General features: G+C 38.1%; 3 protein-coding genes and 1 pseudogene across 3 annotated transcripts; all 4 read left to right on the top strand.

Moving 5' to 3' along the window:
* The first annotated feature begins 16,236 nt into the window (after positions 1–16,236).
* LOC140523333 (olfactory receptor 5B2-like) lies at positions 16,237–17,166 on the top strand. The gene has a single exon (XM_072638256.1). It carries the CDS (start codon positions 16,237–16,239, stop codon positions 17,164–17,166), a length of 930 nt encoding a protein of 309 aa, XP_072494357.1.
* Positions 17,167–31,286: 14,120 nt separating this feature from the next.
* Positions 31,287–32,225, top strand: LOC140523332 (olfactory receptor 5B12-like; annotated as a pseudogene).
* Positions 32,226–53,952: 21,727 nt separating this feature from the next.
* On the top strand, positions 53,953–54,915 carry LOC140522054 (olfactory receptor 10Q1-like). The gene has a single exon (XM_072637100.1). It carries the CDS (start codon positions 53,953–53,955, stop codon positions 54,913–54,915), a length of 963 nt encoding a protein of 320 aa, XP_072493201.1.
* An 11,382-nt stretch (positions 54,916–66,297) lies between these two features.
* Positions 66,298–67,260, top strand: LOC140523331 (olfactory receptor 10Q1-like). The gene has a single exon (XM_072638255.1). The coding sequence runs from the start codon at positions 66,298–66,300 to the stop codon at positions 67,258–67,260; it is 963 nt and encodes a 320-aa protein (XP_072494356.1).
* The last annotated feature ends 4,829 nt before the right edge of the window (positions 67,261–72,089 follow it).

Below are 72,089 nucleotides of genomic sequence, written 5' to 3'. Positions count from 1 at the left end.
TATGTCTTGACTAAGTGGATAACTAATTAATACAGTGTCTACTCAGTGGGCATAATAGGAACAACAAGCTGCTGTATTAGAATGGGTTATGGGGCCATCAAACAAATGCGTCCTATTTAAGGGAGATTTCTTAATAGCTCCCAACAGACAGTGGACAATCCCACTGAAGCAATTTCTATCCTGAAACAGAAGGCAGGCCCACAGTGACTTTATGATAAGTTAAATGGCTTTGAATACCCTGATGATGGTAGCATAACCTTGAATACAGTTTAATGTATGAAAAGTTGTGTGGCACCTGATACGAATGACCTCACATGTACATATCCATTTCACTGGTCATGTTATAGTAGTGGAAGATGAAGCAAAAGTGTCCACTCTTCTGACGCCCCCAAGTACTCAATTAGATAGAACAAGATAGTTGAGCAATTAACCAGCATATGATAAAATAAATACTCTAACAGATCAGCGTCCTGGGGGTGCAAGGCTCAAGAGTTCAGAAGGACATCCCTTAGAAGGGTCAAAATAAACTGGTACAACAACCAATAAAGTGTCTCAGATCTTGATTGGGCTGTTTGACTAGTAGTGAATGTCTTACATTTAGGAATTATGAAGACTCCGTTCCATATGGCTCAACATGCTGCATAGAGTGTGTGAAAACCACAACAAGTTGCACTGGAAGGTACCCAGTAGATTGTCTGACAGTTTCTTCAATTTACACCCCTGTTTCCAGCAACACTCTAAAACTTGACTGAAGAAATTTTCCAACACACCTTTTACTCTAATGATAAAGATGCAAAAATTTTAAATTAAATTTTAGCAAAAAGAATACAGCAACTTATCAAGAGACTAATACATTGTGATCAGGTAGGATTTATACCAACAATGCAGGACTGGTTCAATATTAGGAAAAATATTAGCATTATGGATCATATCAACAACAAAACTAACATAAATGACACGATCATCTCAATAGATGCAGAAAAAGCTTTTGACAAAATACAAGACCCATTCCTATTGAAAACACTGGAAAGCACAGGAATAAATGGAACTTTCTATAAAACAACAAGTAGTATCTACCTGAAACCATCAGCAAGTATTATATGCAATGGGGACAAACTAGATGCATTGCCAATAAGATCGGGGATGAAATAAGAATGTCCATTATCACCACTATTATTCAATATGGTACTAGAAATGTTAGCTCTAGTAATAAGAGAAGAAATTGAAGGAATTAGAATAGGCAAAGAAGAAATTAAACTGTAGCTCTTTGCAGATGATATAATGATATACTTAGAGAATCTCAGAGTTTCAAGTAAAGAAGTATTTGAAATAAACAACTTTGGCAAAGTTGCATGTTACAAAATAAACTCACACAAATCACCTGCATTCCTATATATTGCTAACAAAGCACCACAGCAAGAGATAGAGAAATCCCATTTAAAGGTAGACACTACAAAATATTTTTATATTTTATATACATATATAAATCCAGGGAAATTACAAAACACTTTTCATACAAATAAATGCAGATCTAAGTAAGTGGAAAAACATCAGTTGCTCATGGATAGGCTGAGCTAATATAATAAAAATGACAACTCTACCTAAATTTATTTACTCAATCAATGTCATACCAATCAAATTATCAGATAATTATTTTCTAGAGCTAGAAAAAATAATATTAAAATTCATCTGGAAGAACACAAGGTCCAGAATATCAAGGGAACTAATGAAAAGAAATGCTAGGGTAGGTGGCCTAGCTCTATTTGATCTCAAATTGTATCATAAAGCAGCAATTATCAAAATCACTTGGTACTGACTAAGAAACAGAAGGGTAGACCAGTGGAATATGTTAGGTACCCAAGACACAGTAATCAATGAATATAGCAATGCACGATTTGATAAACCCAAGATCCCCAACTTCTGGCATAAGAACTCACTGACAAAAATTGCTGCGCAAACTGGATAACACTGTGGCAAAAACTAGGCATAGGCCAGTGCCTGACACCATACACAAGAATAAAGTCCAAATGGGTACATGATCTAGGTATAAAGATTGCTACTATAAACAAATTAGTGGAGCAAGGAATGGTGTATTTATGAGATTTACGGAAAAGGGAAGAATTTTTGACTAAACAAGAGATAGAAAGCTTGAAAAAGTGCAAGATGAATAATTTAGACTACATTAAATTGGAAAGTTTTTGCATAACCAAACCCAGTGCAACCAAGATTAGGAGGGAGGCAGAAAATTGGAAAAGAATTTTTGCAACTAGCGTCTGTGATAAAGGCGTCATTTGTAAAACATATAGACCACTGAGTCAAATGTACAAGAATACAAGTCATTCCCCAAGTGAAAAATGGTCAAAGGATATGAACAGGCAGTTTACAGAGGAAGAAATTAAAGCTATCTGTAGTCATATGAAAAATACTCTAAATCTCTATTGATTAGAGAGATGCAAATCAGAAGAACTCTAAGATACCACATCACACCTATCAGATAGGCTAACATGACAAAACAGGAAGGTGATAAATGTTAAAGAAGATGTGGGAGAGTTGGAACACTAATTCATTGTTGTTGGAGCTGTGAGCTGTTCCAACCATTCTGGAGAGCAATCTGGAACCATGCTCAAAGGGCTACAAAAATATGCATACTTTTGACCCAGCAATACTGCTTCTAGGACTATATCCCCAAGAAATCATAAAGATTGGAAAGGGTCCCACATGTACAAAAATATTTACAGCAGCTCTCTTTGTGATAGCCAAAAGCTGGAAAGCAAGGGGATGCTCATCAATTGAGGAATGGCTGGATAAATTGTGGTGCATGAATGCAATGGAATACTATTGTGCTATGTGAAATGAGTAACAGGAAGACTTCAGTGAGGCCTATAAAGGTAAATATGAACTGATGCTGAGTGAAAGGAGCAGAACCAGAAGAACTTTGTACACAGTGTGTGAGGAATTTTTCTGGTAGACCTAGTATCGCATTTCAATGCAAGGACTTAAATAATTTCCAATGTTCTCTTAAGGTGTGTTATTCCCTCCTTAATCCAAATGTGATGAGAGTAAGCTTCACTTTCTCCCTCTCACCTCCCTCCTTTTCCCATCCATTGAAAAATCTTTTTCTTGACACGTCCTTCAACTTCAGAGACCTACTCTCTCTATTTTGAGCATTTAATTCTTAGCATCATTGATCCTACCTCGGCAACAAGGTTTATTTGGCATATAACTCCAAGAAATGTATATGCCATATAATAAAAAGAGGCATTTAAGTTTGAGTTGAATAGCCCTTACCTAAGGCTAACAATTGCTGACATTTCTTTAGTGTTTAAAGGTTTGGAAAGCACTTACAAATATTATCTTAATTTATTCCCATAACAACTTTGGAAGTTAGGTGGTCTTATTGCTCCGATTTTACAGTTGAAGAAACTGAGGCAAAGGAAGGTTCTATAACTTGTCAGAGGTCATTACAGCTCGTGGACATCTGAGGCTGCATTTGAGCTCGGGTTTTTCTGATTCCAGGTCTGGCACAGAGCCAGCTAAGGCTTATTATGGAATATTTCAGGGGGAGGATATCTGAGAATAAATTCCTCCTCTGACCTTACCTTATTTCTGATGGATGCCTCACATTTGACAACTTGATTTCTAGAAACTGATTTTTGTTTTATCCTGTGCTCCACATAGGAAAGTCACTGGAGGAGTTCACTTAGAGCTCTGTGATGAGCTGTGTAACAGGAAATGGAAGCCTAGATCCACTCTGGGAAGAATCTAGGTACTAGATGAAGTTAGAGGAATATCACATTAATTACAAAACATATCATTTTAGTGCAAAAGTGATGATGATGATGATGATGATGATGATGATGATGATGATGATGATGATGATGATGATAGCTGCACTTTTATGTTTGGTGCCCACTGACTGAATTTATGATAACTTTTCCACTGACCACATTAGTTTGGCCACAAAGTCCCATAATGAATACTTCATTCATTTACTCATTCATTTAACTGCCTAAATCATGGAAGAAGACAAGCCAGCATGACTGAAGTATCAGAGCATTCTGAGAGATAGGAGACAGGATATTCCAAGAAGTACAAACCACCATCACTACACCTTAGACTCTGATGAAGACGGCCTAGATCAAAAGAAAAAGAAGAAAAGCAAAGAAACTTGGGGGTTCCATTAGCTTCCAAACCACCTGTCCTGCTTCCAGTTCTCCCACCCTACCCCAAAACCATTACTAAAGGGAACTACTCATGAAGAAGAGCGTGGCATCCTCACCAACCACCCAAAATCAACTGCCACCCACTAAGCATTGGTGGTCTCCATCTCCATCTCCTCAGCTGACACAGTTACTTAATATATGGAGGGGCAGGGCAGGGTGAGAGTGAGTTCTCTCCTCCTGGTCCTTAATATTGTGAAATGGCTCCACATCAGAAACTGATATGGTGTTATAAATAGAAATGACATTGAAGAAAATATGTTACTATCTGCTTGACTGCTGCACTTTTGGCAAATGTTCAGCTGACTTGAAACTGAAACCTTTTGTATACGTTGTCTACCCAACTGGAAAGTGAGTTCCTTGATATCAGGGATTTCCATTTGTACCTCCAGCACTTAGACCAGTGTTTTGCACAGAGTAAATATTTTAATAAATGTTTTTCATTAAAAAAAGAAAAAAATTTTTCTTTCCTCTTTTATGAGAGATAATTTGTCTCATTCCATTTCTCCTTTTCTCCTCTCAATATATTCCTCTCTCACTCCTTAATTTTATTTGTTTAGATATCATCTCTGTGTCCTCTGTCTATATGTATATAATCCATCCAACTACCAAAATACTGAGAAAAGTCTCAAGAGTTACAAGTATTCTTTCCATATAGGAATGTAAACAGTGCAACTTTAGTAAGTCCTTTATGATTTCTCTTTCCTGTTTACCTTTTCATGCTTTTCTTGATTCTTGTGTTTGAAAGTCAGATTTTCTATTCAGCTCTGATCTTTTCAGCAAGAATAATTGAAAGTCCTCTATTTCATTGAATGACCATATTTTTGACTGTAGTATTATACTCAGTTTTTCTTGGTAGGTAATTCTTTGTTCCCTTGATTTCTGGAATATCATATTCCAAGTCCTTCAATACCTTAACGTAGAAGCTGCTAGATCTTCTGTTATCCTGATTGTATTTCCACAATACTCAAACTGTTTCTTTCTGGCTGCTTGAAATATTTTCTCCTTGACCTAGGAACTCTGGTATCTGGCTATAATATTCCTAGGAGTCTCTCTTTTCGAATCTCTCTCAGTAGGTGATCTATAGATTCCTTCAATATTTCTTATGGTCTCTGCTTCTAGAATATCAGGGCAGTTTTCCTTGACAATTCCATGAAAGATGATATCTAAGCTCTTTTTTTCATAACTTTCAGGTCGTCCCATGATTTTTCAGTTGTCTTTCCTGAGTCTATTTTCCAGGTCAGTTGTTATTCCAATGAGATATTTCACATTGTCTTGAATGTTTTCATTCTTTTGGCTTTGTTTTGTAATTTTTTGGTTTCTCATAAAGTCATTAGCTTCCATCTGCTCCATTCTAATTTTTAAAGAACTATTTTCTTCAGTGAGCTTTTGAACCTCCTTTTCCATTTGACTAATTCTGCTTGCTAAAGCACTTTTCTCCTCATTGGCTTTTTGGACCTCTTTTGCCACTTGGGTTAGTCTATGTCTAAAGGTGTTATTTTCTTCAGCTCTTTTTGGGTCTCCTTTAACAAGCTGTTGACTCACATGATTTTCTCATATTGTTTTCATTTCTCTTCTCAATTTTTCCTCCACATCTCTTACTTTATTTTCAAAATTTATTTTGAGCTCTTCCATGGTCTGAGACCACTGCAAAATTATTTTGTAGGTTTTGGATGAAGAGGCCTTGACTTTGATGTCTTCTTCTAATGGTATGCTTTGGTCTTCCTCATCTGAAAGGATGGAGGAAAATACCTGTTCACCAAGAACGTAGCCTTCTATAGTCTCATTTTTCCCCTTTTTGAGGCATTTTCTCAGCCAGTTTCTTGACTTTTGATAGTTGTGTCAAGTGGAGCATATACTCTAGGGACCTATAAGTTCTCAGTTCCTCCAAGGTGCCACAATCAAAGGAAAGGAGTTTACTTCTCTCCTGGCCTGAGCTCTTATCTGGGAGCAACCACAAGCACTCTTCTGCCCAGGATCTACCAGTATGGTACTCTCTCCACTTCCACCTCCAGTTCCACCATGCCAGTGCTCCTCTTTACCCCAGGGCTACCACTCAGGGTCAAGATTCAGATCCGCTCTTTGATTCCCCCAGGGTCTTTAGGCTGAGGGATCCAAAACTGGATGCTGCAGCCACCTGGGGTCGGAGCTAGGGTAGGACCCTGTCCCTTTCTCACCTAGGTGAAAGAGTTTTCTCATTGATCTTTGAAGCTGTCTACGGCATTTGTGGATTGAGGAATCTGGGAACCACAGCTGCCACTGGGATTCCCCAGCCCTGATGCCTGCTGCATATGTATGTTTAGTAATGATATTTCTTCTTGGTCTATGGTGTCTTTTAGCAGGATATAGTTTCCTTCCTTATCTCTTTTGATTAGATCTATTTCTGCTTTTTCTTTGTCTGAGATTAGGATTGCTATCCCTGCTTATTTTCATCAGTTAAAGTATAATATATTCTATTCCAACATTTTTCCTTTACCTTATGTGTATCCCCTTGTTTCATATGTGTTTCTTGTAAACAGTATATTGTAGGACTGTGGTTTTTAATCTATTCTGCTATCTGTCTCCGTTGTATGGGAGAGTTCATCGCATTCACATTCACAGTTATGATTACAATCTGTGTTTCCCCTCCTTCCTCTTTCCCCATATTTATGCTTTTAGTTCTCCTTTCTTCCTTCCTCTCCACAATAGTTTTAATTTTTAACCTCCACCTCCCTCAGTCTTCCTTCCCTTCTTTTAGCTTCCCTCTCTTTTATTTCCTTTCTTCCTTAGTACTTCTTCCCTCCCTTTTAGCCTCCCCTCCCTTTTATTTCCTCTTTCTGCTCTCACTTCCTAAAGAGTTAGTTGTATTTTTATACCTAACTGAGTTTGTTATTCCCTCCTTGAGCCCAATCAGATGAGAGTAAATCTCAAACAATGCTCATCTCCCTCCCTTCTTTCCCTCTACTTTGATTTTTGTGCTTCTTCCTGTAATGTTATTTACCTTTTCTGCATTCTCCTTTTAACATCTCCCATTACAATCCCTTCTTACTCATAAATCACATATTTATCATCACATCATTTAATTTATACCACTCTCTCTATGTATATTTCTTTTAAATATCATATTAAATATACAATTCTCAAGATTAACAAATATCATCTTCCCTTATAGGGATGTAATCAGGTTGCCAATATTGAGTAACAAGGTTTTTTTCCCCTATCATTTTTTTATGCTTCCCTTGAGACTTGTGCTTGAAGATCAGATTTTCTATTGAGCTCTGGAATTTTCATCAGGAAGTTTTGAAAATCTCTTAATTTATTGAATGTTCATCTCCTTGCCTGAAATATTATGCCCAATTTTTCTAAGTAAGAGATCCTTGGTTGTAGTCCCAGCTCCTTTGCCTTATGGAGCATCATATTCCAATCTCTCCAATCTTCTAATGCAGAAGCTGAAAGGTCATATGTGATCTGAACTGTAGCTCCTTGACATTTGAATTGTTTCTTTCTGACTGCCTGCAGTATTTTCTCCTCCACTAGATAGTTCTGGAATTTGACAATAGTATTCCTTCGTGTTTTCAGTTTAGTATCCCTTTCGGGAAGTGAATGGTGGATTCTTTAGATGACTATCTTGCCTTCTGGATCTAGGACCTCTAGGCAATTTTCTTTGATGATTTCTTGGAAGATATTGTCCAGGTCATTTTTTTCATCATGGCTTTCTGGTAGCCCAATAATTCTTAAATTTTTTCTCCTGGATCTATTGTCCAAGTCACTTGCTTTTCCAACGAGATATTTTACATTTTCTTCCATCTTTTCATTCTTTTGATTCTATTTGACTGATTCTTGATGTCTCACAGACTCATTAGCTTCTGCTTGCCCAATTCTAATATTTAATTCATTGTTTTCTTCAGTTAACTTTTGCATCATCTTTTCCATTTGTCTAATTGTTATTTTTAAGGAGTTACTTTCTCCAGTTAGTTTTTGTACTTCCTTTTCCATTTCTCCAATTTTTCTTTTAAATTCTTCTGTGATTTCTTTTGTCATATTTTTAACATCATTGGACAGTTTTCCTTCTACTTCTCTAATTTGGCTTTTAAAATTCTTCTTGAGCTCTTCCAAGAATGTTCTTTGTGTTAGAGAACAGTTCATATTCCCTTCTAAAGCTTCAGATGGGAATGCATTCTCAATGCTGACCTGTTCTGTATTTGTGATTTGGTCCTCATCCCCAAAGAAAGATTCTGTGGTCTTTTCCTTTCTGGTTTGCTTCTTGCTCATGGTGACTACCCTTTTCCTGGCCTTTGAAGTGAACCTCTGCTTCTGGGGCACAGGGGCCTCTGTCCCATTGTTCTTGTGCTTAGAACTTGAGGCCTTGTTTATTGTAGCCTTTGGTTCTTTCAAGCTAGAACCTAAAATGCTGCATCTTACCTGTTACTGAGCTGGATGGTGTGCCAAAACATAGCCCAGGTGAAGTATTTCTTGGGTTTCCCTAGAGTTACCCTGGAACTAGCTGCATTAAGTGTGGGGGAGGGGCGTTCTGGATGCAGGAGGTCTGATCTCCTGAACTAGAGCATAGGTAAACTCAGAGCTTGGTGAATCCCGTCTGTGCTAGTGTCTTCCACATTCCCCCTGGCAGTATGGAGGCATGCCTGAGGTCCTGGTATTGGTGATTAAGGGTTCCATGCCCCTGGGCATCAGTATCTCCTCTAGGTTTGCTGAAGTGGGGTCTCGTTCAGATAGAGCAAGAAGGATTTTCCTTTGCAATGTTCTTGGCCTCAAGTGCTAAGAAACTGTTTACCCCTTTGGCTGATCCTAGTGTTTCAGGATTTTTACTGGGGAAATATTTTCTGGATTTTTCAAGGTCAACAACAGGAGGGGTATATCATTTACTGATTACTCTGCCATCTTGGCTCCCGGAAGATCAAGTAGGTGACTGAAAGACATTTAATCTGCAGCTGGTAGTCTCAGCAGCGTTTTTTGCTGTTACCTGGGGTTTTATGGTTCTCTCTCTCTCTCTCCCAGTTCCACTGGACTCCTAAATTAGAATGGAGCAGATGGAAGCTAATGACTTTATGAGAAACCAAAAAATTACAAAACAAGACCAAAAGAATGAAAAATAAAAGATATCATGAAATATCTTATTGAAAAAGACAACTAACCTGGAAAATAGATCCAGGAGAGAAAATTTAAAAATTATGGGGCTACCTGAAAGCCATCATGAAAAAAAAGAGCCTAGATATTATCTTTCATTAAATTATCAAGGAAAACTGCCCTCATATTCTAGAACCAGAGGACAAAATATAAATTGACAGAATCCATCAATCGCCTCCTGAAAGAGATCCAAAAAGAGAAAATCCCAGGAATATTGTAGCAAATTCCAGAGTTCCCAGGTCAAGGAGAAAATATTGCAAGCAGCTCAAAAGAAAAATTTGAGTCTTGTGGAAATACAATCAGGATAACATAAGATCTAACAGTTTTTACATTAAGGGATCAAAGGGCATGAAATATGATATTCCAGAAGTCAAAGGAACTAGGATGAAAACCAAGAATTGCCTACCCAGAAAAATTGAGTGTAGTAATTTAGGGGAAAATGGTCATTCAATGAAATAGAGAATTTTCAAATTTTCCTCATGAAAAGACCAGAGTTGAAAAGAAAATTTGACTTTTGAACACGAATCAAGAGAAGTATGAAAAGGTAAACAGGAAAGAGAAATCACAAGGCACTTACGAGTTGAACTGTTTACATTCCTACATGGAAAGACAATATTTGTAACTCTTGAAACTTTTATCAGTATCTGGGTAGTTGGAGGGATTATACACATACACACACACATACATATATGGAGAGAGCGAGAGAGAGAGAGAGAGAGAGAGAGAGAGAGAGAGAGAGAGCATGCACAGGGTAAGTAGAATAGAAAGGGATCATATCTAAAAAAATAAAATTAAGTGGTGAGAGAGGAATATATTGGGAAGAGAAAGGGAGAAATGGAATGGGGCAAATTAGTTCTCATAGAAGAGGCAAAAAAAAAGCTTTTCCAATGGAGGGTGAAAGGGGAGAGGGGAGAGGGAAAAAGTGAAGCTAACTCTCATTACATTGGCTCAAGGAAGGAATAACACGCACACTCAATTTGGTATGAAAATCTATCTTATACTACAGGAAAGTAGGGGAGAAAGGAATAAGCAGAGTGGGGGAGATGATGGAAGGGAGGGCAAATAAGAGGCGGCAGTAATTAGAAGTAAACACTCTTGGTGAGGTACAAGGTCAAAAGAGAGAATAGAAGAAATGGGGGGCAGCATAGGATGGAGGGAAATATAGTTAGTCTTACACAACATGACTATTATGGAAGTCATTTGCAACACTGCACTTCTATAGCCTTTGTTGAATTGTGTGCCTTCTCAGTGGGGATGGGTGGGGAGGGAGGAAGGAAGAGAAGTTGGAACTCAAAGTTTTAGGAACAAATGTTGAGAACTGTTTTTATGTACAACTGGGAAATCAGAAATACAGGTAATGGGGTATAGAAATTTTTCTAGCCCTGCAGGAGAAAAGAGAAGATGGGGATAAGGGAAGAAAGGGGTGTTAGAAGGGAGGGCACATTGGTGGAAGGGGTAATTAGAATGTAAGGCGTTTTGTTGTGGGGAAGAGGAAAGATGGGGAGAAAATTTGAAACTCAAAATTTTGTGGAGATGAATACTAAAACCTTAAAATAAACAAATAAAATAGTAACATTTTGTATTTGTCCTATTAAATTTCATATGATCATATTTAGACTGTCATTGTTCTCTATCAACATCTAATAATATAGTCCTTTAAGTTTGCAAAGCACTTTACAAATATATCCTTTTATCCTTAAACCAGTCTCAGTAGACAGACTATCATTATTCACATTGCAGAGATAAGAAAACTGAGGCACCCAGAGATTGAATAATACCCAGATTCACACTAGTAAGTATTTGAGGTTGGCTTAGAAATCTGAATTTCCTGAATTCAAGTCCAGCGCTCTAAGCAGGGTACCACCTGAATACCTTCCAAATAGGTGGCTCTGACTAACATATTGGTTCATCTGACAACTTTGCCATGTAAGCATACATCCAAGTCATTCACAAAAACTCTCTGGGGCACTCTAGGTTTTATTTTCTAAGTGTCATCTCTCCATCAGTGAATTGCCCTTGAAGTTAGATATTCAACCAGATCTGAATTATTTTTACTATCCTAGCACCCAACCTACATTTACCCCCATCTTTTAGACTTTGGCAAATATTTTGGTAAAAGAAAGATAAATGAAACTTACAAGATTGCCCAGACCTATCAGCATACTGCAGCTCTATTTACATGTGTCCTTCAGAAATAAATTCACTAAGTCAAGGAAAACTACACAAAATGAATACATGGGGCACAGTCTCATTGACTAGACGACATGGTAGACTGAAAGAGTAATAGTAATGAAAACATAACAACTAGTGTATTTATAGCTTTCTAAAGCACTTTTCTCACATTATCCATGGAAATCAGGGAGGGAGAATGGAATGATCATTTTTCAGAGCAGGAAACTGTGATTCAGACAGAAAATGTGACTTCTCTAAGATTGTATCAATTATTAGAGACACCACATCATCTTTTCCACATTTAGTATTACATTTGATTCTAGTTCTTCAAAGTATACAGAGAAGAGATTATTATCTCTACTTTACAGGTAAGTAAAATGAGAAATTTAATCATTGGGAACCAAGAAATTGGGAGAGTTCAGTGACTTGCTAAAATCAGTAGGGGTGTGGTCAAATAAATATTAAACCTGAGTCTTCAGAATCACCATGTCCGAGGTGCTCTCTACTTAACTACACTAATAATGAATTAAAGTAGAAATAGAAAATGAGAAAATTAACTCCCTGAGCACTCAGCTTGTGTCCTCATGGTCAGAGTAAACTTTGAGGACTCATTATATGCATAAGTTGGCTCTGAAGCTGTGCAGTGTCCCCAAGGGAGAATAAATAACAGTCCTTAGGAGACTGGCCTCCAAGGTCTGTATAAAGCCCCAACTAATCACTATCTTCTGCCATTGACAACCAAATGTGACTCTTTTAGGGTCTCCTGGTGTGTAGGCAGAACTCCTCAAAGTCACTAATTCATTGATCTGATATTTGTTATTCAATAGTAATACTCACATGATTGGATTCTTGACTGAATTCTTCTAGAGCATCTTCAGTTTCTTTCTTAATATCAGGTAGGTTCTAAGACATCAAATTCTAGACTCCAGAATACATAGAAGGGAGGGGTATGTGTGATACTGGATTGAGGGATGTACTTACAGACAGAGACACCTGGGTCCAGCTCCTGCCCGTGACACTTAATAGCAATGTGACCATAGGCAAGTACTTAGTAACTTTCTGAGATACAGTGTCATTATTACTAAAATGGAAGCCAATAATGACCATAGTACTTTCACATAAAATAAAGTATGCAAAATTCAGTGTAAACCCTAAAGGTTGTGTAAATTCTCATAATTGTTATCTACAATATTGCAGATTTTCAATCTGAGTTTTCCGTAATGATTCAAGGTCTATTTTAAGGTATCCAAGAATGATTCAGAGCCATTATTTTAATGCAGATGGAACCTTTAAAAGTGAATATTTTTAAAATACATACAGAGCTTCAGGTTAATGTAGGAGAGGAACACTGATGGGAAGGAGAATGATACAAAATTAGATAGGACACGGTTCTTGATCAAAGTGATAAATCACATTTTAAGGAGGTTTTTCATGTATTAACTCAAAAAGAAAACACAACAAATCTTTGAAGTAAATGTCATAATTAGTATTACCACTATTTTGTAAATGAGATGAGTAGGGCTGAAAGTTTAAGTGACTACCCAGGGTCCTACAGCTAATAAATGTCAGAGGTGGGATTCAAAACCAGGTCTTCCTGACTCCAAGTCTAGACCTTTATCCATTAATCCTTACTATCTCAAATACCTTATGGTCTAGGATATTATCTGTCTTTTTCTCTCGGTGACTGTATGATTCTCAGAACCCTTTATATCTGTTATCGTATCTAAGCCCCACAGCCTATAGAGTTAATTGAAACTCTCATGTCTAAGCACTTCAGGGGTGCAAAGTTTTTTCTCATCCAAAAGAAAACAAACAAAAAAATTGTGACAGAGTTCATGCAGGTGTTACTATCTCCATTCCACAAAATGAGATAGAAATCAATAAGATTTACACTCAGTCAACCTGGTATTTATTAAACACCTGCTTGGTGCTACATTGAGTTCTGGGGATACAAGAAGATTTTAATGCTCTATGATGTAAGCACTTCATTGCTCATTAGAGGAGACAACCTGTAAGATTGAAATATTACTGTGTGACCCTGGGCAAGTGACTCAGCCTTTATAGCCTTGTGCTGCTCATCCGTAAAACGAGGGCAAAATAATCATCTCCCTTACAAGGCTGTTGTGAGGATCAAATAAGATGTGCAATTTTGTTGTTCAAACTTTTTTCAGTTGTGTCCGTTCTTAGTGACGTTGTTTGAGGTTTTCTTCTCAAAGATACTAGATTAACTTGCTATTTCTTCTCCGGTTCATTTTACAAATGAGGAAACTGAGGAACACAGGGTTAAATGATTTGCCCAGGGTCCCACAGCTTGTAATTATCTGGAGTCAGATTTTAACTCAGAGAAGTATTCCTGAGTCTAAGACTAGCACTCCATATAAAGGGCTTTGCACATTTTCAGTACTATTAAATGTTAGCTGTTGCAAATATTAAAACTAAGAGTTATAAAGCAACATTCATGAAGTAAAGTTCCAGATGAGTCTCAGAAAGGTATGGCGTAGAATTTCTCTGGTAGACTTAGCCGGTCACAACAATTCAAAGATCTAAAACATTTCCAATGGACTCTAGAGGCAAAATGCCTTCCACATCCAGAGAAAAAACTATGGAGTTGGATCCCAGAAAGAAGCAGAATATTTTCTCTTGTGTTGTTTTGTTTTGTTAGGGTTTTTCTCATGGTTTCTTCCATTCATTTTAATTCTTATATACAACATAACCAATGTGAAAATGTGAGAAAAGAAAGTAAAAAAAAGGAAAGAAAGGCATGGCATAGGCTGGGGATGAGTTAAAGGTAATTAGACTAGCAAAAATATATTTAACAAGAGAGACACAGAGCACTAGTTCCTCTTAATGAAAGATATGTTTATGGCAGAAGGTCATGGCAGAAGCAGTTTTTTAGAGCGCGAGCCTACATATATGATATGGTCTCAGATTCTCATGTTTAAAATATTGACAGTAGTCAATGCAGATGGGCACTTTCCCTTCACCTTGTAGTCTTAAAAAGTTTCCTGTCTTAAAAAGTTGCCTGTGACACTAAGAATTTAAGTAACTTGCTCAGGGTCATTAAACCTGCATGATCAGAGGCAGGACTATATTAGTTAACAGTAATTAATGAATCTGTCAACTATATACTCAAAGAACATTGTCTCATTTGATCGTCACAACAAGCCTGGTAAGTAGTTGCTATTAGTATTTTCATTTTACAGATGAGGAAACTGAGACATTTTCTATAACAAAAGGAAAGACTATGTACCCACCTCTGCAGTTGTCCCATCTCCCATCATTACCAAATGTAGATACTGCCTTGGAGGCCGCAACATCCCCTACCATCCCCTTATCAAGGTTGCAAGTGGTAGAAATTTCATTCATGTAATAAATCACATCATGGCACTCAAAATCTGAACATGGGTCCTTTCCTTTCCCTTGTCAAAATATGGACATATTTCTTGACTTGGCAAGGACTTTATTGATAAATGAAGAAATAGAAGTGCATTGGGCAAGTAGGTTATCTCTCATTTTAAAATTAGGACTCACAGAGGGCCCTTAATTAAATTGCTGTGCAGTGTAGCCCTAATTCAATGACCTCTCTTCTCCCTTCCAATTCTATCTTAAGGAATGTGACCTTGCAATGTAGAAGTTCTAATTTAGGGGCAGCTGGGTGGTGCAGTGAATGGAGAACAGAGTCAGGAACAATCAATTTCTCAGTGTGCCATTCAAAGATGTCCCAAATCTGGCCCCAGTATGGCATTCTTCTCGTATGTCATGTCACTCCCCTTCACATGTTCAACACTATTATCAACATGAGCAGTCCTTTTCTCATACAGGACACTCCACACAAACATGAGCCTTGATATCAAAAATACCCACCCTCTTCACCTTCACCATCATTGTTCAAATTAGACCTCTTGCGTAAGGACTTTCTTGAGGCCAATTCAATAGGTCTGTTGGTTTCTGTGCCTTTGTGTATGCTTACATGTGTTTGTATCTGTGTTAATAGCCAAACCCAATTGATTTGTTTTTGTATATACATGTTTGTGCATATATACATAAAAATATATGTTTGTTTATGTGTGTATTTGTAACCAAAGTCTGTGTATATTATGTGCACATACACAAATACAGATGAACAGATAAGATGTATAGATAAGCATATTATTAAGAATATAGCATATACATATATATGAATATTGAAATACGTATATTTTATATAGAATATACTTAGGTACGTATTTGTATTTTCATACATATGTATGTATGTGTATACATGCATATAGATATATGCACATATATGTGTGAGTGTGTAATATGAAGATTATAAACACTTTGTAAATATCCCACCTTAGCCTCAGGAACAATGTAGAGTAGATGAATTATTATTTCTGTTTCACAGCTAAGAAAATTGATGCAGGGAGAGTTTAAATGACATACCCAAGATCACACAGATACAAGTGTCTAAGGACTTCCTGAGATAAGGCCTACTCCTCTATCCTCTCTGGCACCTAACTGGAACTACTGAAAAATGGTAGGCAAGGGTCCTTTTCCCCAAAGGAAGTTGTGATCATTTCATCTGCTGCTCCAAAATATTCAGCATGGCATCACTGAGATGCCTCCAGAAGCTCTCTATCACAACTCCTGCTACTAGAGAAGTCTTGGACGATGATTAATTTCGGGGAATTAATTCTAATGTTTTTCCTGTTTTATAGGTCAATGACTTAGCTCCTAAATGAATTCTATGGAGAACAGTACCCATGTGAAAGAGTTTATCCTTTTGGGATTAACAGATGCCCCAGAGCATCAGGTGCCCCTGTTCATTCTGTTCACCCTCATCTACCTCATCACTCTGGTGGGGAACCTGGGAATGGTAGCCTTGATCTCCTGGGACTCCCACCTCCACACTCCCATGTACTTTTTCCTCAGCAATCTCTCTCTGGTGGATTTTGCTTACTCCTCAGTTATTACACCCAAAGTCATGGATGGGTTTCTCACAGGGAATAAGGTTATCTCTTACAATGGATGTGCTACACAAATGTTCTTTTTTGTAGCCTTTGCAAACATTGAAAATTATCTCCTGGTTGCTATGGCTTATGATCGCCAGGCAGCTGTGTGTAGGCCCCTCCATTACACCACTACCATGACATCTAATGTGTGTGTTGCTCTGGTCATTGCTTCCTATGTCTGTGGCTTTCTGGATTCTACCATCCACACATATTTCACCTTCAGCCTGTTCTTTTGTGAGTCCAATGTGATCCATGACTTCTTCTGTGATATTCCTGTCCTCCTGGTTCTCTCCTGCTCTGATACCCACACCACTCAATGGGTAGTCTTTTTATTAGGAGGAATCACTGCCTTTTGTTCCATCCTAGTCATACTGATGTCCTACCTGTTCATCTTTACAACCATCCTGAGGATCCACTCTGTCAAGGGTCGGCAGAAAGCCTTCTCGACTTGTGCCTCTCACCTGTCAGTAGTGTGTCTATTGTATGGAACAATCAGCTTCATTTACTTCAAACTCAGCTCCAGTCATTCCATGAACACAGACAAAATTGTGTCAGTGTTCTACACCATGGCCATTCCTATGCTCAACCCTCTGGTGTATAGCTTGAGAAACAAAGATGTTAAGAGTGCTTTCAGGAAAGCTACATGGGCCCAATGAATTTCTTAGATTTGTACTTTTTTAAGGGACAAATCACTATTGGAACCTTTTTTCTTAAAATTCTTGACTTTATTTTCAAATATGTCCTAAAGTCCAGAAGTGCTCTCTCCTATTTTTTCTTTCTTTTTTTAATGAGGCAATTAGGGTAAATGACATGCCCAGAGTCACAACAGCTAGCAAGTGTCCTCTCTGAGATCATATTTGAACTCAGATCCTCCTGACTCCAGAGCCAGTGCTCCATTCACTTTTCCCCAGCTGCTCCTTCTCCTGTTTTTGCCAGGGATAATGTGGTATAGTAAAAAGAACTAGAAATGGAGTCACAAAATATTAGAATTATAGACACTATGGTTTTTGCATAGGCTCATTTTCACAGATCAAAGTCACATAGTTGTTGAAGAAGGAAAATAATCATTTTTCATATTACCTGAGCAATTTCCTGCCTGAGGGTGAAATCAAAGGAGTTTGAAAGAAAGTACATGTTGAATGAGAATAGTTGCTCAGCAGCCCACCTCTCCCCACCCCAAATATGTTTATCTTCTGGAAGAAGACTAGACCACAGATTGGGACTACAAGTCCAGAAGGGATTGCCAATAAATGATATCAGCAAAAGGAATTTATCCAGGACAATCCTAAATTCAATTTCAATATAGGGAAGGTGATGACCTCTTTGAGTCCTTTTGTGGGATCATAGATTCACTTTAAATCTCATTAATTCTAACCACCTCATTTTACAGACCAGGAAATGGAAATTTAAGAAGATTAAGTGACTTGTCCAAGTTCATGAAGCTAATAAGCTGAAGCCACCATCTGGATACAATTCTAAGTCTAACATTCCATCTACTTCATAGTGTTCCCTCTATTTAGGGCCCCTGTGTCCTCTACATGGTTATGTTTTCTTTGGTGTGAAAGAAAAACAAAGGCTATCCTGTGCCCAATATGTATTTAATGATTATATGGGAAAGAAGAGCCCTTTCTGTGAAATCTATATGTGAGACTGAACATAAGAATATTGGATTTCCCCCTTTTTACAAAACCTTCCCTTAATCCTTTCATCTTCTTAACTATTATCCTATGTCTCTCCTGCCTTTTGGAGATAAATGCTTCATAAAGGCTGGCTATGACAGGTATCTCCTCTTTTTCTACTCCCATTCTCTTCTTAGCCCTTTACCGTCTAACCTTAGACCTTATCCTTCCCTAGAAACTTGTCTTCATTTTTCTTGGTACTTTTGTTTGTGTTTTCTTTCACCAAGTGACAAATATGGAAATGTTTTACATGACTAAACATACATAATATTTATCAAATTGTTTGCCTTCTCAATGAGGGGACATGGAGGGAAGAAGAGAGAGGATTTAGAACTCAAAATTTTTAAAATGTTAAAATTGTTTTTACATGTAATTGGGGAAAATTAAATATTAAATAGAAAAAAATTATCTGGGTCTTTTAGAGTTGTACAAGCTGGGTATAAATGAACAGTATGAGATGGTGTATGATCTCTTCCACGATCTAAGACCATTGCATATTTATTTTGGAGGTTTTGGATGCAGAAGCCTTGACTTCTTCTGATGAGAAGCATTGTTGTTCCTTATCCAAAAGGAGGGAAGAAAATACCTGTTCACCAAGAAAGCAATCTTCTATAGTCTTATGTTTTCCCCTTTTGGGGGCATTTTCCCAGCCTTGACTTTTGAGTCCTTTGCCAAGAAGAGGTTATACTCTTGGGACCTGTAAGTTCTCAGTTCCTCCAAGGTGGCACAATCAAGGGAGAGGGGTTTATTCCTCTCCTGGCCTGTGCACTGGTCTGGGAGAAACCAAAAACTTTTCTGCCCAGAATTTGTGAGTAGAATTCCCTCTCCACAACCACCCCCAGCTCCACCACTCCAACACTCCTCCTCACCCCAGGGCTGCCACTCAGGGCTGAGATTTAGATCAGCCACTCAATTCCCCCAGGGTCTTTAGGTGGAGGGCTCCAAAAATGGACGACTATGACTGCAGTGGCTGCTGCCGGTGTTCCAGACCGCATTCCCTTCTCCTGGGTAAAGGAGATTTCTCATTGACCTTTGAAGCTACCTTTGGCATTTGTGGGTTCAGCAGTCTGGGAACTGCTGCTGCCAGTGGCTCCCTGAAGTCTGTTCTGGGTCCTGTCCCTTCTGTGGCCCAACCTGGGCTGCACTCCACACCTGGGGAGATAGACCTTTCCTGTCAGCCTTCCAGGCTGTCTTGGACTGGAAATCTCTTTCACTCTATTGTTTTGTGGCTTCTGTTGCTCTAGAATTTGTTCAGAGTTAATTTTTACAGGTATTTTATGGGCTGTATAGGGGAGCTTCTATAGATCTCCACCATCTTGGTTCTGCCTCATCTTACTTGATTTTCAAAATCCTTCTTGAGCTCTTCCATGGCCTGAGACCAATTCATTTTTTTCGTAGAGGCTTTGTATGCAGGAGCTTTGGTTTGTTGTCTTCTTCTAGCTGTATGTTTTAATCTTCCTCATCATCAATGACATAAGAAAATACCTCTTCATCCAGAGAATAAGAATCTACAGTCTATTTCTTTCCCCCCATTTGTTCATTTTCCCAAACAATTGCTTAACTTTTCAGGTTTGCTAACTGGAGGACTCCAGAAGCAGCATCTGCTTCAGCAGTGGCTGCAGCCTCCCTGTGTTTGGGGCAAGGGTCTAGGTTGGGAGTAGGGCTGGAGCCAGACCAAGTTCCCCTCTCAGTCAGGAAAGTGATGCTTCCCACTGACCTTTGATGTTGTCTTTAGTGTTTGTGGGTCGAGAAGTCTGGAATCTACAGCAACTGCCAGCAATTCATTCCCCTAAAGGGCACTCCAGCTCAGTCTGTACTAGCATGGCCTATGTTGAACTGTCTGCTCCCAGCGTGGTGCAACAGACCCTTCCCTTCAACTTTCCAGATTGTATTGGGTGGAAATTTTCTTCCATCTGTTATTTTACAGCTTCTGCTGCTCTAGAATTTCTTTAGAGTCATTTTTACAGGTTTTTTTAGGGGTTTGGGGGAAAGCTGTAGCAGGTCCCTGCTTCTACTCTATCACCGTGGCTCTGCCTCCATAATTAGGCAGTTTTGAAGGAATTAAATCCAAGATAGCAGTATCCTCAGGAAAAAATGGTCCCAATAATTAAGCAAATGATGTAATGGTGTGAATTTTCACCAACAATTTGACAAAAATACAAATCAAAGCAACATTTAAGTTCCACTTCATACCAATCAGATTGACAAAGAAGATAAAAAGTAAACTAGCCAATGTTGAAGGAGGTGAAAGAAAATAAGGGACAGCCTGTGAAAATCATTTTGACTTCAAACTGTTTTTTCAGCCTCTCCCTGGAATCATACTTTAAGGTTAAATTTCCTACTTCTTTCCTTCTCATTTCTTCTTTTCTGCTTCTCATTCTTCATTTCTCATTAAGCAAATTAGAAAACACTTTTTCTTTACTGATCCTGTAGGTAACAAGACAGTATCCCAATGGTATCATAATGGTTTCTTGTCTGAAACAATATGTATGTTTGAGCCCCTGAAAAGGCTCAGAACTTTCAACTGGAGCATGGTTTGCATCTCTATGTTCCTTCTCTCCAGTGCCACCATGTGATTCCCACTGTTGGAACAGAAGTCCACCCAGAGACTCTCTGCCATCACCTCTCCCACCCTTATGAGTAGGAATAATGCTTTTAAAGGACAACCTGGATGAGGGGTCACTGTATTTGATCTTCCTTCAAAGGCAATCTGGGGGGGGAGGGGTCCAATGTACATTACAGAATGTTATTTTTTTTCCTGGAGAATGAAAGAGGAAGGAGGCAGAAAGGAAGTAACAGCCAATCCGAATCTTCTCCAGTTGCCAGCCTTCTAGGAGACAAGTTTAAAAGGTTTTCAACGGCAAAGAGAGCTTGTTCTTGACCTCCCAAATCCATGGGTCTCAAGTAATGCATGTCTTAGGAATAGGAGATTAATCTCAAGGGACCAAAGGCTTCTACATCCTGGCTGCTGAGCAAATGATAAAACTCTGCCTCAGGAGAGGAAGGTCTTGGAAAGGGAAGACATGCTCCAAAATAGCACAAATGGCCTGACACTGCTCACTAACTGCTAGGAGCTATTTGGAAAATGAATGACTCTCACCAGAAGTCCAGTTGTGTAGGGAAAGTGAACTGCTAGCATTTGAGATAACAGCTAAATCCTTAAAATCTTTAGAAGAAAGAACAGTTTGAGAGCCACACCAGAATTTTTATTATGGAAGATTCTTAGATTGCTTTAGTCTTGACTAAGCGTGTAACTAATTAATGCAGTGGCTACTCAGAGGGCTAAATAGGGACAACAAGCTGCTGTATTAAAATGCATTATGTGGCCACCAAACAAATGTATGCCATGTAAGGTAGATTTCCCAATGGCTCTGAACGGGCAGTGGACAACCCCACAGAAGCAATTTCTATCCTGAAACAAAAGGCAGTCATGTAGTGACTTTATGATAAGCTAAATGGCTATGACTCCCCTGATCATATGAACGTAACCTGGAACATTAAAAGCTGCAGGGTCTCCCATGTGAATGACCTCACATATGCATATTCATTTCACTGCTCTTATTATAGTATTGAAATATAAAGCAAAAGTGTCCACTACTCTAACTTCCCCAAGGACCCAATTAGAACAAGATGGTTGGGTAATTAACCAACATATGATGCAATGAGTGCTCTAACAGATTAAGCTCCTGGGAGTCTGAGGTTCAAGGGCTCAGAGGGACATTCCATAGAAGGTTAGAAATAAGCTCCTGACCCAACAACCAAGAAAGAGGCTCAGGTCTTGATTAGGCTATTTGACTGATGGTGAATATTTCACATTTAGGAATTATGATGAGTCCACTCTATATGGCTCAACATACTCCACCCAGTGTGTGAAAACCACAACAAGCTGCACTACAAGCTACCCATTAGACTGTCCAACACTTTCTTTCATTTAGACCCCTCTTCCAAACAATGCCATAGAACTCCACATAACAGCTTTTCCACTAACCCTAGCCTATGGTAAAAGTATTCCGCTGGGAACTGGAGAATTCTAAGGTTATGGATCCACATGATTACAGAGGCAATCAGCAATTACATTTCTATTGAGGAACATTTTTTAACCTGCTCTGGGTCCTGGTAGAGACAGAAAAATTGACTGGGTACATTCACATCATATTGAGACCTGAGTTCCTGAGTTACTGAGTTACTCCAATAGGTTCTGACCCAAAATAAGTCTTGTAAACGTAGGTGCAGAACTAGAAACATCAATTGTAAAATGGACCCAGATCGATGAGCAAACTTAATAAGTTGGTGACAAAGCTACCCAGAGGATACACCTAAAACTAATCCATTGAATATACCCCTAGTGATTTGGTGCCCTCATGTGTCCAACTTCCCAGAAGATACAGAGCTCTAGTTGATAACTGAAACCTTCACGTTAAAAATGGTTAAGTCCAGTGGAATAGAGCAGTTATCGAGTAACTTGGTGACATTGTGAACATGTCAAACTAAGGTTCACATCACTGATATCAGCACTTGACCCAATGGACAGTTATAATCAATACTCCTCAATCTCAAATTGAGCATTCAAAAGGAGATACATACTTATATTAATGCTTAAGCTTTGGGCATTGGTGTAGCCATCATGTCTTGTCTAAATAACAAAAGTCTAGTTGGGAAAAAAATCTAATTGGAAAATCAATCCCAACTCAATATGCAGTTAGGGAAATATAGAAGAATCCTTCTGGGCCTATAGGCCCAGTATAGGTACCCCTTATAGCAAAAAAAATTGAAAAACTGACAAGGGTATGCTACTAATGTATCTGCCTACTGAAAAGAAACTCTTCCCCAAGAAATCCAAATGGAATGACATGGTTGTTCAAGCCAGTACCTGACAAATTTTCTCAGTAATACAACAGATCCATGCCTAAACTATCCATGAAGATGAATATATTATGCAGGACTGGACCTACCAGAGAAGTTTCCATCTCACATAAGAGAAAGCCAAGAAAGTGAAGGCTAATTACACATCCTGCCAACTTCATCACCATGTACAAAGAAGACCCAAGGGAAGGTCCTCAGTGCATACATCTGGCCAGATACTGATACATTGTAATCTCCTTGAAGGCAGGGACTCTGATTTTCCTTTTTGTGTCCCCAATCTTAGCACAGTGCCTGATGCATAGCAGGAGCTTAATAAATGTTTGCTGAATTGAATTTAGTAAGTAGATCATAGGTGCTCCTCCATAATACTGAGGCCTATGCTCTATTTTGACAGCAGCAAATACTTATACAGGGTACAGGGTGGCCAAACTTCTTGCCCATACTAACGTAAAGGCTACCACATCAGCCCTTGGAAGGGAATTTTAAAAAAAAACACCTTCTTTCATGTTGGCTATATTGACTACATTTTTAACGAGAATGGAATTCTATCTACCTAAGCCTTAACTCAACAACGTACCCCAAATCCAGAGATAAGGTTGTTTTTCCTCACCCTCTTATCACTTACAAGCAGTAGACATTGTGGAGCAATAAAACAAATACTTGAAATAAATACTATACTTCAAAGACTATTCTCAGATCCTTTCCTACTAGACAGTGTCTGGTTTAAGCAGTCTACTCTGAACATCTGGATTCCTTATAAGATGAGCAGCTAGGTAGTACAGTGGATAGAGTCCTGGGCCTTACATCAGAAAAACTCATTTTGCTGCATTCAAATCTGGCTTTAGACACTTATTAGTTGTATGACCCTCGGCAAGTCATTTAACCCTATTTGACTGAGTTTCCTCATGTATAAAATAAGTTAGGGAAGGAAATGACAAATCATTCCAGTTTCTTTTCCAAGAAAACACCCAATGGGGTCACAGAGACTCAGGCACAACTGAAACGACTCAACAACAAAAAAAACATTTTTTTCATTATCTAGTATTATATTGGGTTTATACAACACCCATTAAAGATATATAGAGAAGTGATTATTGTCTATTTTACAAATGAGTAAACTGAGGTTTGGAGAAACTGACTTGCCAAAGTTGAACAGTTAGTAAGTGGTTTCATCTAAACTACAAAGCCAATTCTGATTCCTCTTGCCAAGGCATTCTCCACTCCAATTCACTAAGAGTGAGCTAAGAATTGCAAGGGTGAAAATGGAAAAAAAGAAAATCATCTCCCCAAGCAACCATATTTGGTCCCTATGGTCAAAGCAGTTTAATGACCTGTTATGTTTGGGAGTTTAATGACTGTCATGTTCAGCACTGCCCAATATCTCCAAGGAATATACTGCAAAGTCGATGTAAACCCCTCCCTAATCACTATCTTCAGTCACAAACATCCAAATGTGCTTTTTTTAGAAGTCATTAGGACCCGTCTGTAGGATGGACTCCCCGGAGTCACTCATGTATCTATTTTTCATCTTAAAACTGAGTTGGAGAGAAGGTCAACTCTATTGCCAACCCTACTGAAGCAGTAACTAGGGGTTATCTGTCAGGATATAGGGACCTTTGACCACTTAGTCCCAGGGACTAAAAAACAGTTATTCCAATGGAATATTTGTTACCTGGCATTAAGATTTTGGTCCTGAAACCCACCTTTCACGGTACTTGAACACCTTTTTCTTTTGGAGCATCATCTTTTGGAAACTTTCTCTTGAAATCAGGTAGGTTCTGAGAAATAAAATCCTAGAATCCAGTTTTTATCAGAATGGTGATGGAAAGGAGAGTTTGATCTAATAAGTAATAATAAATAATAATAATAAATAATAAAAGACTTAGAGACATAAAATTGTTGTTGTGGTGGTTGTTGTTCAGTCATTTCAGTCCTATCTGCCTCTCTGTGACTACAATTGGGGTTTTCTTGGCAAAGATCCAGTGCTTTGCCATTTCCTCCACCAGATCATTTTAGAGATGAGAAACTGAGGCAGAGTTAAGTGACTTGCCTAGGGTTACATAGTTATTGTCCAAGGCTAGATTTGAACTCTTCCTGACTCCAGGCCCGGCACTCTCTCCACTGGGTCACCTTGGTGCCCAAGAGACAGGACAACATGGTTTCAAATTTTACCATTGGCACTAACTGTAAACAGGGGCAAATCCCTTATATTCTCAGAGATTCAATTTTCACATTAATAAAATGGAAGTTAATAATGTCTATAGTACCTTCCTCATAGGGGGTGTTATGAAGTTGAAATAAAATATGCAAAGTATTTTGTAAACTTTAAGAGATTCATAAATGCTAATTTTCTACTATGTTTCCATTATAGCCCTGAGAATAGCTCCCAGGGTCACTGTCCTGGATTCCACCTTTTAGGTGCAATCAACCCATGATCTTTGAATTTAGCTATTCAATCAGGGCTGAATTCACCTAACCGGAGTCTCATTTTTTCATGTTTAAGCTTTGAAATGTTTTATTAAAATATAAATGAATGAAATCTATGGCACTAACCAAATTGGCCAGTCAGGCCAATATATTTGTTTATATGACCTTCAAGACAAGATCCAGTCAGTTACTAAGGTAACATGGATGAATGTGGCACTTGCTGGACAGACTTCAGAGTAGACTCAAAGAATAATAGGAGTAATTATTCAAAGTATAACAACTCAAAAAATGATGTCTTGTTATAAGTTACAAAACACTTTTTTTGACTGACTAGCCCAGTGAAATATCACCTGTTTGCCAAGGAAACTGAAATTCAGACAGTAATGTCATTTCTTTTAGGTTATTTAGCTAATTGGAGACACTACACTGTCTTTTACCATCAACATCCAAATATAATCCTCATTGGCTTGTGACATGCCTAGAGGTGAGATAGATCTGAAGGCAAGAACTCTGCCACCCACTTATTCATCTGATTTCTATTATTTATCTATGAGTGGAAGAGGTCACTAACTCTATTGCAATCTCTAATGGATTGACTGATGGATTCATACAGGGAGACCTGGGATCAAATTCTGTCTCTGACATTTATTAGCTGTGTTGATATGGGCAAGTCCCTAACATCATCTGAGTCTCTGTTTCTACCTCAATAAATGAGACTAATAATGTCTATGGAAAGTGCTTTGTAAAATGTTAATAATATAATGCCAATTATTATCTACTCTGCTGTAATTTTTAAAGTTATTGTCATGAAATTAGCTAAAAGAACATTTTAAAAGATAAGAGAATTGGTAAGAATAGTAACCCTTATTCAGATGGAACTTAATAAAAAGGAATTTGTTTAAAAGCCTTGATGAAGGAAAGACTCATGTTAAACTTGGAGGTGGAATTGGGGGTTGGGAGGAAAAATACAAAATTTATATAGGATATGGTTCCTGTCCACAGGAATAAGCCATATTTTCAGGGACCTTTTCATACATTTTCTCTTTTTAGTATCCTAAAAAGCAATTGAAGTGAGTACCATAATGATTATTATGTGTGTTCATCCTTAGTTGCCAAAGAAGACCATGCCATCAGAGAAATGATGACATGACTTGCACTTGACTTTGTTTTGAGTGAGGGAGGACTGTGCAAGTCACCAGCCTCACTTCTCCAGAGTCATCTGAATCCAGTGACCAGATGTTCATCAGGATGACTGGAGATGATCTAGGATGAGGCAAATGGGGTTAAGTGACTTGACCAAGGTCATACAGCTAGTGAGTGTCAAGTGTCTGAGATGAGATTTGAACTCACATCCTCCTGAACCCTGCACTGCTGCTTTATCCACCACCTGTCTGCTCCTAATGATTATTATACCCATTTAATAAATGACAAAACTGAGGCTGCAGGAGTTTAAATAACATATCCAGGGCCATAGAGTTAAGGATCAGAACCAGGTTTGCTTGACTTTCAGCCTAGCCATTTATCCACCACTCCCTCTTCTCTAAAGGACTTTACAACCTAATAATTGTTCTGTCCTCTTATCCCTGTAATCATATGCTCTTTAGAACATTTTTTGATCCATTGTCACATATACAGCCTGTGTAGCTAATTATAGCTCCCATTTCTAAGTATTTTGGAGATTGTGAAGGTATTAAGTGCAGCTAGGTGGTGTAGTGGATACAGCACCAGTGCAGGAATCAGGAGGACCTGAGTTCAAATCACCTCAGACACCTGACACTCACTAGCTATGTGACCTTGGGCAAGTCATTTAATCCCAATTGCCTCATCCTGATGAATATCTGGTCACTGGATTGGATGGCTCTGGAGAAGAAGTGAGGCTGGTGACCTGCACAGTGCTCCTTCACTCAAAACAAAGTCAAGTGTAAGTCATGTCATTATTTCTCTGATGGCATGGTCTTCTTCAACAACAAAGGACGAACACACATACACACACACACACACACACAAATCTATGACTCAGGTCATGTTTGTTACATTTGTTAATATTTCCATCTCATAGATAAAACAGAGACCAAGAAGATTCTATTTAGTCAGTCAGGTGACATATATTAATGTAATTAACATACTATATGTCAAGTACTATGCTAAGTTCTGAAGATACATAACAGTCTGGGCCCTATGGATACTCACAAACTGAGATTGAAAAAATATGCAGAATTTAAATCCCGTGTTAGACACTTACTAGTTGGGTAACCCTGGGAAAGTGACCTAAACTTTTCACAGCTGTTATGGGGATCATATGAGATAACACTGGTAAAATTATTTGCATTCCATAAAGCACCATAAAATGATGGTATTCTTCTTATTATTTTTTTTTCAAAGCAAATTAAATAAGTTCCAAAGAAAGGATCAGAACTCAGGTCTTCGTCAGGTTTCTTTACAATATAGTTGTATCCAACACCCAGTCATTTCTGAAGAGAAGGAAAAGTCTCTTTCATCTATGCTGCAAGGACATGAGACCTTAGTGTCTAACACACAGTCTCTTGTTCAGTCATAGGCCAAATAACAGATTAGTCCAGGCTGAAATCTTTCGGTTGTTACACAGTTAGAGGACACAGAGGTAGATTGTTCATAACAGAGGATAGAATCTTGGACCTGGAGTCAGGGAAACCTAAGTGTGAATCCTTCTTCAGACACGTATTAGTTATGGGGTTATGGACAAGTGACATTTTCTCTCAGCCTCAATTTCTGCTTGTGTTAAATAGCGATACTATTAGCACCTCCCTTCCAGAATTATTATGAGGTCCAAATGAGATACTTTGTGTCAGGAGTGTTGCAAATTTTGAAGATAGTGTGTGTGTGTGTGTGTGTGTGTGTGTGTGTGTGTGTGTGTGTGTGAGAGAGAGAGAGAGAGAGAGAGAGAGAGAGAGAGAGACAGACAGACAGACAAACAGACAGAGAGACAGACAGAGACAGAGACAGAGAGACAGAGACAGAGAGACACAGAGAGAGACAGACAGAGACAGAGAGAAAGACAGAGAGAGAGAGAGAGACAGAGAGATGGAGATGTTATCTGTTAATATTATTATTACTACTAACCAAGAGTTGCGGAGAAATACTCATGATATAAAATTAAAATTACAGGTCACTTTTGTAAAGGTATGACAGAGGTTAAGGATGAGTTAAAAATAAAAGTCTCTGAAATATGTGTACCTAGAAAGAAGAACAATATTGGTACTCCTGAAAAAATGACGGATTGATGGTGTGGAGTCAAAAGTAAGCATTTCTAAGTCTACATAAGTAATACGGTCTCAGATTTATATATTAAAAATCCTGGGAATCATTGATGTAAATAGACACCTTCCCTTGACTTTGTTGTCTTCAGGAGTTTTCTGGACCACAGAGAGCTTAATTGCTAGGAATCATTCAAGCAATATATGTGAGAGGTAGGACTCCATTAATTAATTATAAATGAGTCTGTCTTAACTGTGCCCACAGGGGAATTTTTGATGAAGTTACTATAGGTGCTATAGGTAAATAGAAGTTTAAAATTCTTTAAAATTTATTTCAGTATTCATTAAAGAAAAAGCAGAAAAGTCCTTTTTTTGCAATTAGTTTGACAGAACCTGATGAGGAGGTGATGGTACCTCACAGTATTTCATAAATGTGTTGGGACAAGATATCAGTTCTCCTTAATAAATATGATCAAACCACAAGATCATCCATTCCATACTTTGTCATCGTCAATTGTCCTGACTTTTGTCACTGGGTTTTGATGACTCTGTAAGAGTGAGACTGATGACTTTCTGCAACTCTGTTTCATTTACATTCAGTTGATGCACAAATCAAGACATCATCCTGTGATGTTATTGATCCTTATTTGTCCGCCTGTGTTCACACTATTAGACTGTAAGTTCCTGGAGGACAGGGATTATGTCTTTGTAACCTTAGTCCTTAACACATAGCAAGCATTTAATAAATTCTTGCTTATTGACTGACTTACCAAAGATGTGACATCAGCAACAACTCTAGCAGTATTGGTCTTTCATCTTCACAGAAGCTCTGGGAAGTAAATACCAGAGGTATCCTGATCCTTATTTTACAAGTAAGGAAATTGACACACAGAATGTCGCAGTGATTTGCTTAAGATTACAGAGCTAGTAACTAGCAAAACTGGTATCCAAGTGCTCCCAGGATAAGAAATATTGAAACATTTCAATATTTTATTGCTTCAGTACCTCTGCTACTTCAGGAATGTGGGTGCATTAAAATGAGTCAGTAGATTTATAGTACTGGGACAAAGCACCTTTGCCTCAAGCCCAAGAAACAGACAGCTCAGAGATGGAGAATTCAGGAAGAATGTGTACCCAGGATTCTGTTGCAATTTAATATATTACCACACCAAACATACCATACGTAAAAGTACACATCAAGGAAGAGTTAGCCCAGAGGAGAAGGAAATGGGGTACTAAACAGACAGAATCTGCTCCACATGGCAGCCACTGCTCTTAGGGATTCACCCTATTCATACTGGGTCTAACAAGTTGCTGGTAAGAATTAGACCTACTGCCGCTAAGAACTACTAAACTCAAGGGTTTCCCAAGCCTAAACCTCCCCCAGAAGAAAAAATTCTAGGACTCTCAATTACAGCATTACCCAACAAATACAACTATTAAAAATCTTTCTTAAGATTAAAGGCAGCTAGGTGGTGCAGAGGATAAAGCATTAGTGCAGGAGTCAGGAGGACCTGAGTCCAAATCTCACCTCCAACACTTGACACTCACTGGCGGTGTGACCTTGGGCAAGTCACTTAACCTCAGTTGCCTCATCCTGGGTCATCTTCAGTCATTCTGATGAATATCTGGTCACTGGATTGAGATGGCTCTGGAGGAGAAGTGAGACTGGTGACTTGCACAGCCCTCCCTCACTCAAAACAAAGTCAAGTGAAAGTCCTGTCATTATGTCTCTGATGGCATGGTCTTCTTTGGCAACGAAGGATGAACATACACACACTTAAAATTAAAATTACTTATTATATATATATATATAGATGTGTGTGTGTGTGTATATATTCTGTGTACACTTATCTATGTACGTGTTGATTATTTTATTTTTATTAGGGTCCCCATCGTCTAACATGGTACTTTTCACATCCTAGGCACTTAAAAAAACTTAAGTTTTATTGAATTTGATTCACAGAAAGAGCCACATTATGGCATTGGTTCTGGGAAAATAAGGATACTCACTAGATCTTTTTTCCTTTTGGGGGGGGGGTGGGAGTGGGAAGTGCACAGATAATTGGGGTTAAGTGACACATCCAGGGTCACACAGTTAGTAAATGTCTGAGGCCAGATATGAACTCAGGTCTCCTGACTCTAGGACGATAGTCATCTTTTTTCTCAATTCTATTCATGTGCTTTTCCTCTTGAACCGTGTCTCCTCTTTCTCCCCACTCTCCCTATGCCTCTTCTCTCTTTCCAGTGCAATCCAAAAATTGCTCATCAGACTGAAACATTTCTGAGAAAGGGTTGAGCTCCTTCCCCATAGACATCGCCGTATGCTGACCCTGAAGGAGGGTATCACTTTTGAAACTCTGTAAACTCACTAAGTTTTGAATAGCTTAGTGAAAGATTGAAGAAGACAAGAAATAGAAGTTAAATGACTCTCTCCAATCACTGAATTTTGTACTTCAATGTAGTCCTCAATATTTATACTATTTGCCATAATTTGTTTTGTCATAATTCATAGCAGGTAGTTAATTCTTCTAATGATTTTTCTCTGTTGTAGGTCAATGACATCACTCCCAAATGCCATCTATGGAGAACAGGACGCAGGTGAATGAATTCATCCTTTTGGGGTTAACAGATGACCGAGAACTTCAGAAGCCCCTCTTTTTGCTGTTCACCATCATCTACTTCATCACCATTGTGGAAAACCTGGGCGTGGTAGCCCTGATCTCCTTGGATTCCCATCTCCACACTCCTATGTATTTTTTCCTCGGTAACCTCTATCTAGTGGATTTTGGTTACTCTTCAGCCATTACACCCAAGGTGATAGTTGGGTGTCTCACAGACAATAAGGTCATCTCTTACAATGGATGTGTTGCACAAATGTTCTTCTTCTTGGCTTTTACCTCCACTGAAAATTGTCTCCTAGCAACCATGGCTTATGATCGCCATGCAGCTGTGTGTAGGCCTCTTCACTATACAACAATCATGACAACAAGTGTATGTGCTGGTCTGATCATTGCTTCCTACAGCTGGGGTTTTCTGAATTCTGTCATTCACACAGGAAACACCTTTAGCCTCTCCTTCTGTAATTCTAATGTGATCCATCATTTCTTCTGTGACATTCCCTCACTCTTGGATCTCTCTTGCTCTGATAGCCACACCGTAGAATGGGTACTCTTTATTGTAGGGGGATTCACCGCCTTTTTTGCCATCCTGGTTATCTTGATCTCCTACTCACTTATTTTTGTCACTATCCTGAGAATCCGCTCTTTGTAGGGTCGACAGAAAACCTTCTCCACCTGTGCTTCCCATCTCACAGCTGTGTCCATATTCTATGCGTCAACAATCTTCATGTACTTACAACCCAGCTCTAATCATTCTATGGATTCAGACAAAATGGCATCAGTGTTTTACACCATGGTTATTCCCATGCTAAATCCTCTGATCTACAGCTTGAGGAACAAAGAAGTCAAGAGTGCTTTCAAGAAAGCTACCTGGGGACAAAGACTTTCATAGGTTTATATTTTAGTTGGGGAAAACACTATCTGAATATTCTTTCTTAATGCTTTGTCTCAGCTCCAATTATCTCCTTTTGCCATTAGGATCAGATAGAAACTCACTTGTTTGGCCCGGCATTTAAAGGTCATCACAACCAAGTTCTAGATGAGCTCTGAGAATGTATTTTGCATTGCTACTCTTCCTGCTTCACACTATGGTCTGGGAAACTGGTCTACTTCGTGCTCCCCACACACAACCTTCATTGTGTTCAGACACTCCTCCATTTCAGAACAGGCTGGCCCTGTGCCTGAATATACTCTCTTAACATCCGTCTCTCAGAATTTCTAACTTCTTTCAAACTGTAGATGAAGCATGACCTCCCTCAAAGTGAAGCCTTTCCTAATTCACTCACATGCTAAGACCTCCTTCTATTGAAATCACTTTACATTTTCATTATGTACATTTGGATTCTAATTATATATATGTATATCATTTGCCCCCAACAGAATGTAAACTCCAGGAAGGCAAGAATTGTTTTGTTTTGTTTTAATTTTGTAACCCTAGTGCCCAGCACATAGAAGGGATTTAATTACTTATTGAGTGATTGATTGATGAAATAATTGTTGACTTATGTGGTCATCCATATTTTTTATGAAGTCCTTCAGTGATGGGGGGGAGCTCATTAGCAGTCCCTTCCACCTAGGGAAAGCCCTGATTGTTAAGAAATTGTTCTGCACACTCAGCTTAAATCTCCCTCTCTGGAATATCTCTTCATTAATATTCATTTTGCATCCCAGAACTCAACAGAATCAGTCTAAAATATTTTTGTACATGTGGGATCTTTTCCTGTATGATCTCTTTGGGATACAGCCCTAGAAGCAATTTTGCTGGGTCAAAAGGTATGCCCATTTCTGTAGCTCTTTGAGCGTAGCTCCAAATTACTCTCCAGAATGACTGGATCAGCTCACAGCCCCACTAACAATGAATTAGTGTTCTAACTCTCCTACATCTTTGCCAACATTTATCATCTTCCTGTTTTGTCGTGTTAGCCAATCTGATAGGTGTGATGTGGTATCTCAGAGTTGTTTTGATTTGCATCTCTCTAACCAAGAGTGATTTAGAGCATTTTTTCATAAGACTAAAGATAGTTTTAATTTCTTCTACTGAAAGCTGCCTGTTCATATCCTTTGACCAATTATCAATTGGGGAATGACTTGTATTCTTGTAAATTTGACTCAGTTCTCTATATATTTTAGAAATGAGGCCTTTATCATAGACATTAGTTGCAAAAATTCTTTCCCAGTTTTCTGCTTGCCTCCTAATCTTGGTTGCATTGGGTTTGTTTGTGCTCTTTCTGTGGTGGCCCAAAACTGGAAACAGAGGAAATGCCCATCAACTGGGGAATGGCTGAGCAAGTTGTGGTGTGCGAATGTAATAGAATACTATTCTGCTATGAGAAATAACAGTCAACTTCAGAAAAACCTGGAAAGATGTATATGAATTGATGCAGAGTGAAATGAGCAAAACCAGGAGAACATTATACACAGTAACAGCCACCGTGTGGGAGGACTGTTTCTGATAGACTAAGCCCTTTCCAGCAATACAAGGACTTAAAACATTCCCAAGGGATCCTGGAGGCAAAGTGCCATCCACATTCAGAGAAAAGAACTGTGAAATCAGAATGTAGAATGAAGCATTTTTTTCTTGTATTATGTTTTATTTTGGTTTGATTTTTCCCATGGTTCCTCCCATTCCTTTTAATTGTTCTATGCAGCATGACTAGTGGTAAAATGTGTTCAACAAGAATGTATGAATAGAACCTGTATAAGATTGCGTTCCATTTTGGGGAGGGAGGGGAAATGGAGGGGGAGAAAATTTAAGATTTACAAAAGTGATTATTGAAAAGTGAAGAGGGGAGGAGCCAAGATGGAGGAATAGAAAGATATATATATATGCTAGCTCCTAACCTACAACCCATAAAATACCTGTACAGAAGAACACCCAACAAATTCTGGACCAGCAGAAGCCACAGAAAAATGGAGTGGAGGACATTTCTGTTCCAGAGAGACCTGAAAAACTGACACAAAAGGTCCGTCGTGCACCGGCCCCGAAGCAGAGCAGCACCCAGGGGAGCAGATCTGAGCAAACTTCAGGGACAGAATCTCCAGCAGCCACCCAAGTCCCTGCACCCCCTGGTGGCAAAGGTCAGTGAGAGAGACTTTTTGGCTAGCTGAGAGGGGAGCAGGGTTTCCCCATAACTCAGGCCCACTCGGGAGGCAGCAGCGGAGACGGCAGCAGACAGGGGCTCCCAAAGCAGGCAGGAGCTCGGATCCATTGTTGAAGGTCTCTGCATAAACCCCCTGAGGGAACTGAGCCCCATGAGGCAGCCCTGCCCCCACCTGAGCACCTGAACTTAATCTCACACTGAATAGCAGCCCTGCCCCCGCCTAAACCCCTGAGGTTGGGGAGCAGCATTTGAATCTCAGACCCCAAGCACTAGCTGGGTGTATCTGGAGGCGAGGTGGGTGTGGAGAGGACACGCAGAAGTCAAGTAACTGGCTGGGAAAATGCCCAGAAAAGGGGGGGGGGGGAATAAGACCAGAGAAGGCTACTTTCTTGGTGAATAGATATCTCCTCCCACCCTCTCAGATGAGGAAAAACAATGCTTACCATCAGGGAAAGACATAGAAATTAAGGCTTCTGTATCCCAAACATCCAAAATAAATATTCAATGGGCTCAGGCCATGGAAGATCTCAAAAAGGATTTTGAAAATCAAGTTAGAAAGCTGGAGGAAAAACTGGGAAGAGAAATGAGAGAGCTGCAAGAAAAGCATGAAAAGCAGGTCAACACCTTGCTAAAGGAGACCCAAAAAAATGCTGAAGAAAATAACACCTTGAAAAATAGGCTAACTCAACTGGCAAAAGAGCTTCAAAAAGCCAATGAGGAGAAGAATGCTTTCAAAAGCAGAATTAGCCAAATGGAAAAGGAGATCCAAAAGCTCACTGAAGAAAATAGTTCTTTCAAAATTAGAATGGAACAGATGGAGGCTAATGACTTTATGAGAAACCAAGAAATCGCAAAACAAAACCAAAAGAATGAAAAAAATTGAAGATAATGTGAAATATCTCACTGGAAAAACAACTGACCTGGAAAATACATCCAGGAGAGAAAATTTAAAAATTATGGGCCTACCTGAAAGCCATGATCCAAACAAGAGCCTAGACATCATCTTTCATGAAATTATCAAGGAAAACTGCCCTGAGATTCTAGAACCAGAGGGCAAAATAAGTATTCAAGGAATCCACAGATCACTGCCTGAAAGAGATCCAAAGAAAAACTCCTAGGAACATTGTGGCCAAATTTCAGAGTTCCCAGGTCAAGGAGAAAATATTGCAAGCAGCTAGAAAGAAACAATTCAAGTATTGTGGAAATACAATCAGGATAACACAAGAGCTAGCAGCTTCTACATTAAGGGATCGAAGGGCATGGGATATCATATTCCAGAAGTCAAAGGAACTAGGACTAAAACCAAGAATCACCTACCCAGCAAAACTGACTACAATACTTCAGGGGAAAAAATAGTCTTTCAACAAAATTGAGGATTTTCAAGCATTCTTGATGAAAAGACCAGAGCTGAAAAGAAAATTTGATTTTCAAACACAAGAATGAAGAGAAGCATGAAAAGGTAAACAGAAAAGAGAAGTCATAAGGGACTTACTAAAGTTGAACTGTTTACATTCCTATATGGAAAGACAATATTTTCAACTCTTGAAACTTTCAGGCATCTGCGTAGTTGGTGGGATTACACACACACACACACACACACACACACACACAGCACAGAGTGGATTGAATAGGATGGGATCACATCTTAAAAAAATGAGATTAAGAGGTGAGAGAGAAATATATTGGTAGGAGAAAGGGAGAAATGGAAGGGAGCAAATTATCTCTCTTAAAAGAGGCAAGCAAAAGACTTTTCAGTGGAGGGGAAAAGAGGGGAGGTGAGAGAAAATCATGAAGTTTACTCTCATCACATTTGACTAAAGGAAGGAATAAAATGCGTGTTCATTTTGGTATGAAAACCTATCTTACAATACAGGAAAGTGGGGGAGAAGGGGATAAGCAGGGTGGGGGGGGGATGATGCAAGGGAGGACAATGGGGGGAGGGAGCAATTTGAAGTCAACACTCTTGGGGACGGACAGGATCAAAAGAGAGAATAGAAGCAATGGGGGCCAGGATAGGATGGAGGGAAATATAGTTAGTCTTATACAACACGACTATTAAGTAAGTCATTTCAAAACTACACAGATATGGCCTATATTGAATTGCTTGCCTTCCCAAAGGGAATGGGTGGAGAGGGAGGGATGAAGAGAAGTTGGAAGTAAAAGTTTTAGGAACAACTGTCGAGTACTGTTCTTGCCACTAGGAAATAAGAAATACAGGTAATGGGGTATAGAAAGTTATCTGGCCCTACAGGACAAAAGAGAAGATGGGGACAAGGGAAGGGAGGGATGATAGAAGACAGGACAGATTGGTGATAGGGGCAATCAGAATGCTCGGTGTTTTGTGGTGGGGGAGGGGACAAATGGGGAGAAAATTTGGAACCCAAAGTTTTGTGAAAATTAATGCTAAAAGTTAAATAAATAATTTTTTTTTTAAAAATGATATTAAGGGGTGAGAGAGGAATATATTGGGAGGAGAAAGGGAGAAATGGAAGGGGGCAAATTATCTCTCATAAAAGAGACAAATAAAAGACTTTCAGTGAAGGGAAAAAGGGAGGAGGTGAGAGAAAAACAATGAAGCTTACTCTCATCACATTCGACTAAAGGAAGGAATAAAATGCATGCTCATCTTGGTATGAAAACCTGTCTTACAATACAGGAAAGTGGGGGAGAAGGAGATAAGCAGGGTGGCAAGGGATGATGCAAGGGAGGACAATGGGGGGAGGGAGCAATTTGAAGTCAACACTCTTGGGGAGGGACAGGATCAAGAGACAAAATAGAAGCAATAGGGGGCAGGATAGGATGGAGGGAAATGTAGTTAGTCTTACACAACACGACTATTATGGAAGTCATTTGCAAAACTACACAGATATGGCCTATATTGAATTGCTTGCCTTCCCAAAGGGAATGGGTGGGGAGGGAGGGATGAAGAGAAGTTGGAAGTAAAAGTTTTAGGAACAACTGTCGAGTACTGTTCTTGCCACTAGGAAATAAGAAATACAGGTAATGGGGTATAGAAAGTTATCTGGCCCTACAGAACAAAAGAGAAGATGGGGATAAGGGAAGGGAGGGATGATAGAAGAGAGGGTAGATGGGTGATAGGGGCAATTAGAATGCTTGGTGTTTGGGGACAGGGGAGGGGAAAATGGGGAGAAAAACTGGAACCCAAAATTTTGTGAAAATGAATGTTAAACATTAAATAAATAAATTTAAAAAAAAAGAAAACTGAAAACAAATTAATTAATTAATTTAAAAAAGAATTCAACAAAAATAAAAACAAAATTAGTCTAAGCACTCTTTCATGTGATAGACTTTCAAATACCAGATAACAGCTGTTATTGTCTCACTGAGTTTTCTCTAGGCTATACGTTAACACTTGTAACACTCCTGGCTCTGACTGCATAGAAGGTCAGGCATATCACATTCCAGTCTCTCTCAGGTGTTCTTCAGTACAATTAAGGGGGGTTAGGGGTGTCAAGGCTCTCTGCAAATGGGTATATCCCTCATTGATTGTCTTCCTTCTAGGGTAATCTACAGTTTAATTCCTACACTCTAGTTCTGTTTAGCCACCAACATATTAGCTTTCACAAAAGAATATTTCCTTTAAAATGTGTGGTCACAAAATATAAATGTACTTCTCTAAAACATGGGAAGCACAATTCTCACCCCTTTCACCAACTTGTACTCTAGGGGTGAAGAGGTATTAGGTTCACAGCTTAACTTAGTTTCTATACACTGAGTCCCAAGTTCCAAGTATAAAACCCTGCTTCGGCTCCAGTCCCAGGCACCCTGGTTTCTCTAGGCTTCACTATTGGAATAGCTAGCAGATATGCTATCTCACCTGGAAATTAGACTCCAAGGTCACTATGGTTTGAACTCCCAGGTCAGATGGGGATCCTCCCCCTCCTGTTTCCCTATTGGGTAAGTTAGATTTCTATACAAACCTCAGTGTGTGCATGTGTGTGTGTGTCTGTGTCTGTGTCAGTTTGTGTATGTATATATTTATATATATATATATACATACATATATGTACACACACACACACACACACACACACACACATAGTTCCCTCTGTGAAACAATTTCAGTAAGAATGAGGCACAAGCATTGTCTCCCACTTCCCCCATATTTCCCACTACTGTAAAAGTTCTCCCTTGAATGCCTCTTTTGTGTGACAAAATTTTCCCCACTCTGCCTCTCCTTCTCCTTTCTCTCAATGCATCCTTCTTTCTCAGCTCTTCACTTTTTTTGGAGATCTTGACAATATAATTGACTCACATCTATGCCCTCTGTTTATGCAAACTCCTTTTAACTACTTTAATAATGATAAAGTTCTTAGGAGTTACAAGTAAATGTAAATAGTTTAACTTTAGTGAGTTCTTTATATACTTTTCTTGAGTCTTGTGTTTGATTGTCAAATTTTCAATTCAGCTTTGGTCTTTTTACCAGAAATGCTTGAAAGTCCTCTATTTTATTGAATACCCATTTCTCTCCCCACCTCCCAAAGAATTATACTCCAAAAACTTTATTGGTTGTAATTTCAACTGCTTTGCCTTCCAGAATATCATATTCCAAGACCTCCACTCCTTTAACGTTAAATCTTATGTGATTCTAACTGTGGATCCATGATATTTCAATGGTTTGTTTCTGGTTGTTTGTATTTTTTCTTTGACCTGGAAGCTCTGTAATTTGACTATAATATTCCTGGGAGTTTTCATTTTGGGATCTCTTTCAGAAGGTGATCAGTAAATTCTTTCAAGTTCTATTTTACCCTCTGGATCTAAGGTATTGCAATAGTTTTCCTTGATAACTTCTTGAAATATGATGTCTAACCTCTTTTTTGATCCTAGCTTTCAGATAGTCCAATAATTCTTGAATTATGTCTCCTGGGTCTATTTCCTAGGTCAATTGTTTTTATCTGATGAGATATTTCACATTTCCTTTTATATTTTTTCCTTCTTTTGCCTTTGTTTTGTTGTTTCCTGATGTTTCACTCTTTAACTTTCCAGGAATTCTTGTTGGGTTTAGGTTCAATTAGCATTTTTCTTTGAGACTTTGTTTGTAGCTGTTTTCACAGTGTTATTTTCTTCTGTTTATTTATTGGTTTTCCCTGCCACCACAAAAGCTTTTTATGGTCAAGTTATTCTTTGTTGTTGTTTTCTCATTTTTCTAGCCTATGTATTTCCTTTTAACTTAGTGTTAAAGCTGGGCTCTGCATATCTGGGGATGGGGAGGCACTGTCCTATGTTTCAGGGTTTTATGCTGCTGTTTTCAGAACATATTCTGACAGTCTGCAAGTTTTTTATGCTTCCAATATGGTGTGATTCTGAAAGAGATATGGTCAGTGATCTGGTCTGCACTCTGATCTTTACTCAGGGTATCTTTCATCTGCAAGCACTAGTAGTCTCTTTGCCTTGTAACTGTAACCGGATCCTCTGTTCCCCTATTCTTGTAAGTGCTAATTCTCTTCTTAGTCCTCAAACTGTGTTCAGAACTCCTGCTCCCTTGTGAGCAAACACAAGTACTCCTCTCCACCCTGGAACTGAAACCTAGAACTGCATATGGAGTCATCAGTTAGTGCCAGCTGTACCCAGTGACAGTAAATAGCCCCTTATAATCTCTTTCTGACTACTTGACCAACACCCCTACTGTTTCTAAGCTAATACCTCCAGAAGTTGCTACTGCTAGTATTGCTGTTACTCTCATGGCTACCTCCAAAGTCCACAGTGGTGCTCTTACTATACTCTATGCCACGCAGATGTTACAGGGCTCTTCTATAGATCTTTTAAATTTTCTTAGGCTGGAAAAAAATGTCTCATTTTGACACTTGGTTGACCCTGTTGCTCCAAAATTTGACTCAACGTATTTTTTAAAAGCTGTTTGGAAGGGAATGGTGAGAGAATTTAGCTGGGTTGCTGCCTCTAATTCAACATCTTGGCTTCACCTGTTATTAGTCTCTCTTAATGAAGTCTAACTCAGGAGAACAGTTCATGACTCAAGTTACACTTAAGTCTGTCCTTTACAAACCTAATAGCACCATATTAGCACCAGCTACTAATGTTACTATCGATGAATATATCATAATATAGTAATCATATATTGAACTTGAAGTCCACAAATTCCATATCATTTTTGCAAATTACTTGCTAAATGCCTATTTCTCTATCATGTACTTATTTCTCTTATACTAAAAACAAGGAGATACACTTTTTTATTTCTTGAATATAATTTCATATAATGAGACCTCTGCCAACATTCTAGCCTGTCAAAATCTGTTAAGATCCAATGAGTTTTGTTCCTGTTCAATCATTTCAGTAATATCCAACTCTATGTGATCCAATTTGGGGTTTTCTTGGAAAAGATACTGCAGGAATTTGTTATTTCCTTTTCCAGCCTTTTGTTTGTTTGTTTGTTTGTTTTTACAGATGAACAAACTGAAGCAAACAGTTAAGTTATTTGTCTGGGGTCACACAGCTAACAAGTGTCTGAGGCTGGATATGAACTCAGGTCTTTCTGACTCCAGATTACATTCTCTATTCGTTGCACTACCTAGTTGCCCCAGGTCTAATAATATTTAGTATTTATGAACCACTTCACATTTGACAACTATTTTTCTGATATTATCTCACATCCATCTTATTTGTGTTACTCTCATTTTACAGATGAAAAATTTGATGCAGAAAGAAATGTGGAACTTGATGTGTCCAGAGTCACAAGTTAGTCAAGTCAAGTCGTAGACAGAAAGGTGACATGGTAGATGGAGAACAGAAGTTAAAGTTAGGAAAACTGGGGTTCAAATTCTGTCTCAGACACTTACTAGTTATGTTACCCTAGGCAAGTCACTTTACCTATTTGCTGCAGTTTTCTCAACTAGGGGGTAATAATAACACATACCTCCCATGGCTGCTGTAAATCACTACATAAATGCTATTATTATTATTATTATTATTATTATTATTATTATTATTATTATTATTATTATTTATTAATCCGGAGGCTTTGGAGGTCTTTCTAACTCTAAGACCAGTGCTCTATCCATTGTGCCACATGAATACTATCCAACTTCCTAGCCATGCCTCCTAGATTTGTGTCATCTGAAAATTTGATTTTGTCATTTAGACATATAATTAATTGAGAAAATTCTTATACCGTACAACCTCAAGGAGATCTAACTAGGGCACTCATTTTGATTCTATCACCCAAATATTATCTACTCATCAGTGACAGATCCTATATATGTATATTCAATCAGATCTGAATTACCCCAACTGTGCTGTCATTCATCCTAATTTTTTCCCATCTTTTTTACTCTGGCAAATATTTTGCTAAAAGAAGGTGTGTGTTTGTAATCTATTATATTCCAGAATCTATAACCTAGTAGAGCTCTCTATATAGAGATCATTCAGGAAAATGTCCACTAAAGGGAATATGGTAAAAATGAATGAATAGGATAATTCCACTAAATAGATTTCTGGGTAGACTAAAAGGATAATAAGTTTATTAATCATTAAAAGCACATTATCTCACATATTTATGGATTCATAAAACATTTGGCTCCCAATAACCTCATTAAGTATGTAAGGGATATGTATTAACACCATTATATAGATGAGAAAACTCACTTTCAGACAGGTAATGTCTCTTCTTTCAAGTCACATAGTTAATGAGAGACAACACCCTATGTTTTCCATATTTAGTAACACATTTGATTCTCATATCAACTCATCAACCTATACAGAGACGATATTATTATTTCTATTTGACTGAGAAATATTCTGAGGATTGGAGAAATTGAGTGGCTTGCCCAAGTCAGGAAATTAGGAAATGATTGAATCAAAGTTAGAAATCCTGTATTCTGATTCTTATATCCAAGATATTCTCTACTCCACCTCACTAACAATGAGCTAAAGCATGTTTTCTGATTCCGATGTCCAAAGGTGCTATGTATTCCACTATACTAACAATGAATTAAGGTTGAAATGGAAAATGAAGAAATGGTTCCACTGGGCAATCAGATTTGGTTCCAGAACAATGTTTAATGCCTTATTATGCTAATAAGTTGGCTACGGAGCTGCCATGTATCTTCAAGGAAACACAGTGGCTTTTAGGATACTGTATTCCAAAGTCTGGATTAAGCCCTTGATCCTGAGCTACAAACATCTGAATATTATTCTCTTAGAGCCTACTCACATAGAACCCAAGTGGTTGCAGAAACCCACTTATTCATTCATCTGAATTCTGTCATTCATGGTCCATACTTTTTTGCATCTCAGCTTCAGAGGCTGCATTGAGTGCACAATCATCTGCAAACAAAAAATCATGCGCCAACACTCCCACACCAACAGATGCTCCATCAGCCACCACCATACCATCCACATGTGAAACCACTGGTTACAACAAATGAAGAAGTTTTGAATGCTGTGGATAAGGTCACTTGGTAGTGTACTTTCAAGGGATGTACACATTGGCAATGAGGTTGATGCATGCATTGCCAGAGCTAGCTCAGTGTTGAGAGTCTCCAAAGAAAAGTTGGGGAGAGAAGAAGTATTAGACTGACTACCAAACTGAAGGTCTACAGAGCCTTTGTGCTGACCTCATTGTTATATGCTTGTGAAACATGGATAGTCTTCCATGTCAGGAAACCGAATCTCTTCCATTTGAACTGTCTTAGGAAGATTCTGAAGATCACCTGGCAGGATAAGGTACCAGACACTGAAGTCCTTGCTCGAGCTGAACTGCCAAGTAGTCAAACTATATTTCAGAGAGCACAATTCCGATGTGTTGACCAGGTTGTTCAAATGCAAAATGTATGCTTGATAAGAAGACTATTTTATGGAGAACTTGCACGGAGCAGGCAATCACATGGTGGCCAGAAGAAATGATACAAGGACACTCAAGACGTCTCTCAAGAACTTTGGATTTGATTGCACAACATGGGAGACACTGACTCAGCATGGCATGCCCACATCAGAAAGGGTGCTGTGCTCTTTGAGCAAAGCAGAATTCAGATAGCACAAAGTAAATTCAGGATGCCCAAATTTGGGATATCCACCTGAAATATTCACGTGGACTATCTGTGCCCAAACTGTGGCAGAGCATTCTGAATTCATATTGATCTGATCAGTCACAGTTGGACACACTGAAATTTCACTTTATCATGGTGATGCCATTTTGGTCCTCTTCAAAGACAAAGAACAACAACCAATTATTCATTGTGGAACTGAGTAAGAAGGAAGGTTATTAACTTTACTGTTATGCCTAAAGGAGTAGTGGCCAAGGATGACCATTCAAGATCTATGGACCTTTGATCACTTAATGGGACCAGAAGACAATTCCTCCAATAGGAATATTTTCATTCTAACATTGGGATTTCAATCCCAACAACCACACATCAAAATACTTGACCAACTTTCTCTTTTAGAGTCCCATCATTGTTTTCTAGTTGTCTAGTAAGTTTTAAGGGATCAGATTTTCCCGTACTTATGTGGTCTTGAGAGGTTCAAGGTGGGACATTCAGAAGTGATCACAGTATTGCACTGGCAAAATCTAATGGAACTCTTATCTTATTCCTGGATGATACAGGATCACTCTTAATGCAGCCCAAGATCACAACAGCTTTCTTGATTGCTACGTTATGTGAGTAACACATATTAAGCTTGCAGTTTACTAAAGACCCCAGATGTGTTTCTCAAACAAACTGCTATCTAACTCATTTTTATTTTTTGTTTTGTTTTGGTTTTAGCAATTTATTATTGTAATCAGATTTTAATGCAGAGTTCTGGGTAATGGTGTCCCAAGTCTTGGTTCCCTCTCAGGCATTTCTCACTTCCCTTAAGCCACAGTTAAGGATCACTCAGAAACTCTTTTCAGAAAATGTTTTTGCTCCCTGCAGTACCACATTCCCCAGGTGTGTGCTCAGTCTTCCTAACCCCACAATAGCCGCCTTGGATCACATCTGGTCAGCACTGCTAGAGTTGGCCTCTGGAAGAAGCATAAGGAGATAAGGGGAGGGGCAGTAAGGGGGTGGCAGGGTTCCCTTAATCTTTCCTTGCTCAGCCATCTGATTCCCATAGTGTTCATTGAATGAAAGTTCCTGAGGGGAAATTCTTGATATGAAGGTTATTGAAGCCTAGAATGCCTTCAGACAGAGCTGTCCCTAGGGCCTGCTGTTTTGTTGATTCAGTGCATTTAGCCCAGATGTGTTTAGAGTTCACTCAGGTTAAATTTTCTTTCTTGAGGTCTTCTCAAGTTGTCTGAGGAGGACAGCTGCTTTAGTGCTTTATTTTTGACATTCTACATTGATTTTAGGTGATGTTCTGTCTGTTTGTAGAAGAAATTTGGAGAGTCTGGAATTTTCTGATATACTCTTCCATCTACCCAGAATCCAGAATCATTTATTTGTATTTCAGTGAAAGGAGATGGAAATTTGAATATGAACTTTGACACTTTTCAGATATGTGGTCCTAGACAAGATTCTTCCTATCTCTAGGCCTTGATATCTTTATGTAAAATAAAGATCATGATGCTTTACTGCCCAATTCCCAGGACCATTGTGAAAATCAAAGGAGGCAATATGCATAAATGAATTGCGAACTTCAAAGTGCTAGGTAAATTGGACTTGTTATTAATGTCCTTGGATTTCTCAAACCCATTTGGAATACTATTATAGAAGTATCCAAAACCCATGCAGCTATGATCCTCAAGGAATCTGTTACAAGTGTAGACATAAAAGGGTTATAATCCTCTCCATATCATAGCTGATAAGCCCTACCATTCTGTCTATTGTTATAATCATACACCACACATTTTAAAGTGAGTCATCTGAGAAAATAACATAATAAAAATAACAGAATCTTCCTTTCATATTCTGAAACTCCCTCCCTCACAAATACAAAGATTCCTAGTGAGACAATTGGTTCTGCGGAGCATAACACATATGACTAGAAAGCATTGTGACAGTGGCATAAACTCAGAAACACATATGACCAAGGAAAATTCATTTTCTCATGTCTGAAACCACATAACTATGAATGCCTTCTGTAGATGTCATCCCACTATTCTCTGCTAGACCTTTTCCCCTCTAAGTATTGTATTGCTATTGCTTCTTAGTATCATTGTGAAAATAGCTTTGATGTTACAGACCGCCAGAAAAGATACTGGGGACTATTAAGGGTTCTCAGACAATGCTTCAAGAACCAAATTAGAAGATGGTGCTGGAGCAGAATTTTGAAGGACATGAAAACACAGTCAATAAGTATATGTCAAATATATTGCCTAGGACTCTAGAGACACATAGAAAAATGTCTAAAATGTCATTTCTTTTAACTCAAATGAAATGATGAGGCAGCTAAGTGACTCAGTGGCTAGGATTCTGGACATGGAGTTGCACCCAAGGCCAAATCCATCTTCTGATACTATGTGACACTTGAACTTCCTGTAGCATGCTATTTAACCTCTGTCTGCCTCAGTTTCCTTTCATGTAAAATGGAAGTAATAATGGCACCTACTTTCCAGACTCAGTGTGAGGGTAAAGTGAGGGATTTGTAAGCACTTTGCAAAATTTAGAACACTATAAATACTATTCAGAAGCATTGTATAAAAGCACTACATATAAACTGTTATTATATGAATCACTTTGTAAACCTTAAATTACTCTATAAATAACAGGTATTATTGGTGGTGGTGTTAACAACATTGACATTATTAATGCATTTTGAGATTGTAGTTTGCAATTCACTAAATTCTCAGATTTTTTTAAGACAAAGCTGTGCCTCTTCCATCTTATACATTAAAAGAATGAATATTGTTTCATATTGGTTCAGTTTTAAATTTGTGTCTTATTAGATTTAGCCAGATTTTCTTTCTTACTAGTATTTTTGGGGATTCTGAACATTTTATTTCAGGATCTCAACATTTTAATTCGCCTTTATGGTTTTGTATCATCCAAAAATTTGATAAGCAAATTCAATAAAACCTGCTTTAATTCAAGTCATTATCTATTCATCCAATTAAGTTCAAAAAGAATTTATAAAACAATTACTATAAGACATTAATGAACAGTTTCTGCTTTCAAAGAACTAAAATATATATAAACAAACACAGACCTAAAGACAAGTCACTATCATATTCCACAAAATGAAACTGAGGCATTGTCCAAACCTAAATTCCAGAAATTTAACCATTTCCCAAGAGAGCTAAGCAATCCATTCCATCTCTAAATCTATGAAGTTAGATCATTATGAAATAACTATACCATGATACAAGATGACTTCACATTTCCCATAATGACAAAGACTTATGTCTTCAATTCAAATATTCTACCACTGCTGCCATATCACCACCAAACCCGAAATACTACTTTCTCCAAAGAGCTAAAGATAAACATCTAGCAGAGGCAATGAAACATAAAATCAACAAAGAACTATAAAGAACAAGAGTAAAGGATGCCATTAAAGGGTTGCATGACAGAAAGATAAGATAGTTTCATCATGTGGGAAGACTACTAGATAATAAATGAAGGGCTAGAGTACCACACCAGTATCCTTGAGATGTCAGGAGATATCAAGGAACTCCGCTAAAATATTATCCTCTAGGGTAAAAATTTGGGGGAGCATAAATGAGAGTTGTCCAAAACAAGTAGGCGTCAGTGGGTTGGTATAAGCATTGTTGAATGGAACTCTTGAATCAACAAGATCATAGAGTATTATCTAGGCTCCCCCTCCTCCTCCTCCCTCCCTTCCTTTCTCTCTTTCTCTCTGTCTCTAACAACAAATATTTATTAAGTCCTTGTTTGCTACATGTCAAGCACTGTATGATATGATGCAAAACAAATAGCTCTCAAGGAACTAAAATTTTATTGCTGTAAACAATATGTGCACACTTAGAATCAAAGATTCTAGGTGACTGATCTAAGGTTACACAGCTAGTAAAAGAAACAAAGTTAGGATCTTTGAGTTGCATATACTTTTTCACATCCAAGAGCAGATTTGAACTTCTTCACAGCCTTTCGCGGTATTGCATGTAAGAATCATTCTGTTCATTTTATGAATGAGTAAAAAGAGTAGTTCAGTGATTTGTTCAAGGTCACACCACTGAGAGTCCATAGATCAGAGTTTAATGTCACTTTGTGCACTAATTGTCTGCAGACACACCTAAGTGATTGGGGAAACTGTAATTATTCCTGAATAGGACAAGTCATTTTTTAAAGGCAAAATTACCTAAATTAAGTTAACTATTTAATACCATACCAATTAAATAAACAAAGGATTACATTATGGAATGGGGGTGGGGAATGACAAAAGTCATTTCAAAGAAAAAATTTCAAGAATCTCAAGATAAGTAAGGAAAAGAAATTGTAACTGAAGGTGCTAAGCAGGATCAAATCTAAAACTATAATAAAAAGTAATTATTAAAAATAATTTGGTATTTGTTAAGCAATATAGAGGGCAATTAGGTGGCATAATGGATAGACCGGTTGGTAGTCCTGGAGTCAGGGAGAATTATCTCCTTGAGTTCAATTCTAGCCTCAGACTCTTAGTAATCATGTGACCCTGGGCAAATCATTTAACCTTGTTTGCCTGAGTTTTCTAATCTGTAAAATGAGCTGGAGAAAAAAATAGTACACTGCTCTAGTATCTTTGGCAAGAAGAGTGCAAATGGGGCCAAAAATTGGATGTGAATGAAAAGAGATTGACTTCAATTTGAGGTATACAGTCACTGGTTTCAGCATTGATTTATAATGGTCTATTAAGAACACTACAGAACTATTCAACCCATCTCTCCAAGGTCATGTCCTTATCACTAATCAATGTCGATTCATCAACATTGACTGTATCAGGTACCAACTTCAACCGAATTCCACCAACAGAGTTGAATATCTTGCTCTAGATCCCAGAGTGTATTAATGACAGTGACTAGAACCCAGATCTTCTGACAGATAAGCCAGGTCTCTTCCCATTAAATCACAGGTTTCCTGAGAATATTATATTGGTATAAACATGCATCTTCACCGTTTTCCACTGCTGAGATTTTTTGGAACATAGTATGTGAAAATTCCTGATGGAGGGTTAGAGGGCACGAAAGTATAATTCCAACTGGTCATAAGACACTACCAATGATCACCATGTAGCAAAGCTGAAATCTGACTTCCCATTTCCCTTGTTTTTGTTGTTTTCAAGTCAAATTTTTTACTCTTACAAATCTGTAGTCAACTCAAGCTGGGAGAAGAGAGAACACTGGGAAGACCTCTATAAACAAAAACATATTCCCCTTAGAAAGATCTCAGGAAGTTCAATAACAACCTACCTGAAGCAGATATGACTAGACTGTTAATAGAGACACCGGGGAATAATCTTGGAGGTTTTAATGATGCTTAGGAGACATTGAAACATTGTATCCTGGTTTGGAAAGCTTCTGTGGTACCCTTCACTAAAAAACCTCAACATGTCACCTCTCCAAGGCCCTCACAGAATTTGGGGCACCAAAATCTTTTCAAACTTTCAATTGGAAGAAGTCTAGTCAGAGAGCAGAGAGAGGATTACCTACCAGCCAGGGTGTCTCCTTCTTGGAGACCATAGTGAATTAAAAAGTTTTAAATTCCTATTCCATTTAACTAAAAGAGAAAAGGAAATACAGAATTTGTGACTTTCCAGATGGCCAGTCTTAGGAGGGTGTTGGTGCAAAGGCAATCTGTAAATTCAAGTTTTTTCCCAGATGGCTGATGGAGACTGAGACATTGGAAAGTGGTAAGAGGATTCCATTTCTCCTGTTTCTTTTCATTTATTGGTCTGGCCTGGCATTCTAGAATTTAAACCTAGAATGGATGATAAAGAAAATCTTCAGTCTGCCCTTATTTTACAGAAAGAATAAGCTGAGGCAGGCCAAGGGAGAAATAACTTGCCCAAAGTCCCACAAGATATAGGGCTCTATATAGCTCTAGAAAGGGAAGAGACTAGAGGTCATCTGGACCTCATCCTCCATTTGAAAGATACGGAAACTAGAGCCAGAGATCTGAGTGACTTGTTCAAGGTCATAAGTCAACTGTTGACAGCTCTGAGCCCCAGGGCTCCTGATCTGGTTTTTCTTATAGCCTATGCTCAAGTTATTTTATGTGTGTTAACCTGATCTCCCCATGTGCGCAAGAGTCAAGGATCTTTTAGGTGACTGATACAGAGGAAATATCTCTGAGTCTGGAGTCGGGAGCTGACGGTTCACATCCTGGCTCTGAAAGTAGATTCCCATATGAGACTAGACAAGTAACTTGCACTATCTGGACCTTGCACTTCTCACTTGTAAAAAGAGGGGTAGGATATTCAGTGATTTCTACTGTCCTTAATTCCTCTAAACAGTATAAAGTCTATGTTCTAAGCTCTCTTTCAATTCTTACATTTTATTTTTTAAGATTATTTTCAATTCTGACTGACTCTAACCAATTAAGTTTGTGTGATATTGCGCAAATCAGTTCACTTTTTAGGTGTTGTACCAAACTAGAAAGTGGCCTCTTCCATTCTACTACCTTGTCTTTAGTTATCTTGTGTCCATTTTGGTTGTATTGTGGGAGTCAGGAGACCTGATTTTGAGGTGCTGTGTGAAAAAAATAACTGCATATTCCAAGCAGACAGGCAGTCAACAAGCATTTATTAAGAACATACAATATAGTAAGCACAGTGCTAAGCACTAGGGACAAAAAAAGAAAAAATATTTCTACATTAAAGTTATCCATACTATAAGGAGTGGGAATAAAAGTATTCAGCCTACTTTGAACAACTTTGAACAAACAGAATACATGCCAGATAAACTGAAGATGATGTCAGAGAAGACAGTAATATTAAGCAGGATAGAAAAAAAAGCTACTTGGTGAATATGAAAAAGGTCAGCAGAGACTTGAAGGAAACCAGAAAGGCAGGGATGAGTTCGGAGAAAATTCCAGTTATGGGGACCAGTCAATGAGAATGCATGGAGTCAAGACATGGAGGGTCTTGTGTAAGAAGCAATAAGAAAGTCAGACTCACTACATGAGAGAGTATATGGAAGGTGTGAAAGGGAGTAAGTAGTAAGAATACTGGAGAGGTAGGAAAGGACCAGGTTATAATGGGTTCTAAAAGTCAAACATAGAATTTTATATTTGGTCCAGGATTCAATGGGGAGCACTAGAGTTCATTGAATAGAAAAGTAATATAATCAGACCAGGTCTACAGGAAGAACACTTTTAGAAATAGATGATTGGAAAATGGACTAAAGTGGAATTTGAGGCAGGGAGACAAACCAGGATACTGAAATAAGCCAGGTATGAAGTGATAAAGACCTGCCCCAGGATGGTAGTAGCATCAGACGATAAAAGGGACTGCATAAGAGAGATGTTTCAAAGACAGACTGACAGGAATTGATAAATGTTGGGATATATGGGGGTGAGTGGAAAGTGAGGAGTCATTGAAGACACCTAAATTACAAGCCTCCCAATAACTGGAATGATTCAATTCAATAAGCATTTATTAAGCATTTACTGTGTGCCAGGCATCATACTAAGTACTAAGAGATGCGAAAAGAAGCAGAAGACAGACCCTCTCTGAAGAGAGAAAAAGAGAGACAGAGACACAAAGACAGAGACAGAGATGGACAGAGACAGAGAGACAGAGGCAAACAGTGACAGAGAGAGGGAGAGACAGAGAGACAGAGAGACAGATAGAGACAGAGAGACAGAGAGACAGATAGAGACAGAAAGGGGGGGGGGGAAGAGAACACCTAATATAATCAAATCCCTTCACGTTACTGAAGAGAAAACTCAGTCCCAGGAAACGAGACTAGTGTATTCTTCCTCACAGAGTTGGTAAGTGACATAGAAGATATGAAAATCAAATTTATAAATCTAGCTTTAAGCGCTTTTATCATACTTAAAACACGTCTTAGGGTAAACATGGTAACTATCTTCAAATATTAAAAAAGCTTAACTGTGAAATAGGTATTAGACTTACTTGGCATGGTACCAGACAGAAAAAAATAGGTGGAAATTACTGAAAATCTGATTTCAGGTCTCAAAAAGCAAAACAAAATATCCTCACACTTAGGGATATGCCCAACTTGAATGATATGCCTTGGAAGGTGGTGGTTGTCCATGCCTAGATGTCATTAAGCAAAGACTGAATTACAACTTGTAGAGAATGTAGGAGAGGGGATTCTAGTTCCAATTCGAGTTGGGCTGGTTACCTTCTGAGTACCCTTTAGACAGATTCTGTGACATTTTCAATTTGAGAGTGACCTTCGGTGCTTTGAGACAAAGAATAGAATATGAATCATAGATACATCAGTTCAACAATCAGCAATTGTTGTATACTAACTACTCTCCTTATGCCCCCTCCTTCTCTTTTCTTTCATATTTTCACTCTTCCTCTTCTTCATCTTCTCTGTCCTAATAATCTTCTTTCCCCTATTCTTCTTTCTCACTGCTACCACTATAGGTAAATTTGCACATCAGCTGGAAAAACTACGTGATACAGTCATGTGACCTATTATTGCAATTTTTGTTTATTTTGTTACTGTTCTAGAGAAGAATATTTACCAGATAAGAACTCCCTCTACCCTTCATTATTAGAAAATAGCGTTGTGACATCAAAAAAAATGGGAAAATTTACGGAAATTACCTACTGTGAAATGATCAAAAGCTGGGGAATAGCTACTATTCATCTCATTTTTTCCCAAGTGGATTGTTAGGCTGATCTCTATTAAATGAGTCATATATCTCACTGAGCAGGTCATGTAATCTTGGGGTCATGAGCAAATCTGCATGATATCATCTGCAAGAAGGAAAATCTGGGTGATTTCATTATATTTGTAAAATTTCTATTTGGCTTGGACATATACTATGTACCAAGCACAGCACTAAGCACCTGGGTTCAAAAATTGTCTGTCATTTTTAATAACTGTGTGATCTTGGATAAGCTACTGCTAATGCCTAAGGCAGCTTGCTAGAATTCATCTTCTAGGGTGGAGATTTGAGACAACCTTAATGATTTCCCACAGTAGGAATGACCACAACTAAACAAAGAACAGGTGTTTTGTATATAATATTAGTCATAACAGAAGAAGGCAGAGAAAAAATGAATTGTGTACTTAAGAGGAAAGAACCCAAAGTGTTTTTGGTGGTAAGAGATATCACCTTGATATGTTGGGATGAGAAAGAAATAGAGTGAGAGTAAATCATGAGAGGACTAGAAGGAAGAAATTTAAGCTGTGACTATGATAGCAAAACACTTAGATCCTGGAATGACTACTCATTAATAATTAGAAATGTTGTCAATATGTGCCTTCTTGCCCCTGGTGCAGAATGCAACCATTCTTAATAGATATTGTACAAGAGCTCTTTTACTGAAAAGTCCATCACCATGCAATTTAACTGATAATGAGACTCTCCCCACTCAGATTAGACTGGTACTCAAATAGTATATTGTCTATTATAGGCCTTTGTTCCATGGTATAGCCTGTGAGAAGTCTATGTCAATTTTACACCATGAAGAAGTCTTGAAGGACATTAGTGGAGTCTTATTCTTCAGAATACAGAGGTATTCTGGTTAAAAATTTAGGAAAAAGGTGATAAGTTCAACCCTTCCATCACATAGACATTTTAATTAATACGAAAATGTCCAAAAAATTTTTTAAAGGTAAGTGGAAGAGAGGCTTATCTGTTAGGTCTTAGATTCAGACTTCGGGGTTGCCTTGATGACCAATTAAAGTGGCTGATTCGGATAGGGGCCTGCCTCTCTCTCTTAAAGATCTTATGAAATGTCATTTCACAATCTATAATTCTTTTTTGGCCCATCCATTTGGGAATTTCCCAAACTAGCTACACATATAACCACTAATAAAATAATGCACTACAAAGTAAAAATATATAGAATCTCAGACCTGAAAGGGACCTTACAACATAGACCATAGTATGTCAGAGTTGGAAGGGACTTTGGAACAAAAACATCAGAGTTTTTAATACATCAGAGGACTTAATACACAGAAGGCCAGTAAATACGTACTAGAAATCACCTTTGAGACCATCTACTCTTCTTCCCTCTTCATATAGATGAGAATAGTGAGGCCTAGATATGTAAATCACTTGATCAAGGTGATCTTTAAAGGACATTGGACCTCTAAACTTTGAGACTATCATGATAGAAAAAAATATCATTCCTAGTATTACTGAGATAATTTTTTTGGATTTCACTGTGCAACATGGGAGACACAGCAACAGGACTACTCAGCATGGCATGCCCACATCAGAAAGTGTGTTGTGTTCTGTGAGCAAAGCAGAATTGAGACAGCACAAAGTAAATATAGGATGCACAAATTTGGAAAAAATTCTTGTGGCGTATCTGTGCCCAACCTGTGGTAGAGCCTTCCAAGCTCATATTGATCTGATCAGCCACAATCAGACACGTTGAAACTTCACTTTATCATGGTGATGTCATTTTGGTCGTCTTTGAAAAAGAACAACCACCCAGATAATCCATTAACTACACTTGACTTTAGCAGGTGACATGTCTTCTCCCAACATTCTCCATCTCAACCAGTCTGGGCCCATTGAGTTTGTGTTCCGAGTGTTCACCACGTCCCCTAAGATCCAGGCCCTCCTCTTCTGTTTCTTCCTTCTCCTCTATGTGATGATCTTGTGTGGCAACACTACCATCATCTGCATTGTGTGTGCCCACAGCTCCTTGCACACCCCTATGTACTTCTTCCTGTCTAACTTATCCTTCCTGGAGATCTGTTACACCACTACTGTGGTACCACTGATGCTTTCCAACATTTTTGGGACCCAGAAACCCATCCCACTGGCTGGCTGTTCAGCTCAGATGTTCATTTTTCTTACTCTTGGTGGTGCTGATTGTTTTCTATTGGCTATCATGGCATATGACCGCTATGTGGCCATCTGCCATCCCTTAAGCTACACCCTAATCATGACCCAAAAGCGATGTACTCAGCTGGTGGTTGGTTCCATGTGCTTAGCTCTTCTCCTTGACCTTCAGCTCACAGTGCTTATCTGTACTCTGCCATTCTGTGGGCACATCCTGGAAATCAACCACTTTCTATGTGATGCCCCACCTGTCCTACGCCTGGCCTGTGGGGATATCAAAATGCACCAAGCCATTCTATTTATGGTGGGTACCCTGGTGCTCACTGTCCCCTTCCTACTGATCTCCGTCTCCTACATCTTCATTGCCAACACTATTCTACGTATCCGGTCTGCTGAGGGGCGTCAGCGTGCTTTTTCAACCTGCTCTTCACATCTCTCTGTTGTACTGCTTCAATATGGATGTTCTAGTCTGGTGTACATGCGTCCAAGGTCAAGCACTTCTGAGGATGAGGATCAGAAGCTTGCTTTGGTTTATACTTTTGTCATTCCTCTGCTCAACCCCCTCATTTATACCCTACGGAACAAGGATTTCAAAGATGCACTGAAAAAATCCATGAGTTGCGTAAGAGCTTCTGAAGTTCAGTAAATGTGTGGGTCAAAAACTTCATGATTGTTAAAATAATGGAACCTTTGACAAATTATTCTAAAATGTAGTTTCTCACACTTTACGAGTTGCAGTTTTCTGCAGTTTGTATGCATCACTCGAAAATGTTCATAATTACTTTGTTTGTTGTGAACCTTTCCCAAGAGAACACGTGATAATAAAAACTGCTTAATCATACTCCTTCTGTAGAATTGTATTTCCTTCCTACATATTTCCCATTCATGTACTTGTCCTTTCAGTTATCACTAGAAGACCATAGACTTGGAGTAAAAATGGACCTTAAATGTCATTTGTCAAGCTTACTCATTTTAGGTGCTAAGTAGATATTTTATTTGATTAACATCATATGAGCAGTAAGTGGCAGTACTAGGACTTGAAGCCAAGTGCTCTGAATCAAAATAATGTTTTTTTCATAAGAACTCTAGAATTGTGTACTGACCAGAATTCCTAAATATTTTAAAGTTGTCTTGACAATGTTGTTATTATATATATTTTTTCCTCATTTTCCAGATAAGAAAAACTGAAAGGTGAGATAGCTCATAATTGCCAGAAGCAGGATTCAAATGTCTTTATGACTAACCCTGTCATTCCTCTAAGGATGCTCCACAGGATAAATATGAGAAATAGCTACTGAGACTTTCTTTTTTAGGTAATAACTCAATATAATTGACACAACAGTAAAGATAAAAGGAGAGAGTAAGAATCATAAAGCACCATTCTTCCACCTTTAGAATTCTTTCCAGGAAGAATGATTAAATCACATTTTAAATTATAAGATTATGCATTAAATTACAAGATTATGCATTCTAATTATTTACATGTATATATATAACAAATATACTTTACAGCATATATACAATACTGTTATTTCTTTGAACAGTCTTCACTTTCTGTATTTCTTTTGTTTTGGTACCATACATGGGCAATAGATGTACAGTGTGTTCATTCCTACAAGCTTTAACTTTTGCTACAAATCCAACATTCTCACACATCATTGCTCCTGCTTAGCACCATCTTTACAGATTCTAATGCAATTTTCACACTTTATACCTTCACTAGTGAAAAATTCATTGACTTTAACATATATATCTTCCCGTCTTGTGTGCCCTTCCAAAGGGCAACAAAACAACAATTCCTCATATACGTTTCCTTCATAAACATATCTTACATGTAAAAACTATGCCGTGTTAGATACATCAGTTGTTTTGTTTAGCTGAATTGCAAACTTTGAGCTGTACTTAAGCCTGGTAATAAGCTGCTGGAATTGGTTATGACCAGGTTAAGAAATTCTTTTGGCAGCAGTATTATTTGATAAAGAAATCTTATTAATTTCATCCCCATATTTGCTCCCATGAACTATTTTTGAAATTCTAATAGTGGCAGGTAACATGAGATCTACTCCTATCACATAGGGCTTTTTAGTTTTTGTAATTAAATAAGAAACTTCATTAAGATGCAAGTAAATAATTTTTGTTGACAGTAACAAATTTCTCAAAAAAAATTGTTTTTCTTTGAAGATTTTAAAAGTTGTTCATAATGTTCCTTTGGTTTATTGCAGTGTGGTGTATGCTTGGTATTAAAATGTCATTTCAGTTTGACTAGTTTAATGCTCTACACCATCATCATTATGAGAAGCAAATCCAAATTTCAAAAATGATTTGACATATTTTCTTTTTCTTATCAATTTGTGTGGGCTACAACTTAGCAGTGAAGACTCTGTGGCATTGTCATCAATATTTTTACCTCTTCTGTCTAAATTTAGCCACTTATAAGTAACAAAAAAATTGTCCTAATAAATAAATAAATATTGCTAATAATTTCTCAAATAAATATTAACTTCAGGGTATTGAGTTACATTTGTTTATGTTCAATTTAAAAAAACTGATGTTCACACCAACATACACATACAATGGTGATGGTGGAGAAATATTATTAAAGGGCTTTTGTCTTTAGTTGCTGCAAGTAAATACCTATGTTTCTGTAAAATAAGGAGATAACAGTTTTAAAAATCAAACATAATACAATTCAAAGATATACTAATATGAAACTTACATGCTGAAGAATAAAGCCAGGAAAATATTAAAAGTCTTTATTTTCTGTAATTAAAGTAGTATATTTCTGCAGGAGCAAGAAACTTTGCATGTACAGTCAAAAAAACACTTCAATTTATAATACACAATAGTCTCAATTCTAAGCCAAGGCGTTTCTGACAGCATTTGTTATTGCACAGCATGATGGCATGCTCAGTGCAAAGTGTGCATGTTGTGTGTCCAGAACCAAGACTGCAGTGAACTCGCATGATTCAAAATGGGCAGGTGCTGCCAGAAACACCTTAGATTTATTATATTTGATTTTGAATTAATTTTTGATCATTTCGCATTCAGAAACCTTTTACTGCGGCCAAATTTTTCACAACCCCCACATTCAGTTATGTGAGCCCATAAGGATCTGTGACCCACAATTGAAGAAGTACTACTCTATCTACCATGCCACCACCTTCTGTTTTTGTCCTGTGGGTTCAAATAGGAAAAAATCCATCAGTCTTTTATGTAAAGTCCTTCATGAAATTGGGATCAATTAATATGTCCCACCTAGAGCTTTTCCTCCTCTAAATCTAAACAGAAGGCATACTCCAAGACTAAATTTTTCTTCTCCTTATTTATTGTCTCCATTCTCTTCAACTGATCTTCATAGATCATGGTCTTCAGTCATCTCTTCTTGGTTCTCTTCTGGACCTCGCTGATTGTCATTTTCCTTCCTTAAATTGGAGGTCTAGGACTTCCCATTAAGAGGGCTGCACTATTGGTCGCAAAAACATCTTATTCACAAACATGAAGTCCAGATAAGTCAGAAAAAGAGTGACAGATCTAATAATACCAAGAAATACAAAGATATTGGAACACTAATGCATTGCTGGTGAAGTTGAAAACTGTTCCAACCATTCTGGAGAGCAATTTGGAACTATGCCTAAAGAGCTATAAAACTGTACATACACTTTGACCCAGCAATACCACTTCTAGGTCTGTATCACAAAGAGATCATAAAAATGGAAAAAGGAGCCATAGGTTCAAAAATAATTATATCAACTCTTTTTGTGGTGGCAAGGAATTGGAAATTGAGAGGATGTCCATCAATTAGGGAATGGTTAAACAAGTTATAAATACATATTATATTTTACTATAAGAAATAGTGAGCAGGCAGACTTCAGAAATTCCTGGAAAGACTTGTATGAACTGATGCTGAATGAAATGGGCAGAATGAGGATAACATTGTACATAGTAACAGTCACATTGCACAATGACTGACTTTGAGAGACTTAACTCTTTCCAGAAATGAAAGGATTTAAGACAACTCCAAATAACTCATAATGAAAAATGCTACCTACTTCCACAGAAAGAACTTTGAAGTCTGAATAGAGAGGGAAGAATAAAAGTTGCTCTCTTTTTCTTTTGTTGTTTTGTTTTGTTTCTTCTGCCCACGGTTCCTCTGATTGGTTCTAATTCTTCTTTACATCATGACTAACGTGAAAATATGTTTAATATGAATGTAACCCATATTAGAATGCATGCTGTCTTGAAGAGGGGCAAGGATAGGGAGGGAGAGAAATTTAAAATTCAAAATCTTATGGAAGTGAATGTTGAAAACAAAAAATAAAGAATTTTAACAAGAAATACAAAGACAAACTACAGTAAATGCTTTCATACAGCCCAAGAATACATAAAAGACATCCAGAAGTCTTCTGAAGTAACTGACACAACAGATAAAGCACTAGACGTGGAGTTAGGAAGATCTGAGTTCAAATCTAGCCTCAGATACTTACTAATTTTACACCCTTTGGCAAGTCACTAACTTTCTCTTCACCTCAGTCTCCTCATTTGTAAAATAAGGACAAGAATAGCACCTACATCATGGTGTTATTGTGAGGATCAAGAGACATAATATTTGTAAAGCACTTAGCACAGTGTCTGGTACATAGTAGGCATTTTAAAATGTTTGCTTCCATCTCAATCAGCAATTTGTTACAACTAAGCTTCTGTTTGTTTCAATTCAAACCTGCATCAAGTTCCTTCAATATGAAAGGAATTACATGCCTGACAAAAGGAATATAGATAGTGAAATTATGGACTTTTAAAAGATATCTTGGAGATCATCTAGTTTGTCCCCTTTATATTATAGGAAAGGAAGCCAACAACCAGACCTTACATAAAAGTAATGGCTAACATTTATATAATGCTTGCTCTGTGCCAGACACTTTACAGTTATATCATTTTATCCTCACAATAATGGAGCTAGGTGTCATTATTATCTTCATTTTACAGATGAGAAAACTGAGGTTAAATGACTTGTCCAAGACCATACAGCCAGTAAGTGTCTGAGACTTGATTTGAACTCAGGTCTTTGTGACTTCAGACCCAGCACTCTATCCACCGCACCACCTCATTGCTTCAAACATAAATGCTAGAATTGGAGAAGTAGACAGTGGAGCCAACATGATATTGAAAGGGGATACTAAATGATGGAGAAACTCAGTTATATTAAAATGTACAGAAACATGTAATTCTCCCACTGTATTGATCCATTTAAAATGAAATTCATTCTCCACATGTAATTGATTTTAAGAGTCTAAGACTAGAGAAAATTGGATGGTGTGCTTCCTGTGGTCAAGATCAGCATCTTGTTTTATCTTTGATCATCTGGAGCTTAAATAATGTTTCTTGTATTTGTTGTTTTCAAGCAGTATCTAAACCACGTTGCCTCTGCCGCTAAATTCCACTAAAACAGTTAAGCGATTTCCGTAGTGTCTCACAAATTGTTCATGGAAGAGCTGAGGGTGGAATCCAGGTCTCCTGACTCCCAATTCACAGCACTGCTTTCTATATCAAAAGTCTGCCATGAATACTATCTTGCCATTTACTTATGTCTCCATTATTTCCCACTGACTTTTTCTGGAACATAAGTCAATTTCTAGATGGGAGCAGAAGAAAAATGTTCCCTTCCATTGGACCCAGACATGAACTTTGATCTTTACAGGCACATCTGAGATGATGTGGTGCTGAAAAGATCTGTGGAACCATTTGGCTTGTCATTATTTTTCAAAAATCAAAAAAATTCAACCAATTCTCTAGTCAAGTCCAATTAGAGGGAGCTACTGGGAGAACCCTTTACTCCAGGGATCTATTCCACTGAGAGAGATATCATAGAGTTCTCTAATAAACTGACTGAAATAGGCATGACTAGACTATTCATGGAGATGTCATAGACTATCTTTGCTAGATTTCCTGTTGCTTAGCAGATACCCATGACCCAGGCCTAGGAAGCTTCCGTGGTACCCCTGAATATCACACCTTCAGTATGAGGTTCAGCTTGAAAGCAGAGATAAAGAGTATGTCTACTCTACAAGGTCTCTTGTTTCTGGGGAACTCCATACTTTTCAGTTAACTGAAAGTAAAGAGGAAGGGGAGAAGAAGTGAGTTTTCCAGAAGGACCCTCCAGGGAGAATCTCAAGGTAAAAGTCAGCCTTCAGATCAGAGCTTTTCCTTAGGTAGTTGATGGAGTCAGATGCACTGGAAGATGATAAGAATATGTGATTTGACTCTTTTCATTTAAATTGTCTGGGGTGAAATGAAATTGGGATGAATTGTCTGGGGTGGGGTTTAATGAAATAACAGCAATTATTAATGCCTCTCATTTTGCCAGGGTAAGTTGTTTTCCAGAGAGAGGGAAGGAATTCTCCAAGGTCCCAAGGATCATAGGATCATGGTATCAAAAATTTAGATGTGGCAGGTAGGCTAACTTTGATATTATATGATTCTGAGTACATAAGAACAAAGTTCCAGTCTTTCTATTCCTAATTGTAGCCCCAAAAAAGAGGGATTTCCTGTGGAATGTTGTTTTCCCCTATCCTGAAGAACATAATTGTGTCTGATTAGTGGAAGTAAATGCCTGCTTTTAAAAAATTTCTCATGTAGTTTATGAAAGAAAACCTACTTTACCCTGTTGCCTGAAAGAACTATCTAGTCCTTGTCCTTTATTTTATAAGTAAAGAGAATGAGAGAAACAGTCTAAATTTATTCATACAGCTAGTTAATAATAGAATTGGGGTTATAACCCTGGTTCCCTATTCAGTACTCTTTGCACGAAGAGACAAAGTGGCCATTCATTATAATCAACTGCAAATAGCACATTGAGACGGGCATAAGATGATTTAAGTTTGAATCATTACTGCAAAACTGACCAGTTCCATGGTCTTGACATAATAACTACTCATATGTGATCCTCATTGTCCTCATCTATGAAGTAAAGTAGTAAAACCCAATGATGTTGCAGGCCTTTCCACAGGTCCATGATTCTACGAATTATCTAGGCTGCTTCAAACTGGGAATAAACACACTATTACTTCTTTTCTTTTTCTTTGAGCACATAATTACTTCATAAAATTCCAGAGAAATCTGGGTAGAAAGGGATGTAAAGATCTTCTTAGCCAACACAAGTGAGTAGAAATCTTTTCAAAAAGATCTCTCAAAAATGGTCACCAAACCTGTTACATATCATTTGATTTTGGAATGACTCATTTCTAGGAAGGTTTTTTTTTTTGTTCCAAACTTCTTTTTTTGCATTTCAAATATTTATTTATTCATTAATTGTGTTTATTTGAGAAGTTTTGCTGAGACAAAAGAGCCTCTGTCTATGAAACAACTGAAAAATCTTTAACAATAAATCACCAAATGTAAAATCATCAAGAGAGAAATACGTGTGTTCTCACATATCAGTGGATCCTAGATTTGTTAACATGATTATCCCTCTTTGAGTCCAGATCATTAGCCACCCATACTATTTTTTAATAAATATATTTAATTTTTAAAATTTATTTTATTTTCAATTCACAGAACAAAATAATTATTTGCATAGCACAGTGAAATAAAAAATGATTGCATATCGAGCTGCAAGTCTTTCATATACAATTTGCTATTTCCTTCAAATTATATACAACAAAGTTATGATGTAAAGCTCTTTTTTCCCTTTTTTTATTCCCCTCTCCCAACCTAGAGATGGCTACCATTAGACAAAATTCATCAGAGATGCCTAGATGACTCAGTAGATAGAGCTCTGGGTCTGGAGTCAGGAAGATCTGCATTCAAAGCTAGGTCAGACACTTAATAGCTATGTGACCCTGGGCAAGTCCCTTAACCTTTGTTTGCCTTAATCCACTGAACAAGAAATTGGCAAAAGCACCCCAGTATTTTTGCCAAGAAAATCCCATGGACAGTATTGGTGTGCTATGGTTCGTAGGGTCACAATAGTAAGACGCAACTGAACAAGTTCACCAAACTCAAATGCTGCCTCTCCAATTCCAGCCCATAGATCTGTCTTCTGCTTCCGGGGTAAACTAGAATAAATCAAATCCATCTTCCATGTGACAGAACTTCAAATACTTGAAGCTTTCTCTCTTGCCCCACTTAAGTCTATCTTTGTCATTTTTTGTTTGCATCTATCCTTATATTTAAGTAACCAATGTGTTGTCACAATCTTGGTTTCTCATGGGTTTTGGTTCACAACCTAGTTCTGAGAATCAGGTCCATACTTTCCAGTGGGTGGGGTCTCAAGAAAGATTGTCTAGTCTTCAATAGGAGTAACTTCCCATCCATCATTTGCAGATTCTATAGAGAGGGAAGGGCAATGAGAATGGACAGGATGACAGGAATTAAAACTAGAAGAAATATTAGGTTTGAGCTGATGAAACTTCAGTTTACTGAGGAGATAACTGAATCTCAGGGATGGAATTGACCATGTGACAGAGATGGTAAGTGGCAGAGAGCCTACCAAAGTCAAGTGCTTAATGCTGGAGAAGTACTGTCAATATGTTTTAAAGGACTTAGGAGAGATGTGATAGCTCTCTTCAATTATTTGAAGGACTATTTTTGGAAACAAAAGCATTAGACTGGTTTGGTTTGAGGGCAGAAAAGGAGCAATGAGAGGATATTAGAGAAAGACTGAGCTCATCTCTATGTAATCAAAACTCTTTTTATTATTAGAGCCATAATAAAAAGAGATTCAGGAAGTAGTAGGTTTTTTACTACTGGAGTGCTTTAAGTGAAGGCTAGAGGACCCACTTGGAGAAGGCTGCAGATGTGACTTTATTCCACTATGGGTGGGCCTAGATAGCTTCTGCCTTTCCTTCCTACTCTGAGTTTCTATAATATTTTCAGTTGGATGATAAGTCATCAGAGCCTCAAAGGAAAGATTATACTTATTGTACAAAGTGACTATTAATTAATGGTAATTATTTTTACCAACTGCTCTTCTCTTTTCTTATCTTTTTTTTTTGTTTCCTCCTCCACTTCCTCTTTCCTCAGGCATGTGGTTCATACACCAGCTGTGAAGACAAAATTCCTCTATAATCATGTGATCTTCTGTTTCCACTTGTCCTAAAATTGTTTCTGTCCTCCAGAGGAGATTCTGCCAGGTAAGAGATAATTTAATCTTAGTCTCTAGAACATAATACTGTATTCCCAAAGGAGATGGTAAGTTTTAAGAGAAAGTAGCATTTTGGTTTTGGGTAAAAGCTTTGAGTGATGTGTGGAAAAGATTCTTGTCCAGTCCAGTTCTCTCCTGCAAGTCCTATGTGTAAAAATTTGTTGAAGTGGAAATAGTACTGACTATCAAGATATGAGACTTGGGTTAAAATGTGAGTTCCAATACTTATCTAGGTAACTTTTGGCAGGGCAGTTACTTATCTGAAGTTTTAACTCATCATCTGTAAAAATTAATATTCTGTATAACAGGTATTTTCATTCATTTTTAATCCATGAGTATCAAGCTAATCCTTTTGAATAACTATGGATAGTCATAGAAAAATCCATAGAGTATTTGGAGTCATAAAAAATTAGCATCCCAAAGATCTCACCATCTACAGGGAATTCTTCCTAAATTTAGACTCTTCACTGGGCATCCTAGACAACTGAATTGTCAGTTCATTTTTAATCCAATGTCTATGTCTGTCCCTCTGTCTTGAGCAGCTAGTCCATATGGACAATGACTGCTCCCCACATTGAATTACAGGAATAGAGTAAGCAAAGTTTGTTTGAATTTAGAAAACCTAGCAATGTTTTCAATAACCTCAGGATTTTTCACATTGTTTTGAAACAAGTATTCTCCTAGCACATTTCCACAGGTCTATGAATCAAAAAACCCCACAATCTAAAAAGCCTTAGAGTTATGGATAATTCGAAAGGCAATAGAGATGCATGGTGGATGTAATATAAAAATAATGATAGCTTGAGTGCAGGAAGATATGTGAAAACTGCCATCTAAGGAAAATGTGATGGAAATAGAATTGAGTTGGACACATTGTGAGAGAAAGTGGTAACAAACAGGTCACCAAAATAGAACCCAAGTCCTATGAATCATGCAAAGATCCAGGAGAAGACCTCTAATACCTTGTGTGGATCCTCTATAAGAAATGGTCATGGACAAAAATCACACAGAATGAGAAGGAAAGATGGATTAGCCTGCACTACTGCAGAAGGTCATGAGTCTTTTGATGTTTTGAAATGGAACATCAAAAAAATAATGCTCCCACTAGTCATCTCTCAGAGTTGTTTTAAAGAGATCACTTGAAAATCTGAGGGTTGTACTGTGCACAGGCAAGTGATCATTAGGCTAAGATCCTAGGGATGGTAATGAATAATTATTGCCACTGAGAAAAATTACTACCAATATTGCTGTAGTTCAGTAATTCAATCACATCCACAGTTACTTTTTGTATCTTTTTTTGCAAAGAATATTAATTTATATCTGTAAATTAACATTATGTTTGAGTTACAAAAAATATTGTATTCAGTATATAATTTGACCCTCAAAACAATAGGTCATAATTATATTGTTCTTCAAGATTTACAATGCTCTTACATATTTTACCTCATTTGATCCTCAGAACAATGCTGCTATATGGAGGTAGGTGCTATTATTATCCCCATTCTGTGTATGAGTAAACCAAGTGATAGTAGTCAAGTGACTTGTCTAAGATCTCCCCGACTGAATCACTTAACTGCCTCTATAATATCCTGTAAGCTACAAATATTATTATCCTCATCTCACAAATTAGGAAGTCAAGGTTGAGAATTTGACTAGAATCACCAGGGACAGAGTGGGATAGAATCACTCACCTGCCTTTTCCATCAAAGCTAAATAAAACAAAGAATGTTGTTCACAGAGAAATGGCAGCAAGCATCATTAGATGGAAGATATAATAAGCTCCAGGAAAGTAAATCACAGGATAAGAAAATAACTGATATGTTCAAAATATTAAACAGAGAAGCAGCATGGAACAGGGAGCATGGTAGGTTTGTAGACCAGAAAACTTGGGTATAATCAATGCCTCCAATGCTTACCAGCTATGTGAGCCCATGTGAATTATTGCTGTATGACTGAACAAACCCTTTAACATCCTAGACTATTGCAAAAGCCTTATGCTTAATCTCCCTGCATCGAGTCTCCCACCACTTCATTTCATCCTCCATTCAACTGTTAAATTGACCTTTCTAAAATTCATATGTGACCCTACCCCTTCCACCCCCATTCAATTAAGTTCTGGGGATCTTTATTATACCCAGGATGAAATAGAAAATCCTGTTTGAATTTTAAAGCCCTTCATAGCCTACCTTCTTCCTATCTTTCCTTATTAATCTCTGATGACACTGGTCTCCTTGCTGTTTGTTGCACACAACAGTCCATCTCTGAGCATTTTCGTGGGCTGTCCCACATGCTTGGTATTTCCTCCTTCCTCATCTCTGCCTCCTAGCTTCCCTGAACTTGTTCAAGATTCAACTAAAGTCCTACCTTCTCCATGAGGACTTTGTGGTCCTCCTTAATTTTGTACCTTCCTTCTGCGAGACTACCTCTAATTTATCCCACATTTATGTTGTTTATATATAGTTTCTTTCATGTTGTCTCTCATTTTAGACTGTGAGTTCTTTTGGGAGAAGAACTTTTTTTTGCTTTTCTCTGTATCCCCAGCATTTAGTACAGGACCTGGTATAGAGTAGGAGCTTAATAAATGCCAGTGAATGTCTTTAGAACAAAAAAATATAGAATACCGGTATTGGAGAAGAAACTAGAACATAAAATATAGAATGTTAATCCTAGAGGAGATCTTAGACATTATCTAATTCAATCCTATCATTAGAATACTAAAGAGATACAGAGGTGAAGAGACTTGGCAAAGGTCAACTTTAAAGACCCTTGATTCTCCATTTTTCTTTGATTCTACCATTCTAAGAATAAAACAGAGAGTTTCTTATTTTATCTAAGTTATTCAGTTTCTGGTTATTCAGCTTAACTTTGTATTTCTCTTTGGCAGATGAAATGTCTTCTCCCAATACTTTCTATTTTAACCAGTCTGGCCCCACTGAGTTTGTGTTCCGAGTGCTCACCACTTCCCCCAAGATCCAGGCCCTCCTCTTCTGCTTCTTCCTTCTCCTTTATATACTGATCATATGTGGTAATACTGCCATCATCTGGGCTGTGTTCACCCACACCTCCCTACATACACCTATGTACTTCTTCCTGTCTACCTTGTCCTTCCTAGAGATCTGTTACACCACAACCGTGGTGCCCCTGATGCTGTCCAACATCTTTGGGGCTCAAAGACCCATTCCACTGGCTGGTTGTGCAGCCCAGATGTTCCTGTTTTGCACCCTTGGTGGTACTGACTGTTTCTTGTTGGCCGTCATGGCATATGACCGCTACATGGCCATCTGCCATCCCCTGCACTACACCGTCACCATGACCCAGAAGCGTTGTATCCAGCTAGTGGCTGCTTCCCTGGGCCTGGCTTTTTACCTTGATCTGCAACTCACAGCGTTGATCTTCACCCTCCCCTTTTGTGGGCACCACCTGGAGATCAACCACTTTCTGTGTGATGCTCCACCTGTCTTACGCCTGGCCTGTGGGGACACTCGCATGCATCAAGCTGTTCTCTTTGTTGTGGGTATCCTTGTGCTGACCTTCCCCTTTGTGCTCATCTTCATTTCCTATATGTTCATTGCCAATGCCATTCTATGCATCCGCTCTTCAGAGGGGCGCCGACGTGCCTTCTCCACCTGCTCATCCCATGTCTCTGTCGTTCTACTGCAGTATGGCTGTTGCACCCTGGTCTACATGCGACCTAGGTCCAGCACCTCAGAGGACGAGGACCGGCAGCTTGCCTTGGTTTATACATTTGTCACACCTCTGCTCAACCCCCTCATTTACACCCTACGGAATAAGGACGTCAAAGATGCACTGAAAAAATCCATGAGCTGCAAATTAGCCTCCAAAATTCCATGAAGATGTGTCGTAAGAAGTCATTAAGTCAGAGGAAATAATAAATTCCAACATGTAATTTCCCACACTGTAATTTTCTACAATTTGAATTTGTGATTCTAAAATAGTACATGCCTAATAATATCATTTACTCTGATGAACTTGAAGGGAGGTCAGATGGTCACTTGTTAGAGATAAAGTCATTTTTATTCAGCTATGGACTGTATTAAATATTCTTTGAGTTACCCCCAACCTCTGAGATTCTAGAATTTACTCTCAAACATCTATATGAGACCTGCTTCTTGACCTTGTTCTAATATATTGTACCCACTTCCATGCATGTAAGTTCCATCAGAGTACCTTGAACTTACCCCTTGTCCATTTTTTTGAGCTCTTCACATAACAAACAATGAGCAAAACTGTGTAGTCAGCATATACAAAAGTTTAAATGTATCTTTCAAGGACATTTGAGAAGAAAATAAATCTGTTATTTATCGAATCAAAAATCCATTTTTGATTGCCCAGAGCTTAGTAAATGCTCTTTGCATTGAAGATGGAGTGGTCAATAGTTAATCAGTTAGTCAATAAATATTTATTTGGCATCAACTATGTGTCTGGCACTGTGCAGAGAGCTTTGGAAATACTCAAGAAGTCAAAAGGTGTTCCCTGCCCACAAAGAGCTCACAATCTAGAAGAAAGACAATAAATAAATAAATGAATGAATGAATAAATAAATAAATAAATGCATGAATGAATGAATGAATGAATAAATAGGTACAAGGAAGCAATATACAGAACAAATAGGAAATAATTAGAAGAAGGAAGGCATCAGAATTAAGAGGGGTTGGGAAAACTTCCTATAAAACTGGAGTGTCCAACATAAAGTGGCAGGTGGCAGGGAACACTTCCAAGTGACCTTAAACCAGATTAAATATAATTGGGAAATATCAACAAAACAAATCAAAATACAATAAAACATAAATAATGTGAATTTGTGGTTTTCTAAGTCAGTATGCAGCCTTTAGGGATCCTTGTGTAGGGTTTAATGGCCCCCTTTTCCATTGGAGTTTGATACCACTGCTGTAGAAGATGAGATTTTAATTAGAATTTAAAAGAAACCAAGGAAACCAGAAGGTGGAATTGAGGAAGGAGAGCATTCCAGGCATGGTGGACAGAGAGAGAAAGTTCCTGGAGCTCAGAGATGGAATGTCTTGATCATGAAACTACCAGGAGGCCAGAGTCACTAAATCAAAGAACACCTGAAGGGAAGTGATGTGTAAGAAGACTAGAAAGGTAGAAGGGGGCTAGATTATGAAGGCCTTTGAATGCTAAACAGAGGATTTTGTATCTAATCCTGTAGGCAACGGGGATTCACTGGAGTTTATTAAAGTGTGGGGCAGGGAGGGAGGAGGTGAAATAAACACATCTGTGCTGTAGTAAAATCACTTTGGTGGCTGAAGGAAGGATGGATTGAAGTAAGGAGGGCCTTGAGATAGGGACACCTACCAGTTGGGTAGTTCAGTAGTCCAGGGGAGGGATGATAAAGGTTTACTTCTTAATGTTGGCAATATCAGAGGAGACAAGAGGGCATATCTGAGAGATGTGGCAAAGGAAAAATTGACAGATTGGCAACAAATTGGCCATATGAGAGGGATGAGAGATAATGAGGAGTAGAGGATGATACCTATGTTGTGAATTTGAGTGACTGGAAGAATAGTGTTGCTGTCTATAGCAATAAGGAAGTTAGAAGAGAAGAGTTTAGGAAAAAGAAAATCAGTTCATTTTGGGTCATGCTGAGTTTAAGATATCTACTGATAATTCAGGTCAAGATGTTGTAAAAAAGTCGACTACAGACCATACCTCCCAATGAGGGTGTGACTTTCTTAGGGTCATGAAGCTTGTTAAGTGGCTAGAATCCAGGTATACTGACTTTCCAGGCTCCTAAGACCCTTGTATTGCTATAAACAACATTTCTCATTGCTATTTTTCCATAATATAGCATATATAAATCATCAATGAAGGAAAGGAGAAAAGATTGAGAATAGTTGCCTCCTACTGGTCATAGACTCTAACTATGATCTACACCTCAAAAGGCTGAGGTAATCTGTTATCATTGTCATCCTTAACTCAGAATTGCTTTTCTCTATATCTCTCATCAAATCCAATTTGAAGGGAAGTCCTTCTATTTCTGGGAGCTACTTGCTTGCAAGTATTCAGAGAGGACTCTTGTAATAGATTGTTCATGGAAACACCTGGGATTAATCTTGCTGCCTTTAATAATTCTTGGGAGATATCCAACATCCTGGTATAGGAGACCTCTGTGGTTCCTTCGGCAAAGTGCTGGTTCTTCAATGCCCTCAAGCAGTACAGAAAACCTCTTTCTCCACCTTCAACTGAATGAGGTTCATCCAGAGAGCAGAGACAAGAGCCCACAAACCAGCCAGGGCTCCTCTTTTTGAGGAGATCCCACCTACTTTGAGGATCATGGAACACCATATCATTTAACCCAAAATGAAGAGGAAGGAGAAAGGAAGGAAATTTTTCAGGGACTGGGGGTGGAGAGAACTGTGCCAGGAGCATCTCAGGACAAAGGTGACTTATGTATCACCACTTTTCTCTATGTGGACACTAGAGTCAAAATAGGAGGTGGGAAGAGGATGTCATTTCACTTTTCATTTTGCAACAACAACATTGTATGATAACCAACTTTAACAGACTTAGCTCTTCTCAGTAATACAAAAATTTAAGGCAATTCGAACAGACTCATGACGGAATATGTTATTCATATCCAGGGAAAGAACTACGTAGTCTGAATGCATATCAAAACAAACTGTTTTCTCTCTTCTTTGTTTTTTCTTTCTTATGGTTTTCCCATTTTTCTCTAATTCTTCTTTTATAACATGATTAACGTAGAAATGGGTTTAATATGATTGTACATGTATAGCCTATATCATACTGCTTGCTGTCTTGGGGAGGAAGAGAGTGGGAGGGTGGAAGGGAAAAAATTTGTAACTCAAAATTTTATAAAAAAGGATTTTGAAAAATAATAAATATTACTGAAAGAAAAATAACTTTGTTTTATGTCACATAAGTAATAACTTACCAACTTATAATTTGAATCCAATACTCTTTTTAATGAGCAGGGGTTTTCCCACTGAGAAGGGTTAAAAAACAAGTCAACGAGCATTTAGTAAAGGTCTACTATGTGTCAGATAGTGTGCTAAGTGTTACGGATACAAAGAAAGGCAAAAGACATTCTGTGGTCTCAGGGGTCTCACAGTTTGATGGAGGAGACAACATGCAAAAAATTATGTACAAACAAGCTACATGTAGGACAAATTAAAATAATCAACAGAGGAAAGGCAAGAGCATTAAGTGGTATCAGAAGAGGATTCTTGCAGAAGATGGAATTTTATCTGGAAAGCACAACCATAGCAACCAGGAGGCAGAAATGAACAGAAAGAGAATCCCAGGCATGAGGGTCAGCTAGTGAAAATGCATTATTAGAAGGTGAATTGTCTTGCATGAGGGACAACAAAGAGGCCAGTGTCACAACAGAATCAAAACAGAGATCATTGAAAGGGAGTAATATGTAGGGAGACTGAAAAAAACAGTGGGCAGGTTTTGAAATATTTTTAAATGCCCTAATAGAGGATTTTATATTTAATCCTGGAAGTCATGGTTTAATAGATACAAATATTTACCACTTCAAGATTTTCCTCCAGAGAAGGAAGTTGTAATGATCTTTCCTTAAAGGCTGTTTGAGTGGACAAAGTCTATTATGACATTATTATTAACAATAAAGTGTGATAATTAATGTCCTAGTTAACTCTAATAGTCTTGTACTTGGTTGACAATAATGCCAACTAGTTCCCAGTGAAGTGGGGACCTCTACAAAGCAGAGATGGAGATACTATTTCTCATCTCTTCTACAGGACCAAGCTTAGTCCTTATAGTAATAAAGCATTTGATTGAATTTAATTTTGCTTTCCATTTAAATTGTTGTGTTACATATTTATGTATGTGTATATGCAGAGTATACAAGTAGACTTCAATTGGCATTCAGAGTTTATGAGTTCTCTCTCTCACACACATTCTCTCTCTCCCTTCCTCCTTCCCTTTCTCCCTTCCTCTCTTCTTTCCTTCCTTCCTTCCTTCCCTTCCTCTCTTTCTTACTCTTTTTTTTTCACCATGTCCATCCTTAAAAATATTCTGGTTCTAACTATTGCATCAACTAATCTACCCTACTTTTTATCAGCTTTCTCCCTTATCCTTGTCTTATCTTCTTAACCTCCTACTTTCATGTAGGGCAAAATAGATTTCTATACACAACTGAGTGTATATATTATTTCCTTTTAAAGACAATTCCAGTGAGAGTAAGGTTCATGCATTCCAAGTCCAACTCCTTCATCTTCCCCTCCACTGTAAAAATTATTTTATTTGAGATAGTTTATCTCATTCTGCATCTCCCTTTTCCCAGGACATTGCTCTTTCTCAGCCCTTAAGTTTGTTTATTTTAAAAATCATTCCATATTATTCAATTCACATTCATGTCTTTTGTCTATGTATACTCTTAAATGCCCTAGTAATGACAAATTTCTTAAGAGTTACAAGAGTCCTCTTTCTTTGTAGGAATGTAAATAGTTCAACCTATGATTTCTCTTTCCTATTTATCGTTTTTATGCTACTCTTGAGTCTTCTATTTGACAGTCTACTTTCCCATTTAGCTCTGGTCTTTTCATCATGAATGCTTGGTTGTAATTCTAGCTTCTTTGGCCTTTGAAATATCATATTCCAAGCCCTCTTAACATCTACTGTAGAAGATACTTAATCTTGTATGATTCTGACTGAAG

The sequence above is a fragment of the Notamacropus eugenii genome, chromosome 2, assembly GCF_028372415.1.
Source record: "Notamacropus eugenii isolate mMacEug1 chromosome 2, mMacEug1.pri_v2, whole genome shotgun sequence".
Taxonomy (NCBI): domain Eukaryota; kingdom Metazoa; phylum Chordata; class Mammalia; order Diprotodontia; family Macropodidae; genus Notamacropus; species Notamacropus eugenii.
The sequence above is the reverse complement of the archived record's forward strand: the minus strand, read 5'-3'. Positions and strand labels throughout refer to the sequence as shown.

Coding starts and splice junctions, on each gene's coding strand:
- LOC140523333 (XM_072638256.1), top strand. CDS start 16,237: ATGAATTCTATGGAGAACAGTACCCATGTGAAAGAGTTTATCCTTTTG.
- LOC140522054 (XM_072637100.1), top strand. CDS start 53,953: ATGTCTTCTCCCAACATTCTCCATCTCAACCAGTCTGGGCCCATTGAG.
- LOC140523331 (XM_072638255.1), top strand. CDS start 66,298: ATGTCTTCTCCCAATACTTTCTATTTTAACCAGTCTGGCCCCACTGAG.